Source organism: Leptosomus discolor, unplaced genomic scaffold (assembly GCF_034619465.1).
Source record: "Leptosomus discolor isolate bLepDis1 unplaced genomic scaffold, bLepDis1.hap2 HAP2_SCAFFOLD_35, whole genome shotgun sequence".
NCBI classification, from domain to species: domain Eukaryota; kingdom Metazoa; phylum Chordata; class Aves; order Leptosomiformes; family Leptosomidae; genus Leptosomus; species Leptosomus discolor.
The window spans coordinates 2,891,168-2,961,131 of record NW_028237764.1 but is presented as its reverse complement, the minus strand read 5'-3'; the positions used below and the strand labels follow the sequence as shown (position 1 = coordinate 2,961,131).

At 51.8% G+C, this 69,964-nt stretch overlaps 4 protein-coding genes and 1 pseudogene across 4 annotated transcripts; 3 read left to right on the top strand and 2 right to left on the bottom strand.

Annotated features, from left to right (window-relative positions):
- Positions 1 to 7,378: 7,378 nt before the first annotated feature.
- Positions 7,379 to 7,978, bottom strand: LOC147413042 (olfactory receptor 6E1-like). The gene has a single exon (XM_086480913.1). The coding sequence runs from the start codon at positions 7,976 to 7,978 to the stop codon at positions 7,379 to 7,381; it is 600 nt and encodes a 199-aa protein (XP_086337039.1).
- Positions 7,979 to 13,837: 5,859 nt separating this feature from the next.
- Positions 13,838 to 14,804, bottom strand: LOC147413041 (olfactory receptor 14C36-like; annotated as a pseudogene).
- A 17,178-nt stretch (positions 14,805 to 31,982) lies between these two features.
- Positions 31,983 to 32,948, top strand: LOC147413040 (olfactory receptor 14A16-like). Its single transcript, XM_086480912.1, has one exon. The coding sequence runs from the start codon at positions 31,983 to 31,985 to the stop codon at positions 32,946 to 32,948; it is 966 nt and encodes a 321-aa protein (XP_086337038.1).
- A 4,546-nt stretch (positions 32,949 to 37,494) lies between these two features.
- On the top strand, positions 37,495 to 38,514 carry LOC147413039 (olfactory receptor 6E1-like). The gene has a single exon (XM_086480911.1). It carries the CDS (start codon positions 37,495 to 37,497, stop codon positions 38,512 to 38,514), a length of 1,020 nt encoding a protein of 339 aa, XP_086337037.1.
- A 4,959-nt stretch (positions 38,515 to 43,473) lies between these two features.
- Positions 43,474 to 43,995, top strand: LOC147413038 (olfactory receptor 10AG1-like). The gene has a single exon (XM_086480910.1). The coding sequence runs from the start codon at positions 43,474 to 43,476 to the stop codon at positions 43,993 to 43,995; it is 522 nt and encodes a 173-aa protein (XP_086337036.1).
- Positions 43,996 to 69,964: the final 25,969 nt, after the last annotated feature.

Sequence of the window (69,964 nt, the reverse complement as noted above, 5' to 3'; positions counted from 1 at the left end):
TTTGGGTCCTTGTAATAGCCGTTCCGGAGGAAGTCTATGCCCAGAATACACGGGGCCTCTGGGCCAGTCACAATCGGATGTTTCTGCCACTCCTTCCCAGTAAGGCTCACCTCGGCTTCCAACAGAGTCAATTGCTGCGATCCCCCCGTTACCCCGGCAATGGAAACAGGTTCTGCCCCCACATGTCCCGATGGCATTAGGGTACACTGCGCACCAGTATCAACTAACGCTTTGTATTTTTGTGGCTCTGACGTGCCAGGCCATCGGATCCACACCGTCCAAAATATCCGGTTTTCCCGTGCCTCTCCCTGGCTAGAGGCAGGGCCCCTCTAGCACTGGTTACCATTCCCTTCCTGGACATACATACTAGAGGTTCCTTCAAGGGGATCTGTCAGATCATCCTCCCTTCTGTAATATCTGGCAGCTCGGTCCTGGGAGGTTGAGGCTACCTTCACTTTAGTGTTACTCCCCCGGTTAGTGTTTCCCTCCTTGAGTTGACGCACCCGTGCTGCCAGGACAGAAGTGGGTTTCCCATCCCACCTTCCCATGTCTTCCCCATGGTCGCGCAGGAAGTACCATAGCTCAGCTCGTGGGGTGTACCCTCTCCCTCTAGCTGGGGGACGTTGGGCTCCGACTTTGGGGCCTGTGACTTGTACCGGTGCCAAATGGGAACTGCTCCTCCTCACCTCCTCCTTTATTTCCCTCATCTCCTCTTGTAGGCTCTTAATCACAGCAGAAACGTTAGCCTGCATTGGGCCATTGATCATGCTTTCAAAATTTCTAAGCTTGCTCGTGACAGAACCCACTGTCTCTCGGTCGTTATCTGCATTAATCATTGCAATGAAGGTGGAGTATTCAGATGGCCCTAGATTTGCCAGATTCCACAACATTTGCCCTGTGCACCTGACTTTGTCAGGGTCATTACCATGCTGTCCATCCCTCCCAAAGAGTACCTCCAATACTGCCACTTCTCTCAGCTGCTGGATCCCTTCCTCAAGGGTCTTCCAGCGCATTCTGTGATGGTGCTCCTGCATTCTCTCTCTGTGGACAAACCTCTCTCTCACACTCATTAAAAGCCGCTCCCAGAGGGAAAGGGTCCCCGGCTCCCTTACAAATACCAGATTGACACCTGAGTCCTGAGTCAAGGGTCCCAAATTCCTTGCCTCACTGCCATCCAGTTGCACACCCGTACCCATAAGATCCCAGACCCGAAGTAACCAGGTTGTAAAAGCCTCACGCCCCCGCCGTACGATGTCTTTGTGCAGATTACGGAGACTGTCGTACGTCAGGGACTCGGTGATTATCTCAACCACTGGCTCGCCTGCAGGTTCTGAGGGCCCTCCTTTCTTAACTGAGCGCTCTGATTTCATCTTAGATTTCCTCGTTTCCACAGGGGCGACTGCTGCTGGCTCTGACTGCCCTTGCGTTTCAGCTGGAACCTGGACGGTTGTAACATCTGTGGGTTCTACTGCTGCACCATTAGACTCTCCCTCTTCAAGGCAGGAGGAGGCTTTCCCAGCAGCTGAGAGAATGCACTCCTTCAGCATCTGGCCCATCTCACGTATCTCCTTCACCCAATCCGGGTGGTTCATTTCTGATGTGAGCTGTGAGGCAGGGTCAGGTTCTGGAGCAGCATTCCTAGTCAGGGTGGTTATCCAAGCCAATCTCCCCTGATCTCTGAATACTGAATAAAACAGGACTATCAGCAACACCAGCCACTGTATGATATCATTAGCACTTAGGAAAGATCTGAATCCTTCAAAAACTGGTGGAGTAGACCCAAAGAGCTGGGTTAGGGGTTGGGAGAAAGTTTCTCCCGGTGTCATTTCCTCACAGTAGGTACCATTATTAAAGTAACCCCAAAAGCATACAGTTAATGTTTGATAGCTCCGAATCCATGTGCCCGCCTTCCAGAGGAAGTTAAAAAGCCATGAATTCCTCACCTTATTAATCCATAAAACAAACTGGATAACAGTCACGGTAGCCTTAGTTATAGGACCCATGTTTAGATAAGGGCCTGCAAATGGGAGAAATACAGCCACCACCACATGCCACACGAACCGGGATAAGCTAGCCCACATGATGCCACTTAACAAGGAATCTATATCCAACGCACAAGAACCGTTATTCCTTTTATCTCTCGATGCCCTCGAGCCCCACGTTGGGCGCCAAAATCTGTCTTGGTTTGAAAAAGACAGGTGTCTGTGGAGGAAGGCAGGAGCCTCCCTTGAAATGGAAAGTGCAACCCCCTTCCCTCCAAACTATTATAATTTTGAAATTAACGGGCCTTCAGGCAAAGATATGGGGAATAGGAATAACAGTTCTTTACTAATATATATATATATATATATATAACACAAGGCAGGGAAAAACAAACAACCCACTGGTTTACACTGACAGAGTCAGGAATACAACCTGACACCCTGTTAGGGTGGCAGTAGCAGTCCGATAAGATGCTGGCTGCAGTCCTCCTGAAGTGATGGGTGTAGTTCTGTGGAAGCAGCAATCAGGTAAAAGAGTCTGGTCTTCCTCCGAAGGTCCAGTGGTCGGCAGGTAGCTCTTGTCCTCTGGAACTCCAGTGGGGGGAAAAGCTCCTCTGGGAATCCAGTGGAAGAAAGGCTGCTAGGGTGTTCAAAATCTCCGTTTTTATTTGGCATGGACTGCTTGGCTCCTTCCCCCCCCTCCCCGGGCGGAGCATCTCACAATGGGATGGGGAGTCGTGAGGCAGTTCCTTGATGGGCCATTAACAGGAGATAGCCCAGGAGCGAGTTACCCATGGGTCAGGCCATAAGGCATTGTTGTGCCCAGTAACAGGAGATAGTCCAGAGGGGGGAGGCAGGGAGCACCGCCCCATCTGGTCTCAACAGCTCCTGAAGATGGTAATAGAATATATTTTTTTTCCTTTTGGCACGTTTTACACTGTAACCCAGGACACCCTCTTGAACTGGAGGTCCCAGAACTGGACACAGCACTCCAGATGTGGCTTCGCCAGGGCAGTCTAGAGCAGGAGAATAACCTCCCTCAAACTCCTTGCCACACTCTTCGTGATGCAAACCACAATACCTCTGGCCTTCTTGGCCACAGAAACACATGGCTGGCTCATGGCCCACTTGTTGTCTACCAGAGCTCCCAGGTCCTTCTCCGCAGAGCTGCTCTCCAGTGGGTCCATCCCCAGCCTGGACTGGTGCAGGGGGTTATTCCTCCCCGATGCAGGACCCTACACTTGCCCTTGTTGAACCTCATGAGGTCCCCCCCCTCCCAGCTCTCCAGCCTGTCCAGGTCTCGCTGGATGGCAGCACAGCCATCTGGCGTCTCGGCCACTCCTCCCAGTTTAGTATCGTCACCAAACTGGCTGAGGGTGCACTCTGTCCCTTCATCCAGGTTACTTATGAATATGATACATAGGATGGGACCCAGTACTGACCCCTGGGGAACACCACCAGTCACAGGCCTCCAGCTGGACTCAGCACCACTGAGCACACCCCTCTGAGCTCTCTCCTTCAGCCAGTTGTCCTTCCACCTCACTCTCCACTCGTCTAGCCAACACTTCCTAAGCTTCCCTATGAGGATGTGGTGGGAGACAGCGACAACAGCCTTGCTGAAGTCGAGGTCACCAACATCCACTGCTTTCCCCTCCTCCACCCAGCCAGTCATGCTGTCACAGAAGGCTCTCAGGTGGGTCAGGCATGATTTCCCCTTGGTGAATCCATGCTGACTACTCCTGACAATCCTCTTTTCCTCCCCCTGTTTAGAGGTGACACCCAGAATCAACTGTTCCATCACCTTTCCAGGGATGGAGGGGAAGCTGACTGCTCTGTAGTTCCCCACATCCTCCTTCTTGCCCTTTTTGAAGACTGCAGTGACATTGGCTTTCCTCCAGTCCTCAGGCTCCTCTCCTGTTTGCCATGATCTGCCGAAGATGATGGAGAGTAGCTTAGCAGTAGCATCTCCCAGCTCCCTCAGCACATCTGAGCTGGTCTCGTGCACTCATCTTACCCGCAGGGCTGCTCAGAGACACGAGTCCTTCCCTTGCACACACACAGGCAGTGCAGGGCAGGAGTTGTCATGCCTCTCTGGCCTCCTGCTGCCATTCCCAGAGGCTGGCAGGCACCTCAACCTTGCAGTGTGTCACGTTGCCCTGCACTCATCTGAGATGCCCCACGGCAAGAGAAATGGATACAGGGATGTTTGGGTTCAAGGTAGCCCACCCCAGTGCTGCATTCCGGTGATTTCTCAGGGGATGTCAACGTGAAGTGACCCTGAGACACTGCCTGTCCCACAGGCCTTCATGGCATCCCCAGGAACAGCTGATGGCGTTTGTGCTCCTTCAGGCTCATCTGACCTTGTGGACGTGATGTGCATTCTCACATCTCATCTGAACAATGTGAACACGGACGTCTGACCTGGTCATTCAGTGTTCCTCTGTGCCAGGACAAGAACCTCTCTGAGCTGGGGTGAGAGGGCAGTGCTGGAAATGGTGGTTGTGATGGAGCTCCTCCATGACGATTGCGCCAGGGTATGAGGTTTAACCCAGGCTGGCAACTAAGCACCACACAGCTGCTCCCTCCCTCACTACCCCTGCAGTGGGATGGGGGAGGGAATCGGAAGGGTAAAAGTAGGAAAACTCGTGGGTTGAGATAAAGGTGGTTTAATAGGTAAAGCAAAAGCAGTGCACCCAAGCCAAGCAAAAGAAGGAATTCAGGCCCTGCTTCCCACCAGCAGGCAGGTGCTCAGCCATCCCCAGGAAAGCAGGGCTCCATCGTGCATGACGGTCACTTGGGAAGACAAACGACATCACTCCGAATGTCCCCCTCTTCCTTCTTCTTCCCCCGGGTTTTATTGCTGAGCATGACATCCCATGGTATGGAATATCCCTTTGGTCAGGTGGGGTCAGCTGTCCCGGCTGTTTCCCCTCCCAACCCTTGTGCACCCCCAGCCTACTCGCTGGTGGGGTGGGGTGAGGAGCAGAAAAGGTCTTGACTCTGTGCAAGCACTGCTCAGCAATAAAGAGATCATCCTTGTATTATCAACACTGCTCCAGCACAAATCCAAAACACAGCTCCCTGCCAGCTATGATGAGGACAATTAACCCTATCCCAGCCCAAACCAGCACAGGCAGCTTCCCCAGGGTGTCCAGTGAGCCCAGGCACAGACAAGACCCTGCTCTGCTGGTCCTTCAGGTCTCTCCCAGGAGGCCTGGCTGTGTGAGGACACTGCTGTTTGCCCCTACCCTGCACACTCACACTCTTCCTCTGTTCACTGGCGTTGTCATCTGTGGGACAGTTTCTTGGGCATGTTCTTGAGAGTGACTTTGGAGGAAGACCTAAGCTTTCAGGCAGTGCCCTGAGGAGATCCCCTTTCCTGATGGAACTGCTCTTACGGAGGGCAGCTCTGTCAGAGAAGTGCCCATTGCCTGTCCCTGCCTGCGGTCACAGGACTACCACGCAGCAGGACTGTGACCAAGCTGGCAGAACAATCGGGCCTTACAGCAACCCAAGGGCTCAGAGGGAGAATGTGGAAGTGGAAAGAGAAGAGCTCTGGAAGACCCAGTGCTCCTGACAGTGCTGCCATGCTGGGAACTCTCTTGCTGGGCCTCTACTGAGGTACAGGACATCTGCTATGCAGAGGAAGATGGGCAGTTTCTTGCTTCTGTATAACAGCCACCCACCAGTTTGCACACAGCACCCTTGAGCTCCTGGTTCCTCGTGCTGCAGATGAGGGGGTTCACAGCTGGAGGCACCAACGAGTAAAGCACAGCAACCAACAGATTGTGGGATGGTGAGAAGATGGAGGGGGGCTTCAGGTGGGCAAACACGGCAGTGCTGACAAACAGGGAGACCACGGCCAGGTGAGGGAGGTAGGTGGAAAAGGCTTTGTGGCGTCCCTGGATCATCCCACTGCATTCAGTGTTGGTGTGACCTCACCTCGAGTACTGTGTCCCCTTCTGGGCCCCACAATTCTCAAGGATGTTAAGATATTTGAATGTGCTCAGAGGAGGCAACAAAGCTGGTGGCTGGGCTGGAAGGCATGTCCTATGAGGAACGGCTAAGGAGAGTGAGTTTGTGTAACTTGGAGAAAAAGAGGCTGAGGAGTGAGCTCATTGCTCTCGACAGCTTCCTGAGGAGGGGACGTGGAGAGGGAGGTGCTGAGCTCTCCTCCATGGTATCCTGTGACAGGGCACGTAGGAATGGTTCAAAGCTGCACCAGGAGAGGTTTAGAAAGACATTAGGAAGCATTTCTTTACCAAGAGGGTGGTCAAACCCTGCAAGAGGCTTCCTAGAGAGGGGGTCAACACCCCAAGCCTGTCAGTGTTTAAGAGGCATTTGGACAATGCCCTGCAGAATACCATTTATCTTTTGGTGAGATGTGAGGTGGTCAGGCAGTTGGACTAGATGATGGTTGTAGGCCCCTCCCGAAGGAATTATTCTATTCTATAGATATCCCTGTGCAGGGTGGCTCCCTCCAGCACTTGGGCTCAGATACTGGGTCTCCTCAGTAGCTGCCCCTGGATACCAGCCTCCCCAGTTGCAGGCACCGGGACATAGGAGTCCCTGAGGCCTCAATCCCACTCCAGATGTTGGTACAGACCACCTTCATCTCTCTCTCTCTCTCACACACGCACACACACATACACAAACTCTAAAGTCCAGTCACTCCAGTCTCTCAGTTGCTGGCACTAATGACACAAGGGCTGCCTGACCCCCTGGTCCTGCACCAGTTGCTGCACTCACACCCCTGTGCTCACAGGCTCATGCAGAGGAGACATTGACTCACCCAGGAAGGAGATAGAGATAAAGTTTAATGAGAAGACAGAACAGATTGCACTGGCCAGGGTCCTCCCCTAAACTTCCCGGAGTAAGTCCGGTGCAATCCGAAAATGCTCCTGCCCTACATCCCATAAAGTGTCCTGCACCTCCAGGCAACAGTCTCCTTAATCCAAGTGGTGAGCCAGAAAGCTGCTCTCAATGACTCGTCTTGATGGGTTTCACACCTGGACAACGGGGCTGAATACTCTCCCAGGGCAGCCCTGGAAGGAGCTGGGACAACTTGTTCATGTCTCAGGAGCCTGTAATTTGGGTTCCCACCTGCCTCTGTGCCTCTGTACTCTTCTTAGTTTGCAGAGAAGGGCTCATGATGAGCTGGTGGCTCTCCTGGGATGGGTCTGGGAGAGCTGAGGCAGGGCATTAACTGAGTCACTCCTCCTGCCATTGGTAGTGCCTTCTTTGGCTGGGCAGATGAGCTTCTTATCCCTTGACCCAACAGAATCCCATAAGAGCATCAGCCTCCCAAGGCATCTGTGTTTGGGGGTCACATACACATGCATTGGTATTATTTTAGAGGTGACAGCAGGTCACTGGAATCGCTGTCCAGAAAGGCATCATGACGAGGGGAAAAGCTGTACTGTTGCACGGGCAATGGCATTGTTCAGGGCCAGCATCACAGCCTTGTTTCTAAGGCTGTAGATGAATGGATTTAAGAATGGGTAGAGGACGGTGTTCAGCAAAGCTACGATTCTGTTTGTCTGCAAGGAAACATCTTCTGAAGGACACACATAGAGAGCAATGCAGCTCCCATATACAATGGCCAAGGTGGTGAGATGGGAAGAACATGTAGTAAAAGCTTTTTTCCTCCCAGAGGCTGCTGGAAGGTGTAGAATACAGAGAAGGATGCCAATGTAAAATGCCAGAGTTAAACCTAAGGAATCCAGTATGACAAATGATATTAAAAGAGAGTCTAGTTTCCAAAGCAGGCTGGTGTCAGAGCAGGACAATTTGAATAAGGGGGAGTTGTCACCAAAAAAATGGTGGATCTTGTTGGAGCCACAGAAAGTCAACATGTGGAGGAGGACCAGATGGTAGCTCAAGAGTGTGATGCCTGTGACCCAAGCAGCAACAACCAGGCGGATGCAGAGCTGAGGCTTCATGATGGCAGCGTAACACAAAGGCTGGCAGATGGCAACATAGCGGTCAAAGGACATGACAACCAGAAGAGCCAACTCTGTGCAGCCCAGGGCAAAATAGAAATAGGATTGGGCAAAGCAGCTGCTTAGGGAGATTCTTCTCCTCCCAGAAGCCAGGATCACAACGAGTTTGATGCTTGTGGAGGATGTAAACCAGATCTCCAGGAAGGACAGGTTGCTGATGAAAAAGTACATGGGGGTTTGCAGGCGGTGATCCATACACACCAGGAAAATGATGGTCATGTTCGCCACCACTGTTGTCAGGTAGACGAGCAGAAGGACCAGAGAGAGAAATAGCTGTAGTCTTTGATCAAGCCCTGAGAAACCCTCTAGGATGAACTCAGTAACTGCACTTTCATTTTCTGCTCCCATGCTCAATTTCAGTTCATCCTGGTGAGACAGGAACCTGGCAAAAACCAACTGTGATAATTTCACCGTCTGGCTGAAAAGTTCGATCCTTCCTTCTCTGCTGCTTTCCTTTCTTGCAGTCTTCCTATATGACACAGACAGAGACAGTCCTATAAGCATTTCTCCCACCCCAATTTTTCTGTTTCACATTTTAGTGGCAGTTCTCACAGAATTTGTTCTCCCTTATCTACCCTTTCCAAACACTCACAAAGGATTTTTTTCTCCAGAACACATTTTAAAGAGGCTGTTAGCTATTTCACCCCATTCCTGGGTAATCCCAAATTCATTCACTCAGACCTGTTGCAAACCTCTGTCACACCTATGTGCCAAACTCTCCTCTTCTATTGCACAAACATTAAACAATCAAAACAAATGAAATCGAATCAAATCTGTATGGTGAAAGCTGTTCTTTCTACTTTTCAATACTTGCCTTTTTGGGCTAGGAATCGCCGACAATATGTTGATTTCAAAATAAATAATATCAAGTATATTTCTGTAATCCTTCGCTTTCTTCAATAGCTTCTTCCACTCTGTTTCTTCAGGAAAGGGCAGGGGGGTGACGGGGGAATAAGGACCAAGTCTAACTTGTCTTCCTTAGTACTCTAAATAGCGACTGAAATTTTTTATGGTTCCACACAGTCTCATCTGACATCCGCCTGCACAGAAACGCAGTTGTTTCCAAACAGCTGCTCATTGCTATTACCCTCAAATGTCCTGACCGAAATGCAGAGCAAGGGTGTCTGGAAGAGATTTGTAAGCTTTCTTTTGCGTGCCAGTTATAGGCTGGGAGGACCCAGCCTCTAGTGTTTTCTCTTGTCTCCATTGAGTATAGAGGGAGCCTCTGGGAAACAAGTTCTCACAGGCACCTGCAGCACAGTCGGTGACACTCATTGTTCAAGTCTCAAATCTCGGATGTACTCAGTTATTATTTTTTAAAATCAAAATACGAATCTAACAGAAGGAAGCATGAGAGAAGTATATACAATAACGACCGATGTTTTCCCCTTCATCTTTACTGTTAATTTAGACATAGAAAGGAGCAGAGCAGATGAGACCAGACACAGGATGATTCACAACGCAAGGGGAGGAGAGCGAGGGGAGGAGCTGGTGGGTTTGAAGCAGTGAAACAAAAGTTCTCCACAGGCTGTGCTGTCCCCTCAGGCTCTGTCCCAGGGCAGAATGGGTAGCATTACCCAAGGAGCAAAATGGGAATTTCAGCATAGGGTGGTGCTCCACGTTGGCACGACATTTCAGCTTGGGGCTCAGGCTAGTCTTACATCCCAAATGCCCTGCTTGTTCTTTGCCTCTAGTCTGGCACAGGGGAAGCTCTGCACTGGGTTCGCCTGGAAAACTTTCTGAGGTTGAACCACCGGCTGCATTTGAGCAAAAGCTCAAGCTCAGTCACCTCCAGCAATTTGAGCGTGGTGAATTGTTGAATCAGAGGTGGTCATCCCAGTTTCCATTTTCTGGGTCAGTTCAAACACTCAAAGGCTGGTGTATTCTTACTCCATTGGGTGACACCTAAATTATCTAAAATTATTCTTCTCCTGAAGGTACCTCCTTAGGGGAACCTGCAAATTTGCAGACAGATTCTGTTCAGGCCCAGCATCGTCAAACACGCAGCCAGCCTATGCGATAGGGAGTGAAGAAATAGAGGATATGAAGGCGAAGGATACCCAGGTGAAGAAGGCCTTATTGTGGCTTTGCACAGAGGTTATCCTCAGGATGGTGCCTCACATGGAGACATAAACCACAGCAGTCCCTGTGAAGGAGCTCAGCAGCACAGCGGAGGAGAGAGCAACGCTCCTGGTTCATAGTAGCTGGTGCCCGTGCGGGCTCCTCTCAGCAAAGGGATGATGTCCAAGAAGAAGCAGTCTCTGTACTGGGCACAGAGGGTCTGGTGGCACACAAGATGGTGAGGCTGAGCATGGGCAGAGGAGCCATTCCCCAGCAGGTGAACATGAGCACGGAGCACAAGCGGGAGTTGGCAAAGACAAGAGCAACGCGAGGACTTGCAAATGGCCCTGCAGCCATCGAAACACGTCGCAACACCTCGGTTAAACTCAGCCGTGCCCAGGGAGACAGAGAATGTCTGCGGCTCGTGAGCAGCCACAGAGATCTCTTAGTCTGCAACACGGGACTGACAAACATGTCAGGGGGAAGGACCAAAGTGAACTAAATCCATGGGTCAATGCTGCAGGGGATGCAAGGCCCCCTCATGACCTTCACCCCAGATGAGCCTGAGAGGGGAATGGGATGGGACCCGCTGTCTTCCCAGCTGTGTATGTGCTGCTGCTGGTGTGGTGGCTTTAAAGGAGAGAAGGGATGGAAAGAGGTAACAGGATTGAGGCAGCTCCTGCCCTGAGCCTTGAACAAGAGCAAAGGAAGAGAACAGGGAAGTAAACGGGTGCAGACCCTTAGACATGAGAAGAACACAAACCTGCAGGACAGCAGCCAACGGGGCTAGCGGTAGTGGCGTGTGGACAATGCCTGTACACCAATCACAGCTTACTTAGTGGCGCGTATACTAGTAGAGAAACGTATATAATGATGCTGTAGCAAACAATAAAGGTCTTCGATTCACCCTCGATCAGAGTCCATGCCCTCAATCTCCACAAATGGCTCCCGAACAGGGACTTGAATCGCGGCAGTGAGCGACCGGTGGAGAGCCCAGCCGAACGAATAAAGCAGCGGATTGAGAGCTGCCGTCCGGACAAGTAATCACCTAGGAAAAAAGGTGAGCGGCTGGGTATGTAACCTAAGGAGTAGCTGATCCGGTGGCAACCCCGTTGAAATCCCCAGGCTGCTGAAAGGAAGAAGGATCGCAGAGTCGCATTAATCTTCTCTGCAGGACAGGGGTGAGCAACGGGGCAGAATGGGTACCTCTGTGTCTGCGGAGGAAAAGACTGTCATGAAGAGCTAAATAATCTGAAGGAGCAGCTGGATAAACAAAGCAAGAATCTCAATAGTTTAAAAAGGGAATTGGAACGAAATGTGCAGGAGAGAGAGGCCAAAATTGAGTCCCAACTTAAGTGTATCTTGAAGTGGGTCAGGATTGCAGTCCCCGGAGTGGACTCATGTACTATCTATTCCCCTGAGATATGGGACGAATTTCGCCCCAAGGCTTGGGAAGAGAGGGGGCTTGGAAATGTTGCGTGCCTTGCCGCTTAAGTACAGGCGCCAGATGGACCCCCTGGAGTACCCCCTCTCCGAGTACCCCTGGTTCCATGGGACGCTGTCACGGCTGAAGGTGGCTCAGCTGGTGCTGGTGGCGGCGCCGGCTCCCACGGTGTCTGCCTGGTGTGGCAGAGAGAGACGCGCCCAGTGAGAGCGTCCTCCTCTTCAGCTGCCAGGGCCGGCCGGCCCCGACCCCTGCGGCCCCGACACCCATGGCCTGGCTGAGCACCTCCCATTGCCCACCCCCGGCGAGGAGGAAGGAGGACAAGGACGATGCCGAAGGCTCATGGCGGGGGAAAGGGGACCCCCGGCATCACACCTGGGGTCACACCCAACCCTTCCCCCTCCCCCCAAAAATGGATCTCAGCCCCCCACCCCCCAAAAAACGAGCTCCCCCCTCCCCTCCAAAAACACTGCAGTATGGACCTGCCCCTCCCACCCTGGTCAATTTTCGGGGGGCAGGAGGGAAGTCTGTTGCTAAGAAAATTGGGAAAAAAAAAAAAGAAGGAAAAAAAAAAAGAAAAAAAAAGAGAGGAAAAAAAAAGAAAAAAGAGAGAAAAAAGGGAAAAAAAGAAAAAAAAGATAAAAGAAAAGGTATAAAAGCCTTTGACAGATTTCTAGAAGTGGATTCCTGCTAGCTAGGAATAGTCTGAGTTACAGGGGCTGAGCTTGTTTTCCTGTGTTTGCTTTACTTTGCCTTGGTCACGTGTGTTTCCTTTGATCTGTAACTGGTCACTCAGAGCGAGCACCAGTGCAGTTGTTCTACAGAAGCCTGTGTAATAGTTGGGCATGTCACGCTGCAAAATCGTACAGCTATTGGTGTTTTGCTTTTAGCACAAGTCATGGATGTGAGGATTTTGAAGGAATGTGTTGCATGAATTTATCAGATCACTCCGAGTCAATCCATAAAAGTATCCAGATGCTGAAGGACGGAGTTCTCAAGCTATGGGTTGATGAAACATGGAAATAGCTGAATGAGCTTTTAGAGGGATGGGGTTTTGTTAGCTGGTTTAAATCACTTATTAAGTTGTTGTTAGTCTGTCTGCTTCTCTTCCTACATATCCTTCTCTGTATACCATGTCTCCTGCAATGTATTAAGCGTTTAACATGCGACTGTCACAGCTGTCTTGGTTGTAAGCAAAGGAGGGGGAGACGTAGGAGTAAGTCAGAGGCAACCTTTGGAATCCAGTCAGGCTCTGTTGCACTGAGGAGGAACAAGGAGAGAAGGGGTGGGAAGAGGATTCAGGCAGCTCCTGCCCTGAACCTTGAACAAGAGTAAAGGAAGAGAACAGGGAAGTAAACAGATGCGGACCCTTAGACACGAGAAGAACACAAACCTGCAGGACAGCAGCCAATGGGGCTAGCGGTAGTGGCGCGCGGACAATGCCCATAAATCAATCACAGCTTGCTTAGTGGTGCGTGTGCTAGTAGAGAAAAGTGTATAATGATGCTGTGGCAAACAATAAAGGTCTTTGGTTTATCCCAAATTGGAGTCCGTGCCCTCAATCTCCACACTGCTCTGCGCATCCCTCACGTCCCAGAGCAAGAAACAGGCCACAGAACGTTCATCCAGCCGGCATGCTGAGGAGATCCCCACACCGAGCATTTTGCAGTCCCAAATGCCAAACTTGCTCCCCAGGACAGCAGGAGACAACTGGCCTTGGGGATGCTCAGGAAGGTCCTTTTGCCCCAGGGAAAGGGCAGCCTGACCCAAGCTGACACCCACACCAAAGGGTTTCTCTTTCCATGTCCCCCCTGCACACACACACATGGTGCCCTGCTCTTCTCCCAGCACATCCCATCTCCCCACAGAGGCTTTTCCCTACAGAGCTCATCTCTGCTGACCTGGACGGTCATTCCTGCAGCCCCTCCCCAGGCTCCCCACAGACCCTGAACTGGTGGTGCTGCTCTGCAGAGCAAGTGGGCTGTGGTGGCCAGGGCCATGCTGGTGAGGCTGAGAGGCAGACCCAGCTCAGGGTGGCTACTACCCCCTCCACCTCAGCACACAGACGCTGCCCCTGCAGCTCCACAGAACATCTTGGAGAAAAGAACTCAGACAAAGAAGTGGGTGCAGGGTCCTTTATGTGGAATAAACACACAGAGACCACAGCTCCTTATTTACACAAAGTTTCTAGAGCACGCAAAACAAGCAAACACTGACACAGAAATAGGGTAAAGAATAAGGGGAGGGTTTGGGGACAGAATTAATACAACCAAGAAAAGCTAAACCCAAAGAAACCAGGTCAAACAACCTCCCAAACATACAGACTATGCCAGTAATGTGTTCCATTACTAGGGACATGCAGTGGAATATGAGCGGTTCATTGCTACTTCTGAAAAGCAACCAGTCATCATTTTCCTCAGGGCGTCCTTGAGCTCCTGGTTCCTCATGCTGTAGATGAGGGGGTTCACTACTGGAGGCAACAACGAGTACAGAACTGCCATTACCACGTTCAGGGATGGGGAGGAGATGGAGGGGGGCTTCAGGTAGGCAAACATGGCAGTGCTGACAAACAGGGAGACCACGGCCAGGTGAGGGAGGCAGGTGGAAAAGGCTTTGTGGCGTCCCTGCTCCGAGGGGATCCTCAGCACGGCCCTGAAGATCTGCACGTAGGACACCACAATGAACACAAAACACCCAAATGCTAAACAGACACTGACCACAATTACCGCAGCCTCCCTGAGGTAGGTGTCTGAGCAGGAGAGCTTGAGGATCTGGGGGGATTTCACAGAAGAACTGGTCCACAGCATTGCCCTGGCAGAGGGGCAGTGAAAATGTATTGGCCGTGTGCAGCACAGCGTAGGGAAAAGCAGTGCCCCAGGCAGCTGCTGCCATGTGGACACAAGCTCTGCTGCCCAGGAGGGTCCCGTAGTGCAGGGGTTTGCAGATGGCAACGTAGTGGTCGTAGGCCATGACTGTGAGAAGAGAATATTCTGCTGTGAGCAAGAAGACAAAGAGAAAAAACTGTGCAACACATCCTGAGTAGGAGATGACCCTGGTGTTCCAGAGGGAGTTGGCCATGGCTTTGGGGAGAGTGGTGGTGAGGGAGCCCAGATCAAGGAGGGAGAGGTTGAGGAGGAAGAAGTACATGGGGGTGTGGAGGTGGGGGACACAGGCTACGGCAGTGATGATGAGTCCGTTGCCCAGGAGGGCAGCCAGGTAGACGCCCAGGAAGAGCCCGAAGGTCAAGAGCTGCAGCTCCCATGTGTCTCCAAATCTAAAGTGGAGGAACTCTGTGATGGAACTGACATTGGACATTATTTCACTGCAGGAATGGGGGACTGCTGTAAGAGGAGAAGACATTGACAATTGAGGATAGATTTCTCTGAACCTCTTTTATGCAATTTCTAAGACAAAACACCCAAAATGGCTTTTTTTTTTTTTTTTTTTTTTTCCTAGGAACCACGATCAGTTCCTTTTTGTGAGTTCAGGATTGACGAGCAGGGGCTCTGACCAGGGGCTCCAGACAAGTCAGACCTGTTCTATTGCAGAGGTGTCAAACAGCCCGTGCATTCAGTAGGTGTTCCTGGCAATGGGTACTTCACTTGAGTAAGAGGTATTTCCCTCAGTGACCGTGTGACAATTGTCCCTATTTATTCCAATGTGATGGAGTCAGCACCCAGACCTGCTGTGTCTGAGAGGGAAGAGCCCAGGGAGGGACCCAGCCCTTCCAACTCTGCTGTAATGAACAGCAAAGTCTGAGTCGGAGTCACTCACGTCCAACACAGAACCTTTCTCACCCCCATTTTCCATCTCTTGGCTCTCTCCAGACATGATAACAGCAGCGTGCCTGTGGGGGAGAATGGGGCTGTCACTAGGTTCCCATCTTCCTCTGCTGAGTTGCACGCAGCACGGGGGAAGGGCACTTCAACCTCTTCACCTCATGGAGATGCTCAGGTGCCTGAAAGACAGTGCCCAGCACCTCCTGTAGGGAGGATCAACTTGTTTCCAAGTCCCACACACTGTATTGCCCACAGCCCCCCAGGATCAGTGACTCAAATGCATCTGAGATGCATAACACTCCCCCCACAACCCAGATCTTCCACAAGTAAGAAAAAGGAGCAGCAGGTATTGGAGAAAAAATGCAGAGCAATACCTTGATCCTTCTGCAAAAGGGGAACAGGAGAGGAAGACAGCTGGCACGTGGGAAAGCCTTCTCCTTACACAGCAAAGCACAGCACCTCCATGTTGGTGGCATCCCAGGCCAGTTGCTCTCAGTCCCTTTTCTCTGCAGAAGGAAGAGTTTTGCATGTCAGGAGAGATGCATCTTTGCGGGGGATCTGTCCTTCCACACACAGCTACTCCCCATAACTTCAAGAGGAGCTCCCGGGGCAGGTTGAGTGTTGATGTAGTCTGGTGACAGAGTCCATGACCAAGGTCACAGCCTCCCATGGTGAAGATAATCCGCACGGAAGGACAGCCCTGGGCACCCCTAGCTGGACACCCACCTTCACATCCTCAAGCCATCCCTAACGGGCTTCACACCCACAGCCATCCCTACCAGAAGGCAGCCATCATGCCCTGTCCCTCTCACACTGCAGGAGGGAAGCCCTGCTCTGCACCCCGTCTTCCTCTTCTCCATCACAGACAGATCCCAGAGGTTGTACACATTCAGGAGATCCTGCAAGGAGCCACCGACACATCACCCTGCACCCAGAGACTTACTGTGTCAGAGGCTGGGAAGAGTTCTCCTCCAGTGAGCTCTCAGCCATCCTCCCCCTCTCCCCTGCTTTCAACCTCTCTCTGCCCCGCTCCTTTCTCCTTGGTGCCCACAGGCAGCCCCCTCAGCCCTGCTGCGCTTTGCAGAGCAGCTGCTGCTGGGCAGAGCTGTCTCCCTGCAGCTCTGCCTGCTTGCTAGGAGCTCTCTCTGTCCCAGGAGCCCAGCCCAGATCAGCAGCACAGCAACAGCCCAAGAACTTTTTAATCATCTCTCTGGTGGTTTTGATGTTGAGTCCTTGAAACTCAGACACTGAGAGGAAGTTGAGGAAACCCCTGGAGGAGTCAAATTGAGATGCAAACTCCAAAGTTTCTTGGAGCACTAATGGGTTCCACTGAGGGACATTACTGACAAAGCCTCCCTGGGGGCTGGTTGAAAAAGAAAACTGGAGGCAGTGAGGACAGGTAGGCAAAGGTAAGGTGAAGGTGGCTCTGATGCTGAGTAAACCTTGGTGTGCTTTATCAAGACAAAAGGCCAAGCCCTGACTCCCCAGCCCCTGCAAGGCAGACCCTGTCCCTCAGCCATTCCTCAGGGTTCTTCCTGGGGCAGGGTGATGTGGGGATGTGCAGTGCCAAGGGCAGGGCCAAGATCCTCTGCTTCTGGGTTTGTCCTGGGTGAGCTGAGGAGGCACTGAGGTACTGGTGCCATAAGGTGAAGGGGGCTTTTGGTAGGCCTTGGGGGTTGAGACAACATCCATAGCCAAGGGGAGAAAGACCTTGGCTCTCTTGGTTTTTTTTTTTTTCCTACTCAAAATATCCTAACTTGTCCCACACCTGCGCTTGCCATTGCACCGTGCAGATCAGACTGTCCCCAGGAGAGGCCTGAGCAACGCCTGAGGGACATGTTCTCCCTTCCCAGAGGCTGGAGGTCAGGACCTGTAGCCTTCATGGAATACCCCCAGGTTTCCTCACCATCAGAGCCACCTTGACCTTGCCTTTGCCTGCCTGGGATGAAGGGAGCTCCTGGCAAGAGGACAGTGCTGCCGAGAGCTCTGGAGTGTCCCTCTCCGCCCAGAATCACAGAACCAAGGAGGCTGGAAGGCAGCCGGCTGGCACCTTTTCTGGGCTTCCCCTTCATGCTTGGTTTTAGCCAGCAGCTTCTTTCTCAGCCATGCCAGCCTCCTGCCACCTTTATGTGACTTCCAACATGTCAAGGTGGACCATTCTGAATCATGAAGAGGAGATCCTTGATATCAAAGAGCTCTCTGCACCCGTCTTCTTAGCATGGCTGTAACTCAATGGTTCTTCTAAGGAGGTTAATCAGCAGGCCCTCCAGAAGTGCTGGGTTTTTCCTTCTTCCCTTTTTCTCAGTATCCTCAACTCTAACTTCTCACCCCTGATTTTTCCATTCCTGGCCAGATCTTCTTTGTTTGTAAGTGTTGTGGGTTAACCCCAGCAAGAATTTGGGCACCACCCTGCAGCTTGCTTACATCCCTCCCGAGCCTCAGTTGGACAGGGGAAGAGAAAAGAAAAGTAAAAGCAAGAATACTTGAGGGGTAAGATGGTCGTATGGGGTCATTGGCCTGGTTGTGTCTCCCCCCAACCTCTTGCACCCTCACCGCTTCAGTCTATTCACTGCATGTGCACAGTCAGAAACAGAGCAGGCCTTGACACTGTGCAAACACTCTTCGGCAACAGCCAGAACATTCGTGTGTTCTCAGCATTGTTCTGGTCACAGATCTGAAACACAGCACCATGGGAGCTTCCGTGAAAAAAAGTAAGTCCAGCCCAGCCAGACTCAGTCCAATCTCCACCCCTGATTCCATTCCATTTCTGTCATAGTCAGGTCCCACACTATCCAAAAGACCTTCATATGCAACCATCCCCTTCCAATCACGCTGTTTACAGACAGCTATCACTGCTTTAACTGTGGGCCACCCCTCTCAAATGTCCAAGAAATTGTCAATGAATTGTCCACTGAGTCCATGCCGTCCATAGCTTGGGTTCCGTTTGGTATGGTGGTTACTCAGGAGAGGAAAGGTGTGTTGTGTGGAGTTACTGGTCATTACAACTGGCTCAGGTTGGGTCAGGGTAACTGGCTGGATGGCCGAGCACAGGGTTTGTGGTGAATGGAGATCAATCCAGATGGTGGTTTGTCACAAGCAGTGACCCCCCAGGGCTCAGTGTTGGAACCTTTCTTGTTTAACATCTTTATCGATGATCTGGATGAGGGGACTGAGTGCTCCCTCAGTGAGTTTGCAGATGACACTAAATCGGGTGGGAGTGTTGATCTGCTCGACAGTAGGGGGGCTCTGCAGTGGGACCTGGACAGGCTGGATCCATAGGCTGAGGCAAATGCCATGAGGTTCAACAAGGCCAAGTGCCTGGGTCCTGCACCTGGGTCACAACAACCCCACGCAGCGCTACAGGCTTGAGGCTGAGTGGCTGGAAAGCTGCCTGGCAGAAAAGGCCCTGGGGGTGCTGCTCAATTGTAGGTGGAACATGAGCCAGCAGTGTGCCCAGGTGGCCAAGAAGGCCAACAGCATCCTGGCCTGTATCAGCAATGGTTTGGCCAGCAGGAGCAGGGAGGTGATCGTAACCCTGTGCTCTGCACTGGTGAGGCCGCACTTCAAATGCTGTGTGCAGTTCTGGCCCCCCCATGCAAGAAATACTCTGAGGTGCTGGAGCGTGTCCAGAGAAGGGCAACGAAGGTGGTGAAGGGTCTGGACAAGAAGTCTTGTGAGGAGCAGCTGAGGGAAGTGGGGTTGTTCAGTTTGGAGAAGAGGAGGCTGAGGGGAGACCTTATTGCTCTCTACAACTACCTGAGAGGAGGTTGTAGTGAGGTGGGGGTCAGTCTCTTCCCTCTAGTAAGAAGTGATTGGACAGGAGGAAATGGCCTCAAGTTGCTCCAGGGCAAGTTTAGTTTGGGCATTAGGAAACACTTCTTCACTGAATGAGTGGTCGAACATTGGAACAGGCTGCCCAGGGAAGTGGACTCATCATCCCTGGAGGTGTAAAAACCACATGATTCCATGATTCTATGATTGTTGCACTTGCCCAGATGTTTGCAAAGCTCATTTAGGTGATATCTGCTGCAGTACTTGCTAAAATAGACAACTAAAACTTGCTGTCGATACTAAACCAGGAGGAGTGGCTGACATGCCAGAAGGCTGTGCTGCCATTCAGCGAGACCTGGACAGGCTGGAGAGCTGGGCAGAGAGGAACCTGAGGTTCAACAAGGGCAAGTGGAGGGTCTTGCACTTGGGGAGGAATAACCCCATGCACCAGCTCAGGCTGGAGATCGATGTCTTGGAGAGAATCTTTGTAGAGAAGGACCTGGGAATTATGGTGGACAGCAAGTTAACTATGAGCCAGCCATGGGCCCTTGTGGCCAAGAAGGCCAGTGGTGTCCTGGGGTGCGTGAAGAAGAGTGTGGCCAGCAGGTGGAGGGAGGTTCTCCTCCTCCTCTACTCTGCCCTGGTAAGGCCACATCTGGAGGTCTTTCCAGTTCTGGGCCCCCCCGTTCAAGAGGGACATGGAATTACTGGAGAGAGTCCAGTGGAGGGCTCCAATGATGAGGGGACTGGAGCATCTCTCTTTTGAGGAAAGGCTGAGACCCCTGGAACTATTTAGCTTGGAGAAGAGAAGACCGAGAGGGGACCTTATCAACACTTATTAATAACTAAAGGGCAGGTGTTCAAGAGGATGGGGCCAGGCTCTTCTCGGTGGTGTCGAGCGACGGGACAAGAGGCAAAGGGCAAGAACTGCAGCACAGGAAGTTCCGCCTCAACATGTGGAAAAATTCGCTTACATTGAGGATGGCAGAGCACAGGAACAGACTGCCCAGGGAGGTGGTGGAGTCTCCTTCTCTGGAGATATTCAAAACCCACCTGGACACACTCCAGTGTCACCTGCTCTAGGTGAACCTGCTTTAGCAGGGAGGTTGGACTAGATGATCTCCAGAGGTCTCTTACAGCCCCCACCATTCTGTAATTCTGTGATTCTGTGACCTTGAGGAGAGGAGCCTGGGCATGATGAGGGATGCTGCATTAGCCAGTGGCACACGCTGACCAGGAATAAGGCCTGCTGCACACAGGGCTGTATTCGGGGGAGTGTGGACACCCAGACAGGAATTATGATGGCCCTTGACTGAGCACTGGTGTGGCCACATCTGGATTAGTGTGTCTCCATGTGGGGAGCTCTGTTCTGAAGGAATGGGAAGGAACTGGAGAGGCTCCAGATGGGATCTGCCAGGATGGGGTTTGGGGCCTGTGTGGAGGGCTGAGGGACCTGGGCTTCTTTAGGCTGATGAAGTTCACGCCCAGGGCTCTATAATAACTGCTTGAAGGGTGGTTCCAGAGATGATGGAGCTTTTCTGGGAAGTGGGAAGACAAGGAAATCTCCACAGAGTGCCGCCTGCAAGATTAAGACTGCATGTGAGGAAAAAGAACTCTCCCTCAAAGGGCAGCCTTGTGGTGCAAGAGGTCCCCCAGAGGGAGTCTGGATCAGCCCGTGGCTTTGTGTTTTAAGGAACAGGCAGTGAGGGTGGAGAGACATCAGTAAAGGTCTAGAAATGCTGAGGGCAGAGCTGTGTGGGAAAGCAAGATGGGTGTGTGCAGCCTGCAAGGGAAGAGGTGCAGGCGTGGCAGAGTGCAGGACAGCCTGCAGCAGAGATGGCCGAGGGCTCTGGCAAGGCTCAAAGGCCCAACAGGAGCAAGGCCTTGGGCCCCTTGGCTATGGCAGTGGCCTCTGCCACCAAGGCCTCCCAGGCAGAACTTTCCCTTTCTCCTTCCCCGTTGCTTGGGGAAGCCGGGAGGGCTTGTCCAGTTTCCCTGCCTTTGGCACTGCTCCCCCTCACACCCCACTGCCCCCGGGAAGAGCCCTGAGCCCCCCATGAGGGGCAGGATCTGCCTGCCCAGGGCCTGAGGGTCAGGGTTTGGACGTTCTGCTGGGTGAAACAAAGCCAGGGTTTTCTCAGCACTCCAGCCCCCTGCACAGGGCCTTTGCCTACCTGCAAACACAGCCTCCAGTTCTCTGCTCTAAGGAGTCCCTGGGGAGGCTTTGTCAGCAGTGGCCCTCAGTGGGGCCAATCAGTCCTTCAAGGGACTTTGGGGTTTGCTTGTGATTTTGACGACTTTTTGACGACAGTTTGCTCAGTCTCCTCTCAGTAGCTAAGATTCCTTTACTTAAGGCCAAATACCCCATGGGGCTCATTAAAAGACAGAAAGCCCTAAGGAGCTATTTGTCTGTCTTTAATTTTTTTCAAGTCTTCAAGATTTCTATAGCTAATTGGAATCCTTTCAGAATGTAATTACAGACAAAAATTGAAAAGTCCACCTAATGAAAATTAATTTTAAAGTGTACTTTTATTTAATTTTCAGTTTAGAGAAGAGGTGATAGAAGCATTCTGCAATTGATAGTGATGCACAGTATCTCCTCAGGAGCTCTGGACAGCTAGGAACAGCAGTCCCTTGAGGTCTGACACAGTACAGACAGCTTTGCTCCTCACCTCCTCTACCTCCCCATTGCTGTCTTTGGCCAACAGGGATTTACATCCTCTCTTACCTCAGACTTCTCCACTCAAGTCTGCAGACACATGTCACAGCTCCATTGCACCATCTCCCACCTGCTTTCCTTAGAGAACTGCCTGCACACAGGCACAGAAGGACTTCTCCCATGGGCAAGCAAAGAAAAGGAAAGCATGACCAAGCCTCATCAACAATAAAACACACTCCTCAACTGTGTGCTAAGTACAAGGTTTCTCTAATGATGGCACCTTTCGACAAGGGATAATCCTATGAGAAATGTGTTAGATCAATACATACACAAAGGTAGGTATAAACCTAATGAAAGAGCTGGTGAGAGAAAACTAGACTACTGAAATTCTTTTAGTCGCTGAAGCTCAAAGCAGCTGCGTTGGTGAGAGGTGTCTGAATGAACAAAGAGTAAACGAAGGAGAAAAGTGAAGAATGATGGAAAAAGGCCTTTGCCTGAGCAGTTGGCATCTGAAAAGATGACTTTAGAAATGATCATTTTATCAGGACAGGTGAAAATCCATGAAAAGGCAGAGAAATCAAATACAGCGTGTGACAGGCAGAGTAGTGGTAATGCAGGTACAGAGGAAGATCACCATGGCTTTGGCAAAGACCCAGCTGGCCCCTGGCCTCACACCTCCTCAGCCACCATGGCCATCCCAAGCCCCTGCACAACCCAGCTCCAAGCTCTTGCTCTCCCAACTCCCCAGGCACCTGGGACCTCAGCAGCAGCTGCAAACCCAGGGGCTGCCTCCTGGCCTCCCCTTTCCTCATCCCCCTGGACATCACAGGCACCTCCACCTGCCAGGACCTTGCTTCTGCCCTATCTCCTGCTCAGGCACAGGGGACATCCCCAGCAGCTGCACGTGCCGTGGTCCTGCTCCGCACCTCCTGGCTCCTCAGCCAAGAGGGGCTAGCCAGAAACGGGAAGAGATCCAGGACATGCTTCTGTCCTGTCTCCTCCTCAGCCATCACTGACATCCCCAGCAGCGGCACAAGCCTGCTGCACACTCCTGCCCTAGCAGCTCCTGAGCCATCAGGGACAGCAGGAGGAGCTGCACAAGGCAGGGGCTGCTCTTCACCTGTCACCTGTGCAGCCACCTATGACCTCACCCAGCACGACCCATTTAGCTTAGTGTCCTGTTTTAGTGTGAAGCAAGAACAGCCTGGGCAGCACTGACCCAAATATTCTTCATTTTCCTACCACAAAGGAACCTCAGAGCACTCCAGAGAGTCTGGCGGCTCTAAGCGACCCATGCAGTACTTTAGCCCTCCGGCAGCCTGTTCTGGGCAATAAAAGCCTTCATGTCTGAGCTGTGAGTGTAGTTTACTCACACGCACCTCACTCAAAAAACCAGAGGTGGGGAATACTCCACTTGCACTTTTGACACTGACACTTCCTTACGGAGCCCGTTACCACGTCTGCCCCAGCCAAACGCAGCTTCTTCAGAGCAGTCATGGGGGTGAGTTTTCCCCCAGAGAAGTTCTTCAGGCAGCTCAAGGGATGTTTTACTTCATTGCTGTGCGTCACATGTCAGTGATTCACTCCAAAGGTTACGAGCTGACCACTGTTACACGCCCCACAAACGCAGACACTCCACAAGAAGCGGACACCTGACTAGGACAAAAGATTCCACAGTGAGGAATGATTAAGGCCCTGCCTGTAACCTCCTCTATTACTCCTCAATTTGACACCTTCTGGATGGAAGAACTAAGGCTAAAAACGCGCTCTACTACCAGTCGGAACACGCACAGAATTTCAATATTATAAAAAACATTACAAAAGAAAGCTGACAAATCCTTCATGCAATTGGCATTTGAGAAGCAAGCTGACACTGAACAAGGCAGAGCTTTCCTCCATGTTTTCTGATTCATGAGATCCATTTCTTCCCAAAGAATACAGGAAGATTCTGTAAACAAGTAGCCACTTCAATGTGATAGAATGATTATAGTAGACTTAAAAAAAAAAAAAACAAAAAAATCAAAAAAATCTCACACTTAGGGAAACACCAGGGGAGCGACGAGACCCGCCCGGAGCCGGCAGCTCTTGCGGGAGAGGCGGAGGTGCCGTCGGCATGGCCAGAGCAACGGCTGTCACCGGCTGTCACTGCCTGCCCACAACAGGAGCCTGTGGGGAGCAAAGGAGCGGAGCGAGCAGCTCCCGCGGCATTGTGCGGGGAGGGCGCTGAAGCTCCGCCAGTTGGAGAGGCCAAGGGCGCTCATCCTCCCTGAACCTCGAGGCAGAAGGGTGGGCACTCGTGGCAGAGCCAAGGCTGCAGCTCTGGCTGGACACTCTGCACCACCGGCCCCGGCGGGGACCAGTGCCTCCACCCAGACAGAGCTGCTGAAGGGAGAGGCTGCGGTTCAGCCCTCAGCCTGGGGGAAGTGCCTAGACCTTCCTCCTGGGGAAGGGGTGGGGAACAAACGCAGCTGCAAAAGCTGTGCTCAGGTGGAGGACCTCCTGCGGCTGGTGGCTGAGCTGCAGGGGACGGTCACAAGGCTGTGGAGCACCAGGGAGGCAGGAAAGGAGAGAGCGAGCTGGATGCAGGGGAACGCAGCAGCGGAACCACAGCCTCTGGCCAAAGAGCCTGAGGTTCTTCCACCAGCACACCCAAAACCGCTCCCTCTGGCCAAAGAGCCAGAACTCTGCCACTGGCACACCCAAAACAGGGGGAAACCAACCCTAGTGCAGATTGGGAACTGGTGCAGGGAAGATCCAGAAGGAGGAAGAAGCCTTCCTCAAAGCCTGAGGTGCTCCTGCAGAACCACTTCATGGCTCTGCAGAATGAGGAGGGAAAAAAGGATGATGAGATAGACAATGCGTCAGAGTTGGGGAAGGCGGCTAGATCGGCTCCCCGAATTACAATAAGTGCATCCAGGAAAAAGCGATGGGTAATAGTAGTGGGAGACTCTCTTTTGAGGGGTACTGAGGCGCCCATTTGCTGACCCACTGTCTAGAGAGTTTTGTTGCTCACCAGGGGCTGGGATTAGGGATGTCACAGAGAGTCTGTCTGACCTGGTACCTCCCATGGAGCACTCTCCATTGCTGCTGTTTCCTGTAGGCAGCAGTGACACAGCCAGAAGCAATGTCAGGAGCATCGAGAGGGATTCCGGAGCCCTAGGAGAGGCAGTGAAGGACTCGGGGGCCAAGGTCATCTTTTCACCAGTCCTCCCAGTCAAAGGCAAGGGGCTTGGAAGAGACTAGATTCAGGAAAATCCATGAATGGCTGAAGGAGTGGTGCCACAGCCAGGGCTTTGGCTACTTAGACCATGGGACTCGCTTTGAGAAGCCTGGTCTCCTGGGGGTTGCTGGAGGACATTCTCTCAGAGAAGGGGAGAACATCTTTGGACAAAGCCTAGCCAATCTCAGAAGGAGGGCTTTAAACTACATTGGCTGGGGGAGGGGATCCTCAATCCATCCCACTTCAAGGCCAGTGCCAGAAACAGATGCCCTCTCCCTGGAGATGGATCCCAGCCAGCGAGAGAGCACATCAAGTATAAGAGAATGATTTCCAGCCAGGAAGCACTCCAGCTGGGAAGTCGGCTTCAACAGGGGGAGGGACCCACATAAATGCCTCTATGCAACTCACAGATAGTGGGGAACAAACAAGAGGCATGAGAGATGTGTGCACATCTACAAGGCTGTGATGTTACAGGTACCAGTGAGAGGTGGTGAGATAGCTCCTGTAACTGGAATGCAGGAACAGATGGGTATAGGCTCTTTAGGAAAGACAGGCAGGGGTCCTGGTGGGCAGCAGGATGACCATGAGCCAGCCATGTGCCCTTGTGCAGTCCAGAGGTTATGATCTGGTGGCAGTTACAGAGATATAGTGGGACAGCTCACATGACTGGAATGTGGTCGTGGATGGCTGTGTCCTTTTCAGGAAAGACAGGCCAACAAGGTGAGGTGGTGGAGTCGCTCTTTACGTGAGAGAGCAACTAGAATGTATGGAGTTCTGGCCAGGGGTGGATGAGGAGCGAGCTGAGTTTTTGGGTGAGACTCAAGGGGCAGGCTAGCATGGGAGATACTGTTGTGGGTGTCTGTTACAGGCCACCCGATCAGGATGAGGAAGTTGAAGAGGCCTTGTACAGGCAGCTGACAGCAGCCTCACAATCACAGGCCCTGCTTCTCATGGGGGATTTTAACTCCCCAGATACTTGCTGGAAGGCCTACACAGCCAGCCATTCACAGTCCAGGGGGTTCCTCCAGTGCTTCGGTGATAATTTCTTGATGCAATTGGTGGATGACCCAACAAGGAGGGGAGCACTGCTGGATCTCTTACTCACTAACAAGCAGGGTCTGGTTGAAGCAGTAAAGGTCGAGGGCAGCCTTGGCTGCAGTGACCATGAGATGGTGGGGTTCAGGATCTGGTGTGGTAGGACCAGAATACCAAGCAAGATCACAACCCTGGACTTCAGCAGGGCCAACTTTGGCCTTTTCAAACAATTGCCAGGGGAAATCCCATGGGACATGGTACTAGAAGGGAAAGAGGCCCAAAATACTTGGTTTCTGTTCAAGGACCAATTCTTCTAAGCTCAAGATCAGAGCATCCCAGTGGGTAATAAATCAAGAAAAGGAGCCAGGTGACTTGCATGTCAAAACTAGGACGAGATGGGCAAACTCAAGTGGAAGACGAGATTCTATAGATCTTGGAAGGAGGGGATGGCCAATTGGGAGCACTGTAAGAGTGTTGTCAGAGGATGTAGGGAGGCAACTAGGAAAGCTAAGGCCTCCTTGGAGTTAAGCCTTGCAAGGGAGGTCAAGGACAACAGAAAGGGCTTTTCCAAATACACTACAGACAAAACTAATACCAGAGGCAATGCAGGCCCGCTGTTGAATGAGGAAGGTGCCCTGGTGACAGAGGATACAAAGAAGGTGGAGCTACTGAATGCCTTCTGTGCCTCTGTCTATACTGCTGGGAACAATCCTCAGGAGTCCCAGACCCCTGAGGCCCCAGAGGAAATCAGGAGAAAGGAGGAGTTTGCCTTGGTTGATGAGGACTGGGTTTGGGATCAGTTAAGCAAGCTGGACATACACAAATCCATGGGCTCTCATGGGATGCACCCATGGGTGCTGAGGGAGCTGGCGGAAGTCATTGCTAGACCACTCCTCCTCGTCTTTGGGAAGTCGTGGGGAACAGATGAGGTGCCTGAGGACTGGAGGAAAGCAAATGTCACTCCAGTCTTCAAAAGGGCAAGAAGGAGGACTCAAGTAACTACAGACCGGTCAGCCTCAGCTCCATCCCTGGAAGTCTTCAAGATGAGGTTGGATGGAACCTTGAGCAACTTAGTCTAGTAGGAGGTGTCTCTGCCATGGCAGAATGGTTGGAACTAGGTGATGTTTGAGGTCCCTTTGAACCCAAACAATTACATGATTCTATGATACTATGTTTACATCATTGACTTCTGCAAAGTCACTGGGCATTAGTAACTGGTGTTTCTCTTCAATGTGGATCCAACTGTTACTTTTGGGAGACCAGAGGTGTCCTTTTCTTCGTTGCCCACTTGTTCTTCTCAGAAAGGGGAGGTGATAAGTCTTGGGTCTCCAGATAATGATGCAGCAATTTTATGGGAACATTGTTGCTGTCTCCTAATGCCTGTGCAATCTGGTGTGGAATTGTGGCATCAGAGGAGAGAAGTTAGCGGTGAGGAGATCCTGAGAGATGCCCTGAGGCAACCAGTCTCTGGGTGTCAGGGTGTGTGGGCAGGTCCCTAGGGTGGTTATCACCTCCCAGTGCCTGTGCTTTGAAGCCTGAAAAGGCAGGTAATCCCTCTCCGTGGGCACACTGCCTAACAGAAGGGTGTCTTGCCTAACCCAATGAAACCCATTTAGTCACTGTTTGGTGCTGTCAGAAGAGCATGGTTGAGATATGGACCCAAGCCACCTCTGAGGATGCCATGACTGTGACATTGACATAACAATGGAGTACACCATGTTTGGGATGGGAACCCATGTGACACCCGAGGGAACCAGGGATGAGATAGGAAGACAAGCCCCAACTCAGTAAACACCCCAACAGATGTCCAGATGGGCTTGAGATGGAGGGGTGGACTGGACCACTGAAGCCATTGCAGGTGTTATTCAGGAGTGTGACACATGCACCATAGTCAAGTGAGCCAAGCGAGCAAAGCCTCTCTGGTGTGAAGGATGGTGGCTGCGATATCAATCCAGAGAGGCCTCACAGATGGGTTATATCACACTGCCACGAACCTGCCCAGGCAAGTGACATGTCCTTACTGTGGTGGAAGTGACAACCAGATGGTTGGCAACATGGCCTGTGACGCAAACCACCTCCCAAAACACCATCCTGTGCCTTGAACAGCAAGTGCTGTGGCACCCCAGAAAGGCCTGAGGCAGACAGCAGGATTCCTTTCTGAAACACCCTCAGAAGCCCCTGGGCCAGGGAACGTGGCAATGATTGGGTGTGCCACATCCCCTGTCACACACCAGCCTCCGGAATGATTGACCGAGAGAAGAGACTGTTAAGGACAAGAGTGAGAGCAAAGGGGGCTGGGAAATACAAGTGGTGGGATGCAGACTGGGCAGAAGCCACCTGCGTAGTTAATACCAGAGGCTCGACTGACCGACCTGGCCCTGCCCAGACAAAAACCTGCCTATTGCAGAAGGAGATAATGTCCCTATAGTGCACGTAGGGAACTGTCCGGGAAAGACAGCACAGGTTGCTCCTTCCTCAGGAAAAGGCCAACCTGATTGTGGGATTTCTTTTCTCAAAGATGTGGGTGCACTGGGTTTATTTCTGGAAAATCTGATGTGTACCTGCAGTAGATTTAACCTGGGTAGAAAAAAACTCCCGATTTGAGTTGTACATTTTAGAAAGTTCTACAGCACATATCACCTAAATGAGCATTCTAAAAAACTGAGCAAGTGAAGCAATGATCCAACCTGAGCTGGTTTCATGACCAGTAACTCCACACATCACACCTCTCTTGTCCTCAGTAACCGCCATCCCAAATGGAACCCAAGTCATGGACAACATTAAATCAGTGGACACTTTATGGATCATTTCATGGACATGTGAGAGGGATGACCCATAGATAAGGCAATAATAGCCGTCAGTCACGTGATGGGAAGGGGTGGTGGCAGGTGAGGTGCTTTTGCACAGTGTGGGACTTGAGTATGAGAGTAAGGGGATGGAGAAGGGGTGGAGATTGGACTGGGTCTGGCTGGGCTGGAGATACATTTGTTCATGGAGGCTCCCATGGTCTTGTGTTTGATTTGTGACCAAAACTATGCTGAGAACACAGTAATGTTGTGGCTGTTGCTGAAGAGTGTTTGCACAGCGTCAAGGCCTGCTCTGTTTCTGACTGTGCTCCAGCAGTGAATAGACTGGGGGGGTTAGAGTACAAGAGGTTTGGAGGGGACACAATCAGGGCAATGACCCCAAGTGACCATCTTTACCCACAAGTTTTCTTGCTTTTACTCTTCTTTCCTTTTCTGCTGTTCCACAGAGGTTGGAGGAGGGAGGTGTGCAAGCTGCAGGGTTGTGCCTAAATTCTTGCTGGGTTTAACACACAACATTTACAAACAAGGAAGAGCTGGCTAGGAATGGAAAAGTCCAGGGGGAGAAGGTAGAGTTGAGGATACTGAGAAAAAGGGAAGAAAAGAAAGAACAGGGCTACTATAGGGCCGACTTTGGCCTGCTGATGGACCTTCTTAGAAGAACTGATGGGCTACAGCCAAGCAGAGAGGACAGGTCCAGAGAGCTGTTTGATACTCAAGGATCTCCTCTTAATAATCCAGAACAGTCCACCTTGACATGCTGGAGGTCACATAAAGGTGGCAGGAGGCTGGCATGGCTGAGAAAGGAGCTGCTGGCTAAAACCAAGCATGAAGGCGAAGCCTAGAAAAGGTGGTGGCTGGCTGCCATCCAGCCTCCTTGGTTCTGTGATTCTGGGAACAGGGTGACACTCCAGAGCTCTCTGCAGCACTGTCCTCTTGCCACATGTCCCTCAGGCATTGCTCAGGCCTCTCCTGGGCACAGTCTGATCTGCACGGTGCAATGGCAAGCGCAGGTGTGGGACACTGTAGGACATCCTGTGGTGGAGACGCTCAAGGGCTCTGGCAAGACGAAAAGCCCCCGAGAGAGCCGAGGTCTTTCTCCCCTTGGCTATGGCTGTTGTCTCAATCCCCAAGGCCTACCAGAAGACTCATTCACCTTACGGCACCAGCACCTCAGTGCCTCCTCAGCCCACTCAGGACAAACCCAGAAGCAGAGGACCTTGGCCCTGCCCTTGGCACTGCACATCCCCACATCACCCTGCCCCAGGAAGAACCCTGAGGAATGGCTGAGGGACAGGGTCTGCCTTGCTGGGGCTGGGGCTCAGGGCCTGGTCTTTTGTCTTGATAAAGCACAGCAAGGTTTACTCATCATCTGAGCCACCTTCATGTTGCCTTTGCCTACCTGTCATCACTGCCTCACATTTTCCTTTTTAACCAGCCCCCAGGGAGACTTTGTCAGTAACCTCCCTCAGAGGAAACCATTAGCACTGCAAAAAACTTTGGAGTTTGCATCTGACTTTGACTCCTCAAGACGTTTCCTCAACTTCCTCACAGTCTCTGTGATTTATGAACTTCACACTAAACCACCAGAGAGATGATTAAAAAGTTGTTGGGCTGTTGCTCTGCTGCTGATCTGGGCTGGGCTCCTGGGACAGAGAGAGCTCCTAGCAAGCAGGCAGAGCTGCAGGGAGACAGCTCTGCCCAGCAGCAGCTGCTCTGCAAAGCGCAGCAGGGCTGAGGGGGCTGCCTGTGGGCACCAAGGAGAAAGGAGCAGGGCAGAGAGAGGTTGAAAGCAGGGGAGAGGGGGAGGATGGCTGAGAGCTCACTGGAGGAGAACTCTTCCCAGCCTCTGACACAGTAAGTCTCTGGGTGCAGGGTGATGTGTCGGTGGCTCCTTGCAGGATCTCCTGAATGTGTGCAACCTCTGGGATCTGTCTGTGATGGAGAAGAGGAAGCCGGGCTGCAGAGCAGGGCTTCCCTCCTGCGGTGTGAGAGGGACAGGGCATGACGGCTGCCTTCTGGTGGGGATGGCTGTGGGGTGTGAAGGTGGGTGTGCAGCCAGGGGTGCCCAGGGCTGTCCTTCCAAGCTGTGTCTCTTCACCTCAGGTGGCTGTTACCTGGGGCATGGACTCTGTCACCAGCTGGCATCAGCACTCATCCTGCCAGGGAGTTCCTCACGGATCTGTGGGGGAAGCTGTGGGTGCAAGGAGAAATCCCCAGCAAAGTTGCATCTCTCCTGACACATAAACCTCTTCCTTCTGCAGATAAAAGGGACTGAGAGCAACATGCCTGGGATGTCACCAACATGGAGGTGCTGTGCTCTGCTGTGTAAGGAGAAGGCTTTCCCGAGTGCCAGCTGCCTTCCTCTCCTGTTCCCCATTTGCAGAAGGATCAGGGTATTGCTTTGTGTTTTTTTCTCCAATTCCTGCTGCTCCTGTTCTTGCTTTTGAAAGCTCTGGGTTGTGGGCGTTGGACGTCAGGGGATTGTCTTAGATGAATTCTAAGACACTGAACTTTGGGGGCTTTGGATAATGTAGAGTGCAGTAACCGGAAACAAGGTGAGTCTCTCTTTAGGAGATGCTGGGCATTGTCTTTTGGGCACCTGAGCATCTCCCTGGGCTGAAGAGCTTGAAGTGCCCTTCTCCCTTGCTGGGAGCACTTCAGTAGGGGGGATGGGAACCCAGTGACAGGCCCATTCTCCCCCACAGGCACACTGCTGTTATCATGTCTGGAGAGAGCCTGGAGATGGAAAATGATGGTGAGAAATATTCTCTCTCAGCCTACAGTGATTCCTTCCCAGACTTTGCTGTTCATTACAGCAGAGTTGGAAGGGCTGGGTCCCTCCCTGGGCTCTTCCCTCTCAGACACAGCAGGTCTGGGTGCTGACTCCATCACACTGCAATAAATAGGGACAATTGTCACACGGTCACCGAGGCAAATACCTCTCACTCAGTTGAAGCACCCATTGCCAGGAACAGCTATTGAATGCACGGGCTGTTTGAGACCACTGCAATAGCACAGGTCTGACTTGTCTGGAGCCCATGGGCAGAGCCCCTGCTCGTCAATGCTGACCTCACAAAAAGGGACTGTCTGAAGTTCCCTCAAAAATGAAGCCATTGTGGGAGATATCTATGGGAAAAGGGATAAGACTGGCTCAGCATAATCTGCCCTCACTTATCAATGACTTTTTCTCTTTCAGCAGTCCCTCATTCCTGCAATTAAATAATGTCCAATGCCAGCTCCATCAACCAATTCCTCCTGGTGGCATTTGCAGACAGACGGGAGTTGCAGCTCTTGACCTTCGGGCTCTTCCTGGGCATCTACCTGGCTGCCCTCCTGGGCAATGGCCTCATCATCACCACTGTAGCCTGCGACCCCCACCTCCAAACCCCCATGTACTTCTTCCTCCTCAACCTCTCCCTCATCGACCTGGGCTGCCTCTCCACCACTCTCCCCAAAGCCATGACCAATTCCCTCTGGAACACCAGGGCCATCTCCTATACAGGATGTGCTGCCCAGGTCTTTCTCAATCTCTTTTTTATTGCAGCAGAGTATTTTCTTCTCACCGTCATGGCCTACGACCGCTACGTGGCCATCTGCAAACCCCTGCACTACGGGACCCTCCTGGGCAGCAGAGCTTGTGTCCACATGGCAGCAGCTGCCTGGGGCACTGCTTTTCCCTATGCTGTGCTGCACACGGCCAATACATTTTCACTGCCCCTCTGCCAAGGCAATGCTGTGGACCAGTTCTTCTGTGAAATCCCCCAGATCCTCAAGCTCTCCTGCTCAGACACCTACCTCAGGGAGGCTGGGGTAATTGTGGCTAGTGTCATTTTTGACGTTGTTTGTTTTGTGTTCATTGTGGTGTCCTACGTGCAGATCTTCAGGGCCGTGCTGAGGATCCCCTCGGAGCAGGGACGCCACAAAGCCTTTTCCACCTGCCTCCCTCACCTGGTTGTGGTCTCCCTGTTTATCAGCACTGGCTTTTTTGCCCACCTGAAGCCCCCCTCCATCTCCTCCCCATCCCTGAACCTGGTGACAGCAGTTCTGTACTCGGTGGTGCCTCCAGCAGTGAACCCCCTCATCTACAGCATGAGGAACCAGGAGCTCAAGGACGCCCTGAGGAAAGTGATGACTGGTTTCGTTGCAAAAGCAGCAATGAACTGCCCATCTTCCTCTGCCTATCACTAGTAATGGAACTCATTACAGGCCCAGTCTGTCTTTGGTGGATTGTTTGCTTTGGTTTCTTGGCGTTTTAGCTTTTCCAGGTGGTATGAAATCCTTCATTAAACTGATGCCCAAGAAAATGTTATCATTCTTCGTCCTATTTCTACGTCAGTGTCTGCCTGTCTTGTGTGCTCCAGAGACTTTGTGTAAATAAGGAGCTGTGCTCTCCGTGTGTTTAATCCAAATAAAGGACCCTGCACTGACTTATTTGTCTGAGTTCCTTTCTGCAAGATCTTCTCTGGAGCTGCGGGGGAAGCATCTGTGTGCTGAGGTGGAGGGGACAGTAGCCACCCTGAGCTGGGTCAGCCTCTCAGCCTCACCAGCGTGGCCATGGCCGCAACAGCCCACTTGCTCTGCAGAGCAGCACCACCAGTTCAGGGTCTGTGGGGAGCCTGGGGAGGGGGTGCAGGAATGGCCGTCCAGGTCAGCAGAGATGAGCTCTGTAGGGAAAAGTCTCTGTGGGGAGATGGGATGTCCCGGGAGAAGAGCAGGGCATCATGTGTGTGTGTGCAGGGGGGACATGGAAAGAGAAACCCTTTGGTGTGGGTGGCAGCTCGGGTCAGGCTGCCCTTTCCCTGGGGCAAAAGTTCCCTGTTCTGTAGAACATCTGCACTGGTGCTCGCTCTGAGTGACCAGTTACAGATCAAAGGAAACACACGTGACCAAGGCAAAGTAAAGCAAACACAGGAAAACAAGCTCAGCCCCTGTAACTCAGACTATTCCTAGCTAGCAGGAATCCACTTCTAGAAATCTGTCAAAGGCTTTTATATCTTTTCTTTTATCTTTTTTTCTTTTTTTTCCCTTTTTTCTCTCTTTTTACTTTTTTTTTTCCTCTCTTTTTTTCTTTTTTTTTTTTCCTTCTTTTTTTTTTTCCCAATTTTCATAGCAACAGACTTCCCTCCCCCCCCGCCGAAAACTGACCAGGGTGGGAGGGGCAGGTCCATACTGCAGTGTTTTTGGAGGGGAGGGGGGAGCTCGTTTTTTGGGGGGTGGGGGGATGAGATCCATTTTTGGGGGGAGGGGGAAGGGTTGGGGTGACCCCAGGTGTGATGCCGGGGGTCCCCTTTCCCCCGCCATGAGCCTTCGGCATCGTCCTTGTCCTCCTTCCTCCTCGCCGGGGGTGGGCAATGGGAGGTGCTCAGCCAGGCCATGGGTGTCGGGGCCGCAGGGGTTGGGGCCGGCCGGCCCTGGCAGCTGAAGAGGAGGACGCTCTCACTGGGCGCGTCTCTCTCTGCCACACCAGGCAGACACCGTGGGAGCCGGCGCCGCCACCAGCACCAGCTGAGCCACCTTCAGCCGTGACAGCGTCCCATGGAACCAGGGGTACTCGGAGAGGGGGTACTCCAGGGGGCCCATCTGGCGCCTGTACTTAAGCGGCAAGGCACGCAACATTTCCAAGTCCCCCTCTTCCCAAGCCTTGGGGCGAAATTCGTCCCATATCTCGGGGGAATAGATAGTACATGAGTCCACTCCGGGGACTGCGATCCTGACCCACTTCAAGATACACTTAAGTTAGGACTCAATTTTGGCCTCTCTCTCCTGCACACTTTGTTCCAATTCCCTTTTTAAACTATTGAGATTCTTGCTTTGTTTATCCAGCTGCTCCTTCAGATTATTTAGCTCTTCATGACAGTCTTTTCCTCCGCAGACACAGAGGTACCCATTCTGCCCCGTTGCTCACCCCTGTCCTGCAGAGAAGATTAATGTGACTCCGCGATCCTGCTTCCTTTCAGCAGCCTGCGGAGTTCAACGGGGTTGCCACTGGATCAGCTGCTCCTTAAGTTACATTCCCAGCCGCTCACCTTTTTTCCTAGGTGATTACTTGTCCGGACGGCAGCTCTCAATCCGCTGCTTTATTCGTTCGGCTGGGCTCTCCACCGGTCGCTCACTGCCGCGATTCAAGTCCCTGTTCAGGCGCCATTTGTGGAGATTGAGGGCACGGACTCCGATCGAGGGTGAATCAAATACCTTTATTGTTTGCTACAGCATCATTATATACGTTTCTCTACTAGTATACACGCCACTAAGTAAGCTGTGATTGGTGTACAGGCATTGTCCACAGGCCACTACCGCTAGCCCCGTTGGCTGCTGTCCTGCAGGTTTGTGTTCTTCTCGTGTCTAAGGGTCTGCACCCGTTTACTTCCCTGTTCTCTTCCTTTGCTCTTGTTCAAGGCTCAGGGCAGGAGCTGCCTCAATCCTGTTACCTCTTTCCATCCTTTCTCTCCTTTAAAGCCACCACACCAGCAGCAGCACATACACAGCTGGGAAGACAGCGGGTCCCATCCCATTCCCCTCTCAGGCTCATCTGGGGTGAAGGTCATGAGGGGGCCTTGCATCCCCTGCAGCATCAACCCATGGATTTGGTTCACTTTGGTCCTTCCCCCTGACATGTTTGTCCGTCCTGTGTTGCAGACTAAGAGATCTCTGTGGCTGTTCATGAGCCGCAGACATTCCCTGTCTCCCTGGGCATGGCTGAGTTTAACTGAGGTGTTGTGACGTGTTTCGATGGCTGCAGGGCCATTTGCAAGTCCTCGCGTTGCTCTTGTCTTTGCCAGCTCCTGCTTGTGCTCCGTGCTCGTGTTCACCTGCTGGGGAATGGCTCCTCTGCCCATGCTCAGCCTCACCATCTTGTGTGCCACCAGACCCTCTGTGCCCAATGCAGAGACTGCTTCTTCTGGGGCATCATCCCTTTGCTGAGAGGAGCCCGCACGGGCACCAGCTACTATGAACCTGGAGCGTTGCTCTCTCCTCCGCTGTGCTGCTGAGCTCCTTCACAGGGACTGCTGTGGTTTATGCCTCCATGATAGGCACCATCCTGAGGATAACCTCTGTGCAAAGCCACAATAAGGCCTTCTTCACCCGGATATCCTTCGCCTGCACATCCTCTGTTTCTTCACTCTGTGTCTCTCACGCTGGCTGCGTGTTTGGCGATGCTGGGCCTGAACAGAATCTGTCTGCAAACCTGCAGGTTCGCCTAAGGAGGTGGCTTCAGGAGAAGAATACTTTTAGATAATTTAGGTGTTACCCAACAGAGTAAGAAGACACCAGCCTTTGAGTGTGTGAACTGACCTAGAAAATGGAAACTGGGATGACCACCTCTGATTCACCGATTCACCACGCTCAAACTGCTGGGGGTGACTGAGCTTGAGCATTTGCTCAAATGCAGCCAGTGGTTTAACCTCAGAAACTTTTCCAGGCGAACCCAGTGCAGAGCTTCCCCTGTGTCAGACTAGAGGCAAAGAACAAGTCGGGCATTTGGGATGTAAGACTAGCCTGAGCCCCAAGCTGAATATCGTGCCAACGTGGAGCACCACCCTATGCTGAAATTCCCATTTTGCTCCTTGGGTAATGCTACCCATTCTGCCCTGGGACAGAGCCTGAGGGGACAGCACAGCCTGTGGAGAACTTTTGATTCACTGCTTCAAACCCACCAGCTCCTCCCCTCGCTCTCCTCCCCTTGCGTTGTGAATCATCCTGTGTCTGGTCTCATCTGCTCTGCTCCTTTCTATGTCTAAAAACAACGATATAGATTAAGGGAAAAACATTGGTCGTTATTGTATATACTTTTCTTGTGCTTCATTCTGTTAGATGCGTATTTTGAGTTTAAAAAATAATAACTGGGTACATCCGAGATTTGAGACTTGAACAGTGAGTGTCACCGACTGTGCTGCAGGTGCCTGTGAGAACTTGTTTCCCAGAGGCTCCTTCTATACTCAATGGAGACAAGAGAAAACGCTAGAGGCTGGGTCCTCCCAGCCTATAACTGGCACGTAAAAGAAAGCTTACAAATCTCTTCCAGACACCCTTGCTCTGCGTTTAGATCAGGACATTTGAGGGTAACAGCAATGAGCAGCTGTTTGGAAACAACTGCATTTGAGTGCAGGCGGATGTCAGATGAGACTGTGTGGAACCACAGAAAATTTCAGTCACTGTTTAGAGTACTAAGGAAGACAAGTCAGGCTTGGTCCTTGTTCCCCCTTCCCACCCCTGTCCTCTCCTGAAGAAACAGAGAAAAAGAAGCCATGGAAGAAAGTGGGGGATTACAGAAGAGATACTTGATATTACTTATTTTAAAATCAGCAGATTCTCAGCGATTCCTAGCCCAAAAAGGCAAGTATGGAAAAATAGAAGGAACAGCTTTTAACATACAGATTTGGTTTGATTTCATTTGTTTCTCTTTTTTAGTATTCGTGCAATAGAAGAGGAGAGTTTGGCACATAGGTGTGACAGAGGTTTGCAATAGGTCTGAGTGAATGAATTTGTGATTACCCAGGAATGGGATGAAATAGCTAACAGCCTCTTTAAAATGTGTTCTGGAGAAAGAAATCCTTTGTGAGTGTTTGGAAAGGGTAGAAAAGAGACGACAAATTCTGTGAGGACTCCCACTGAAATGCGAAACAGAGAAATTGGGGTGGGAGAAATGCTTGAAGGACTGTCTCTGTCTGTGTCATATAGCAAGACTGCAAGAAAGGAAAGCAGCAGAAAAGGAAGGACAGAAGTATTCACCCAGATGGTGAAATTATCACAGTTGGTTTTTGCCAGGTTCCTGTCTCCTCAAGATGAACTGAAATTGAGCATGGGACCAGAAAGTGAAAGTGCAGTTACTGAGTTCATCCTAGAGGGTTTCTCAGGGCTTGATCAAAGACTACAGCTATTTCTCTCTCTGGTCCTTCTGCTCGTCTACCTGACAACAGTGGTGGCGAACATGACCATCATTTTCCTGGTGTGTATGGATCACCACCTGCAAACCCCCATGTACTTTTTCATCAGCAACCTGTCCTTCCTGGAGATCTGGTTTACATCCTCCACAAGCATCAAACCCGTTGTGATCCTGGCTTCTGGGAGGAGAAGAATCTCCCTAAGCAGCTGCTTTGCCCAATCCTATTTCTATTTTGCCCTGGGCTGCACAGAGTTTGCTCTTCTGGTTGTCATGTCCTTTGACCGCTATGTTACCATCTGCCAGCCTTTGTGTTACGCTGCCATCATGAAGCCTCAGCTCTGCATCCGCCTGGTTGTTGCTGCTTGGGTCACAGGCATCACACTCATGAGTTACCGTCTGGTCCTCCTCCACGCGCTGACTTTCTGTGGCTCCAACAAGATCCACCATTTTTTTGGTGACAACTCCCCCTTGTTCAAATTGTCCTGCTCTGACACCAGCCTGTTTTGGAAACTAGACTCTCTTTTGATATCATTTGTCATACTGGGTTCCTTAGGTTTAACTCTGGCATTTTACATGGGCATCCTTCTCTGTATTCTACATCTTCCAGCAGTCTCTGGGAGGAAAAAAGCTTTTACTACATGTTCTTCCCATCTCACCACCTTGGCCATTGCATATGGGAGCTGCATTGCTCTCTATGTGTGTCCTTCAGAAGATGTTTCCTTGGAGACAAACAGAATCGTAGCTTTGCTGAACACCGTCCTGTACCCATTCTTGAATCCATTCGTCTACAGCCTTAGAAACAAGGCTGTGATGCTGGCCCTGAACAAAGCCATTGCCCGTGCAACAGTACAGCTTTTCCCCTCATCATGATGCCTTTCTGGACAGTGATTCCAAAGACCTGCTATCACATCTTAGATAATATCAGTGCATATGTATGTGACCTGCAAACACAGATGCCTCAGGAGGCTGATGTTCTTCTGGGATTGTGTCAGGCTAAGTGATACGAAGCTCATCTGTACAGTCGAAGAAAGCACTACCAATGGCAGAAGGAGTAGCTCAGCTAATACCCTGCCTCAGCTCTCCCAGACCCATCCCAGGAGAGCCACCAGCTCATCAAAAGCCCTTCTCTGCAAACTAAGAAGAGCACAGAGGCACAGTGGCAGGTGGGAACCCAGATTACAGGCTCCTGAGGCATGAACAAGTTGTCCCAGCTCCTTCCAGGGCTGCCCTCGGAGAGCCATCAGCCCCATATCCAGGTGACAAACCCATCAAGACAAGTCACTGAGAGCAGCTTTCTGGATCACCACTTGGGCTAAGGGGACTGTTGCCTGGAGGTGGAGGACACCTTTTGGGATGCAGGGCAGGAGCATTTTTGGATTGCACAGGACTTATTATGGGAAGTTTAGGGGAGGCCCTCGACCAGTGTAACCTGTTCTGTCTTCTCGTGAAATTTTATTTCCAACTCTTTCCTGGGTGAGTCAATCTCTCCTTTGCGTGAACCTGTGAGCACAGGGGTGTGAGTGCAGCAACTGGAGCAGGACCAGGGGGTCAGACAGCCCTTGTGTCGTTTGTGCCAGCAACCGAGAGACCGGAGTAAATGGACGTCAGAGTTTGCGTGTGGGTGTGTGTGTGAGACTGAGGTGGTCTGTACCAGCATCTGGAATGGGACTGTAGCCTCAGGGGCTCATACTGAGGAGACTGAGTGTCAAAGCCCGGGTGCTGGAGGGATCCATCCTGTACAGGTTTGTCTATAGAATAGAATGGTTCAGTTGGAAGGGGCCTACAATCATCATCCAGTCCAGCTGCCTGACCACTTGCCACCAAAAGATAAATCATGTCCTTAAGGGCATTGTCCCAATGCCTCTTAAATACTGACAGGCTTGGGGTGTTGACCACCTCTCTAGGAAGCCCGTTGCAGGGTTTGACCACCCTCTTGGTAAAGAAATGCTTCCTAATGTCCAGTCTAAACCTGTCCTGGTGCAGCTTGGAACCATTCCCACATGCCGTGTCACAGGATATCAGGGAGGAGAGCTCAGCCCCTCCCTCTCCACGTCCCCATTGCAGGAAGCTGTCGAGAGCAATGAGGTCACTCCTCAGCCTCTTTATTTCCAAGTTACACAAACCCACTCTCCTTAGCCGTTCCTCATAGGACATGCCTTCCAGCCCTGCCACCAGCTTTGTTGGCCTCCTCTGAGCACCTTAAGTATCTTAACATCCTTGAAAATTGTGGGGCCCAGAAGTGCACACAGTGCTCAAGGTGAGGCCACACCAACGCTGAACAGAGTGGGATAATCCCCTCTCTGGGCTGGCTGGTTCTACTTTGTTTGATGCACCCCAGCTTCCAGTTTGCCCTCTTGGCTGATGGGGAACCTTGGTGACTCCTGTTGAGCCTGCTGTCAACCAGCACCCCCAGATCCCATTCTGCAGGGCTGCTCTCCAGCCAGTCCTCTCCCAGTCTACACTTGTGACTGGTGTTCTTTCATCCCAGGAGTCGAATCTGACATTTGTTCTTGTTAAACACGGTGACAACTCTGGGTCATGGATACAGGTATTAAATTGAACAGGACCCAGAAAAGGTCTGTGTGTTCCCCACGTACGTCCCAGTATGTATCCTTGCTAAGTCCATACTGCCTGCATTTGGACACATTCTTCTCTTTTAGGGGCCCAGGAACATCACCCAAGAGGACTTTAATTGATGGCACACTCCTCACCAAAATGAGATTTTAGAATCATAGAATCATGGATAGATTTGGTTGGAAGGGACATTCAATGGTCATCTAAAGACACTGAAATCATTTAGTCCAAACCCCAGCTGAGGCAGGGCCAGCTGGAGCAGGTTGCTGAAGATCTGGTCAAGGTCGGTTGATGGAGACTCCACCAATCCACTGGGGCACTCTGTTCCAGTTGTTGACCACCCTTCCAGTCAAATAGCATTTACCTGTTTCAGACAGAATTTCGTGTCTATATATCTGTGTCCATCACCCCCTTGTCACTGGGAACTACCAAGAAAAGTTTGGCTCCCTGGTCTTCATGCCCTTCCATCAAGTATTCCTATACATTAATAAAATCCCTCCAAGCTTCCTTCTCCAGACTGAACAGTCCCACAACTCTCAGCCTTAACACCTATGAAAGCTGCTCCAGTCCCTTAAACCAGCTCTGTGGCCCTTTGCTGGACGTGCTTTAGTAGATGAGCAACTTCCTCGCCCTGGGCAGCCCAGCACTGGACACAGCACTCCAGGTGTGGCATCACCAGTGCTGAGTGAGGGGAAGGGTCACCTCCCTCCACCTGCCAGCAACGCTTTTCCTAATGCAGTTTTAACCTAATGTTTCTCTACCCGTCCCGACTGGAATGGCCTGACTTGGGTAGAAGAATATTGAGGGAGACCACGGCAAGGGTTGGGCTGAAGCTGAGGCAAATGGCAGCCACTTTTTATCTCCTCGTGCACAAGTGCAGGCTGTCAGGTTGGTGAGGCACGAGTGACCCTTGGAGAGTCCATGTTGACAGTCACTCTCCCGCAGGTGCTCAGAACTGTCACCCATGAGGACTCTCATTGATGTCACACTCCTCCCCAGCGTGAGCTTGTACAGTCTGGGGTTCCCTGGGATGCACTTTCGGCCTCTTTCAAAGATGGATGTTTGTCCTCTCTCAGAAGAGACCTCTGCCATTCCCATAACCTTTCCAAAGGGATATTCCAAAGAAATATCCATCTTCTCCTGTGAGTTCACTAACACTGTTCTTCCTGTTCTATGGTGGATCTAATTTCTTTAATCTTTCAGATATTTGCACCTGTTCAGGATACAATGACCATTTCTGAAGTCATCTTTTCAGATGCAGACTGGCCAGATCATTACTCTCTGGTTTCCTCCTCCCCTTAATCTTTGTTCATTCAGATGCCTCTCACCTAGGTTGCTGTTTTGAGCTTCAGGCAGTAAAATCTTACCTGTCTTTCAACAGTCTGATTGTGTCCTTAGCCAACTCTTTCATTGTCTTTATTTCTAATTATCTTGTATCCACCTACTGTAGATATTTCTCCTCAGATTATCGCTTGTAGGAAGTTCAAGCTCATTAGAGAAAGCTCGGACAGAGCATGTGCTTGCAGAGTGTGTTTTATTGTTCATGAAACTTTATCATGCCGCACTGTTCTCTACACATCAGGAAAGTTCTTCTGTGCCCGCGTGCAGCCAGGTCTGTCAGGAGATCAGGCGGGAGATGATGCAATGGAGCTGTAACATCCAGCTGCAGAATGCAGGGGAGAAGGCTGATATGACAAAAAGTGATGCAAGTTAAAGGGGACAATGAGGAAAACTATGGGGTTGGGGAGGTGAGGAGTAAGGTTGTCCATACAGTGTCAGACCTCAAAAAAATGCCTTTCTGATCAGTCCAGAACTCCTGAGGAGACCCTCGGTATCGTTAGCACTTAGAGAACGCTGCTCTAACCCCTTCTCTGAAAGAAAAGGCAGAAGGTGTAACCCTTAAAAAAAAAAAAAAAATCTTAGATGCACTTTGAAAACTTCCTCCTGAACTACACTATGAAATAGCTCCAGTTATCTGTGCAAGTTTTGAAGACTTGAAGAAAATGACAAGGTAAACAGCTCATTAGGGCATTTGGGGCTCATTCCATGACCCTCAGGTACTGAGAGAAGTCTGAAGAAACCTCTTCAGAAGTCAAAGTCAGAAGCAAAGCCCAGAAGTCCCTTGAAGCCCTGACTGGCCCCCCTGAGGGCCCTTACTGACAAAGCCTCCCCAGGGCCTCGTTAGAGCAGATCACTGGAGGCCATGCTTGCAGGCAGGCCAAGGCCCTGTGCAGGGGGCTGGAATGCTGAGAAAACCCTTTGCTTTGCTTTAGGAAGCAGAAAGGCCAAGCCCTGACCCTCAGGCCCTGCCAAGGCCCATCCTGACACCCTCCAAGTTCCATCTCACCAGCCTCGCTGGCAGAGGCAACTGCTCTAGCCAAGAGGACCAAGACCTCAGGCCTCTTGGACCTTTCAGCCTTGCTACAGCCCTTGGCCATCTCTACTGCAGGCTGTCCTGCCCTGCCCCAAGCCTGCACCTCTTTCCCTTCAGGCTGTTCACACCCTGCTTGCTTTCCCACCCAGCTCTCACCCCACCGTTTCTCCACCTTCTCTCGTGTCTCTCCACTCTCGCTGGCCATTCCTTGAAACACAAAGCCATAGGCTGATACAGACGCCCTCTGGGGGACCTCTTGCACTGCAAGACTACCCTCTGTGAGACATTTCTTTTGTTCTCCCCTCCAGTCTAAACCTTCCAAGCTGCACTTTGTGGAGCTTTCCTTCTCTTCCCACTACCAAGAAAATCTCCATCAGCTCTGAAACCACCCTTCAAGCAGGTGCACGCTGCTCCTGTAGTGCCCTCAGCCTCCACTTCAGCAGGCTAAAGAAGCCCAGAACCTTCTTCCTCCCTGCACAGGCTCCAAACTCCAGCCTGGCAGATCTCCTCGGCAGACTTTCCTTTTCCTCCCCATTCCTCCAGGCAAGGGAGCCCCAAAGCCAGACTCTGGTCATCCAGATGGGGCCACAGCAGTGCTGAGCCAAGGGGGATTACAGGTCCCTTGTCTGGGTGGCCACGCACCCCCTAGCATAGCCCCATCTCTGCAGCCCCACCTGCAGCTGGCCTTCCACACGGTGAGCATGTACCACCGGCTCCTATGGCACCCCTCGTAGTGCCCAGGCCCTTCTCCTCAGGGTCTTGGCTGTGCTGCCCAGCTGTATTTTCTGGTTTTGTGGGGCAGCATTGAGTGCCTTCTCCTTGTTGCTGTGGCCCATGACCTCTGCACAGCCCTCTGTGACCCCCTGCACTATACCCTCACCATGAGCAGGGGTCTCTGCATCTGGCTGGTGGTGGGGTCGTGGCTGACTGTCTTACCAGTGCAAGTAGGACAGACCCACCAGGAGTTCACTTTGCCCTTCTGTGCATCTCGTCACCTTCACCACTTTTTCTGTGACCTCCCCCCTCTGCTGGCACTGGCCTGTGCAGACACTTTCTGGAACCAAGGGATGCTGTACACCATCATCCTGGCATTCGGAGTCCTTCCCTTCTCCTTCATAGTTGTGTCTTACGTTAAAATTACCAGGGAAACTCTGAAAATACCGTTGGCTCTGGGCAGACACAAAGCCTTTTCCAACTGCTCTTCCCATCTCTGGGTGGTGACGCTCTGCTACGGCTTGGCCACAGTCGTCTACTTAAAGCAATGGTCAAGGGATTCCATAGGCACCAACAAATACCTTGTCCTGCTTTACACAGTTGGGACCCCCGTGTTTAACCCTGTCATCTATAGCCTGAGGAATAAGGAAGTGAGAATTGCCTTGAAGAGACTCCTCTGGACAAAGTGATACTACAGAGTATGCAAAAGAGTCCCAAATAGTACCAGAACTCTCCCTGGGGTACATGGTGGCCTGAATAGAGCACCCCGTACTTGCTCCAACAAAACCCTGTGTCCAGCCTGGCTTTCATCCTCTTCAAGAAGGGGAAAGGTCTCCTGAGGCCCTCCCATTATGCCATGCCCCACCATGACATCTTTGTCCTCCAGAGCATCTTCAGTGTCCCTCTATAGCTTAACGCCAGTAGCTACTTCAAGCTGTGCCTGACCAACCACACGTTAAAGGGAAATCATCAAAGGATGGTCAGTAGTCAATGGGGCCCATAGGGTGAAACAATCGATGAAGAGATGGCTACCCTCAAGGCTGAGAAATCGCTTGATGGAACCCACAGACTATCTACGGTGTCCCTGTGTGGAATCAGCTGTAAAATGTTAAAAGACATGAAAGTCATGTTCCCCTCCTATGATCTCGTCCACGTAGTTGTCTAATGCTTTCTAACTTGACATAAAGAATAAAAAACCCCAATCACCAGGGGAAGAGTCCAGCACTGGAATAGACCTCTGGAGTTTGTGTTGGTTGTGCTTTAACTCCAGCTGGCAAGGTTTCCCGGGAGGGACTCTCCAGGATTCACCACAGCCACACACGCCCTTGGGGCAGTTGACCTTCTGGCACTCATGAGGGGAGGCAGCTCAGGAACACGTGTGTCTGCTAGAACCGAGGCTCCAAACTCTTCTTTGCAGTCGGGGGCTAAGGCTGGATCGAGCTGCACCGACACTCCTCTTGGAGAGGAAGTTTAGAAAGTGAGGGGGGCCTGTCTGGACCTCACGATTCAGCGGTGGGTCTTCCTGGATTCTTCTAAAACACAGGGAGGGATCTCCTTCACCTGGCCTGAGGGAAGGGATTCAGCTGTCTCAAGGGAGGCATCTCATCCTGGGTCTATAGTCCCCAGGGCTAAAAGAGGGGTTAGCTCCATCCCATGCCCACCACAAACCCACAGGAGGGGGGATCCCTCTTGCCTCCGTTCAGACGTGCACAAGATAGGCTCCTGCACGTGAGCTCCTTGTCTCAGCTCCCTTGCTCGTTACTGGAAATGGAGGGCAGGAGGAAGGTGCTCAGGCACAGACACTTGGTGACACATTTGGTGCCAGAGGTGACCAAGATGCATGCTGGTGACTGCAAGCTCTGATGGAGCAGTTCCTAGGCACAGGGCAACATCTGGGGGCATCTCCTTAGAGGCTGGTGGGAAATTCCGTTGGCCAACTTAAAAGACAGAAGGTGCCCGTGGGTAGTACCACTGAACCTGTAACTATTCCCTATGTCCAGGGCATCCTCTAGAGGTATTCAGCTGATCAAACGGAGCCATGTGGCACAGGCAGAGCCAAGTCTCTCTCTTTCTCTTCTCCACCAGCTCTATTTTCTCTATGGCCTTCGAGTCTAACAGCAGTTGTCTCCTGTGCATCCCTTCATTGCCTGCCCTAATTCGGGGCAGCTGAACCTCATTTTAATATCCACATACAGGCCCATAGTGCTATGGGAGGTGCCAGGGCTCCCCAGCACAACTGCAGGCACCTGGCACGGACAGCACAGCTCCAACCCAGGAATCCTGCCCCCATTCAGACTAGCTGAGTGACAGGCACCACCCAGGGCACCTCAGAGTCAATGCCTTTGGGCCAGTGACTGAATCCCACCACTGAAATCACCTCAGGGGTGTCCTGTCTCTATCCAGTAAATGTCGGGCAGAGTGTGAGTACAAAGCTCATCGCAGCAGGGTCTTCGCTCATGGACATTCCTTCTCCAACTCTGCTGGTTCTTCTCTCCTCCAGTGTGTAACCGTCCCCTCGATGATACAATCACGGATCAGCCGAATGGTTTTCACAGTGTGCCTGAGTCACAGGATGTCCACATCAAGGACATTTTCAACTTCATGTTTTCCTTCCTGAGGTCAGCTTCCCCTCCACCACAGGCCCTTGGGGCTGCAGAGACACAACAGACAACAAACCCCTCTCCTGTTCAGACTGCACAGCCCTGCTCTGTTTCTCTCTGGCCTTGAGGAGAGCAGGTTTTGCTCTCTTTGTGGGCACCTCCTTTCCTCTCCACACTGCCATCTACCATCCACTCCAGAACATTATGGTGTGAGGCAGAGAACCCATTTAAGTCCCCTTGTGGACTTGAATTACCTGGCATTCACTGGAAGGGGACCACAACAACATGCAAACAGTCTTGGAGGTCTCTGGAGGGGCTTGGGACACAGGTGTTTATAGCACAGCTGCCAGCTTGGTCAGCAAGGGTGACGCTCATCTGCATCTCTTGCTTTCAAAGAAGGAAGAGCTGGGCATGGGTGTGAAAACCTTTCCTGTCATGACCACGGAAGCATGGCGTCTCCACTCCTAAGCAGAAGGAGAATAGAAGAGTGTAGATGTTAGACCTCAGAGGAGCAGACTTTTGCCAAGCCTTGTGAATTTTAGGGCAGGAGCCCATGTGAGCAGCACAGAAGGGCAGCAATGCTCAGTCTAGCTGGTGTTCAAGGACAGTGTCTTTCAAGCACGAGAGAGTGCGCACCAAGAGTCAGGACAACAAGCAGAGCTGTCAGGAGAGAAGCTTGGGGGAACAGGAGACTCACAGCGAAGCTGCACAGAAAAAAAGGAAGCCTACAAGAGGGGGATGCAAGGATCGAAAAAAGGAGGAATTCAGAACTCCCTTTTGTTTTAGAAAAGCCAGAGCTGCTGTGAGGCTGACACTTGCAAGGCAATTCAAGGGCACAATGATGAGCTGTTACTGCTTCAGGAACAGTTCAAGAAGAACTGCAGACAATGTGTGGCCACTGCTGAATTTCCTCAGAGTAGGTGTAGAGAGGTCTGAGTCACTTTTGGCCTTTGTCTTCACCAGCAAGGTCTTCCAGTTCTGTGTGTCTAAGAGGCAGAAGCCCAGAAACAATCCAACAGTGACAGAGATCAAGTCAGGGGTTACTTAGGTAAGGTCAGCCCAACCCTTAGGAGCCCATTGGAGCAGACGGGATGAGGCCGAGGCTGTTGACAGACCAGGCCAGTGCCATAGTAGGGGTACTCTGGTCCAGTTGGAAGGTCTCCATGACTGGAGAAAGCAAGAAGTGAATCTCACACACGCCTTCTGAAGAGACCCAAGGGCTGAGCAGGGGAACTACAGGCTGCAGGGAGAGAGGCCAGGAGCCATGTGGCTCGGCAGCAGCTCTGTGGAAATGGCCCTGGTGGTCCTTGATTATCATCAGGCAAAACATGAGCCAGCAGCAAAGGCGGGCAACAGCCTCCTGGGCTGTAGGAGCAGGAGCGCAGCCAAAAGAAGGGATTGTGCTCCTCTGCTCAGTACCTTTGACACCACACCCTGCACCACGACAGGGAGACAATGGCAAACAGGAACCAGTTCACTGAAGGGCCACTGAGGTGGCAATCCTCAAATTATCCTCCAAGTGCTCGGGTGATTTCACTATCTCCAACAACAACAGCATTCGTCTGCCTAAACACCAATGTCTGCAGCAGAGCCATCTGCACCAGGGTAGCCCCTCTGGGTAATGCCAATGCAATCAGCATTTGCCATCCACAGCGTGATACCCAATCCACAAGTCCCTCTCTGAAGCGGTTCAGATGAAGGGTGGCCTTGTAAAACCCACCCTTTGTGTCACCAGGTGGCATAGACACTGCTGTTTCCCTCTCAGAGCGTGGCTGAGGCTGGATCCCCTTCTCAGGACAGACTCCTTGCCAGGAAGCCACAGCCATGAGGGCAGCTCACCTGGCTCCTACCGACACTTCACTCAGTATCGGTTTTGATTGATTTGGTTCTTTTCTGGGACTGCTCCTGCACAGATGATCACAAACAGACAATCACTTCATAAGACATGGTCAAAAAGGCCCTGCTGTGTCTAAGAAAGCTCACCATGAGCTCTAGAGGCACCAAGGAAGATTCTAAAAAGCACCAGGAAGATCTAAAACACTCAAGGCCTCTTCTGAAGAGGAAGCGGCCCTGAGCAGTAGTCGTTGGCCATGTGTAGGTGTGGGACAGGGAGTTGGCGGATGTCAGTGAGAAATAAAGAGATTGCTGATGGCTTTATCGAATCCTTAAAAGGCTGTCCAGCAATAGAAAATAGGTAGAGGAGGAGGAGGAGGGTTTTACTGGAAACATAGCAGGAATGAAGGCCCCTTCTGTGCATATCAGGGATGATACAGATGTTTCCAACTTGCGTGCAGGCCATGGAGATGGGGAATGCCCACTGCTGGGGGTGGCTGGGTTTAGTCATCCTCATGAGCTGACCAGCACCCTTGGATACAACATGTCCAGTCCCATGGACTGGAAAGGGTGTGGTTTGCTAAGGGACCCCTGGCTTGATCCCCATCCGCCACTGGTTGTTCTCCTCCAGAGTCCTGCCTCACAGCTCAAAGGCCTGGGAGACCTTGCTGGTGGTAACTGCAGCAAAGAGGACATAGACTATCCCAGATCTATCTACATGTATTCTTACCTAATGTAGGAGTAGTCCTGTAGGATCTCTGTTTCTTTTTCAACTGTTCCTGATGTAGCAACAGCACGTCTTGGTGTCCTTGAATTACCTTTTGGGTTTCAATTGAGTTTTGATATGGGCCATTGCTGTGCTTGGGACCTTACCTCTTTGGTATCATCTGCTGACTGATGCCTCTGACTGATGGTAACCACTGATGGCACAAAGGCACCAAATCCCGCTCTCTGAGGTGCCATCAGTGGTGTCTGTCACGCACCCTCCCTGAATGAGAATTGCTTTTCCTGTAGGACCTGTGACTCCTGTGCCAGTCCTGGCATCTCAGATAGCTCTGTGGGCCTGGACTGGAACTTTGACTTGAGTAGCTGCTCTGAATAGTGTCACACGACATGGGGCTGACCATGAGACAACTGCCAATGCAGTCAGTAAAGATCTAGTAAATCCACCAGATGGAGAGGAGGAAGAGAGACACTGAGCTCTCCCTGTGGCACATGACTCCATCCCATCAGATGAACACCTCTACAGGCCACCCTGAACATCACAACAGGGACAGGTTCAGATGCCCTTTATTGGGGCATCAGCTGCCATTGCTGTTGGCCAAAGGAAAGTGCCAAGAGCCTGCAAGAAGAGGCCCCCAGGTGTTGTCCTGTCCCTGTATCAGCCTGCACATATCTTCCATCTGACTCTATTACCTGCCCTTGTTGAACCTCATGAGGTTCCTCCCTGTCCACCTCTCCAGCCTGTCCAGGTCTCTCTGAATGGCAGCACAGCCTTCTGGTGTGTCAGTCACTCCTCCCAATTTCTATCGTCACCAAACTGGCTGAGGGTGCACTCTGTCCCTTCATCCAGTGGCTGATAAATAGAGTGAATAAGATTCGACCTAGTACTGACTCCTGGGCACACCACTAGTTACAGGCCTCCAACTAGGCTCAGCTGCACTGATGACAACTCTCTCAGCTCTACTGCACATTTCTTCTTCCTCATGTCCAGTCTCCACTTTCCAAGCTGCACCTTGTAGCAGTTTTTCTCTCTCCTGATTTTTCCTGCTTCCAAGGAAAGATTAAAAATCTCAGAAAGCCCCCTTCAAGCAGCCAGCCTAACTCATCATCCTTCCTCTGGCCTTTCACCTGACCAGACAGAAGTAACCTCACCGTGATCCTCTGAACCTGCTCTTTCAGCTTCCTGGAGAGGCACAAACAAGTCACACGCCTGCTGCTGTCCCATCAGGTACTCGGGCAGAAGGCGCATGACAATCCATACCCAGGCCTTCTCCCTGAATGGGGCTCCCCTGTACAGGGGGAAAGGAAGGACATTCAACAGTGTTGGCCCGAATGCTGAACAAGTCGGGAGTTGGAGGATGAGGAAGCTCAACAGCTGGAGTCACTCACCAGGGACAAGGGAAGTGACAGAGAAATCCCTGAGGAACATCAACACAACAAGCAAGTAGACCGGGTAAAACAATGGAAGTGGCTGAGGTGGACCAACACTGGGAACACAGGAGTTAACTAGTCATAAGTTAGTGGAATCCTGTAGGGTCAGGACATCTAGGGAGAGCTTCAATGTCCAGATGGGCTTGAGATGGAGGGGTGGACTGGACCACTGAAGCCATTGCAGGTGTTATTCAGGAGTGTGACACACGCACCGGAGTCAAGTGAGCCAAGCGAGCAAAGCCTCTGTGGTGTGAAGGATGGTGCTGCGATATCAATCCAGAGAGGCCTCACAGATGGGTTATATCACACTGCCACGAACCTGCCCAGGCAAGTGACATGTGCTTACTGTGGTGGAAGTGACAACCAGATGGATGGCAACATGCCCCATGACCCAAACCACCCCCCAAAACACCATCCTGGGCCTTGAAGAGCAAGTGCTGTGGCACCCCAGAAAGACCTGAGGCAGACAGCAGGATTCCTTTCTGAAACACCCTCAGAAGCCCCTGGGCCAGGGAACGTGGCAATGATTGGGTGTGCCACATCCCCTGTCACACACCAGCCTCCGGAATGATTGACGGAGAGAAGGGACTGTTAAGGACAAGAGTGAGAGCAAAGGGGGCTGGGAAATACAAGCGGTGGGATGCAGCCTGAGCAGAAGCCACCTGCGTAGTTAATACCAGAGGATCGACTGACCGACCTGGCCCTGCCCAGACAAAAACCTGCCTATTGCAGAAGGAGATAATGTCCCTATAGTGCACGTAGGGAACTGTCCGGGAAAGACAGCACGGGTGGCTCCTTCCTCAGGAAAAGGCCAACCTGATTGTAGGATTTCTTTTCTCAAAGATGTGGATGCACTGGGTTTATTTCTGGAAAATCTGATGTGTACCTGCAGTAGATTTAACCTGGGTAGAAAAAACCTCACAATTTGAGTTGTACATTTTCGAAAGTTCTACAGCACATATCACCTAAATGAGCATTCTAAAAACCTGAGCAAGTGAAGCAATGATCCAACCTGAGCTGGTTTCATGACCAGTAACTCCACACATCACACCCCTCTTGTCCTCAGTAGCCGCCATCCCAAATGGAACCCAAGTCATGGACAACATTAAATCAGTGGACACTTTATGGATCATTTCATGGACGTGTGAGAGGGATGACCCATAGATAAGGCAATAATAGCCGTCAGTCACGTGATGGGAAGGGGTGGTGGCAGGTGAGGTGCTTTTGCACAGTGTGGAGCTGATTATGAGAGTAAGGGGATGGAGAAGGGGTGGAGATTGGATTGGGTCTGGCTGGGCTGGAGATACATTTATTCATGGAGGCTCCCATGGTCTTGTGTTTGATTTGTGATCAAAAGTATACTGAGAACACACTAATGTCTGGCTGTTGTTGAAGAGTGTTTGCACAGCGTCAAGGCCTGCTCTGTTTCTGACTGTGCTCCAGCAGTGAATAGACTGGGGGGGTTAGAGTACAAGAGGTTTGGAGGGGACACAATCAGGGCAATGACCCCAAGTGACCATCTTAACCCGCAAGTTTTCTTGCTTTTACTCTTCTTTCCTTTTCCGCTGTTCCACAGAGGTTGGAGGAGGGAGGTGTGCAAGCTGCAGGGTTGTGCCTAAATTCTTGCTGGGTTTAACAGACAACATTTACAAACAAGGAAGAGCTGGCTAGGAATGGAAAAGTCCAGGGGGAGAAGGTAGAGTTGTGGATACTGAGAAAAAGGGAAGAAAAGAAAGAACAGAGCTTCTATAGGGCAGACTTTGGCCTGCTGATGGACCTTCTTAGAAGAACGGATGGGCTACAGACAAGCAGAGAAGACAGGTGCAGAGAGCTGTTTGATACTCAAGGATCTCCTCTTAACAATCCAGAACAGTCCACCTTGACATGCTGGAAGTCACATCAAGGTGGCAGGAGGCTGGCATGGCTGAGAAAGGAGCTGCTGGCTAAAACCAAGCATGAAGGGGAAGCCTAGAAAAGGCGGCAGCTGGCTGCCTTCCAGCCTCCTTGGTTCTGTGATTCTGGGAACAGGGTGACACTCCAGAGCTCTTGGCAGCACTGTCCTCTTGCCACATGTCCCTCAGGCGTTGCTCAGGCCTCTCCTGGGCACAGTCTGATCTGCACGGTGCAATGGCAAGCGCAGGTGTGGGACACTGTAGGACATCCTGTGGTGGAGACGCTCAAGGACTCTGGCAAGACAAAAAGCCCCCAAGAGAGCCGAGGTCTTTCTCCCCTTGATTATGGCTGTTGTCTCAACCCCCAAGGCCTACCAGAAGACCCCTTCACCTTACGGCACCAGCACCTCAGTGCCTCCTCAGCCCACCCAGGACAAACCCAGAAGCAGAGGATCTTGGCCCTGCCCTTGGCACTGCACATCCCCACATCACCCTGCCCCAGGAAGAACCCTGAGGAATGGCTGAGGGACAGGGTCTGCCCTGCAGGGGCTGGCGAGTCAGGGCTTGGTCTTTTGGCTTGATGAAGCACAGCAAGGTTTACTCAGCATCAGAGCCACCTTCACCTTGCCTTTGCCTACCTGTCCTCACTGCCTCCAGGTTTGTCCTTTAACCAGCCCCCAGAGAGGCTTTGTCAGTAACGTCCCTCAGTGCAACCCATTAGCTCTCCAAGAAACTTTGGAGTTTGCATCTGACTTTGACTCCTCGAGAGGTTTCCTCAGGTTCCCCTCAGTCTCTTAATTTCACGAACTCGTTGGCAAAACCACCAGAGAGATGATTAAAAAGTTGTTGGGCTGTTGCTCTGCTGCTGAGCTGGGCTGGGCTCCTGGGACAGAGAGAGCTCCTAGCAAGCAGGCAGAGCTGCAGGGGGACAGCTCTGCCCAGCAGCAGCTGCTCTGCAAAGCGCAGCAGGGCTGAGGGGGCTGCCTGTGGGCACCAAGGAGAAAGGAGCGGGGCAGAGAGAGGTTGAAGGCAGGGGAGAGGGGGAGGGTGTCCGAGAGCTCACTGGAGGAGAACTCTTCCCAGCCTCTGACACAGTAAGTCTCTGGGTGCAGGGTGATGTGTCGGTGGCTCCTTGCAGGATCTCCTGAATGTGTCCAACCTCTGGGATCTGTCTGTGATGGAGAAGAGGAAGACGGGCTGCAGAGCAGGGCTTGCTTAGTGCAGTGTGAGAGGGACAGGGCATGACGGCTGCCTTCTGGTGGGGATGGCTGTGGGGTGTGAAGCCCAGTGGGGATGGCTTCAGGATGTGTAGGTGGTTGTGCATCCAGGTATTCCAAGGGCTGTCCTTCCAAGCAGTGTATTTTTACCCCAGGGGCTGTGACCTATGGCAGGGAATCTGTCATCAACCAGCATCATCACTCAGCCCAGAGATTTCCTCATAGAGCTGTGGGGAGAAGCTCTGAGTGGAAGGACTGATCTCCAGCAAAGATGCATCTCTTCTGACACAGAAATCTCTTCCTTCTACAGAGACAAGTGACTGAGAGGAACTGGCCTGGGATGTCACCAACGGGGAGGTGTTGTGCTCTGTTGTGTAAGGAGAAGGCTTTCCTGAGTGCCAGCGGTCTTCCTCTCCTGTTCTTCATTTGCATAATGATCAATGTATTGCTCTGTATTTTTTTCTCCTCTTCCTGCTGCTCCTCTTCTTGCTTGCAAAAGCTCAGGTTTGTGGGGGGTCTGGGCGACGTCTGCTGTGTCTCAGATGCAGTTTGAGACACTGACCATGGGAGGCTGTGGGCAATGTAGAGTGCGGTGCTTGTAAACGAGCTGAGTCTCTCTTCAGGAGACGCTGGGCACTGTCTTTCACGCACCTGAGCATCTCCCTGGGGTGAAGAGTTTGAAGAGACCTTCCACCCTGCTGGGGGCACTTCAGCAGGGGAGGATGGGAACCTAGTGACAGTCCCATTCTCCCCCACAGGCACGCTGCTCTTATCATGTCTGGAGAGAGACTGGAGATGGAAAATGGGGGTGAGAAAGGTTCTGTGTCGGCCGTGAGTGATTCCGATGCAAACTTTGCTGTTCAGGAGAGCAGAGTTGGAAGGGCTGGGTCCCTCCCTGGGCTCTTCCCTCTCAGACACAGCCGGTCTGGGTGCTGACTCCATTGCACTGCAAAAAATAGGGACAATTGTCACATGGTCACTGAGGCAAATACCTCTCACAGGACTGAAGGCTCCCGTTGCCAAGAACACCTACGGAATGCAGGGGCTGTTTGACACCACTGCAATAGCACAGGTCTGACTTCTCTGGAGCCCATGGGCAGAGCCCCTGCTCGTCAATCCTAAACTCAAAAGACGAACTGACTGAAGTCCCCCCTCAAAAAGAAAGCCATCTTTGGGGTTATCTGGGAGAACTGGCATAAGACTGATTCAGAGAATTCTGTCCTAATTTGTCAAAGTCTTCTCCTTTTTCAACAGTCCCCCATTCCTGCAGTGAAACAATGCTCAATGCCAGCTCCATCACTGAATTCCTACTCTTGGCATTCGCAGACACACGGGAGCTGCAGCTCTTGACCTTCGGGCTCTTCCTGAGCATCTACCTGGCTGCCCTCCTGGGCAATGGACTCATCATCACCGCTGTAGCCTGTGACCCCCACCTCCACACCCCCATGTACTTCTTCCTCCTCAACCTCTCTGTTCTTGACCTTAGCTCCCTCTCCACCACTCTTCCCAAAGCCATGGCCAATGCCCTCTGGAACACCAGAGCCATCTCCTACACGGGATGTGCTGCACAGGTGTTTCTATTTCTCTTTTTTATAGTAGCAGAGTATTTTCTTCTCACAGTCATGGCCTACGACCGCTACGTGGCCATCTGCAAACCCCTGCACTACGGGACCCTCCTGGGCAGCAGAGCTTGTGTCCACATGGCAGCAGCTGCCTGGGGCACTGCTTTTCCCTATGCTCTGCTGCACACGGCCAATACATTTTCACTGCCCCTCTGCCAAGGCAATGCTGTGGACCAGTTCTTCTGTGAAATCCCCCAGATCCTCAAGCTCTCCTGCTCAGACACCTACCTCAGGGAGGCTGGGCTACTTGTGGTCAGTGCCTGTTTAGTGTTGGGATGTTTTGTGTTCATTGTGGTGTCCTACGTGCAGATCTTCAGGGCCGTGCTGAGGATCCCCTCGGAGCAGGGACGCCACAAAGCCTTTTCCACCTGCCTCCCTCACCTGGCCGTGGTCTCCCTGTTTGTCAGCACTGGTGTGTTTGCCTACCTGAAGCCCCCCTCCATCTTCTCCCCATCCCTGAACCTGCTGATGGCGGTTCTGTACTCAGTGATGCCTCCAGCAGTGAACCCCCTCATCTACAGCATGAGGAACCAGGAGCTCAAGGACGCCCTGAGGAAACTGATGACTGGTTTTTGTTCAGAAGTAGCAATGAACTGCCCATCTTCTTCCGCATATCACTAGTAATGAAATTCATTAAAGGCTCAGCCTGTCTTTGGTTAGTGGTTTGCTTTGGTTTCTCTTGGTTTTAGCTCTTCTTGGTTGTATAAATGCTGTCCAAAAAAATGTTGGCATTCTTCATCCTATTTCCATGTCAGTCTCTGCCTGCCTTGTGTGCCCCACAGACCTTGTGTAAATAAGGAGCTGTGCTCTCTCTGTGTTTAAACCAAATAAAGGACCCTGCACTGACTTGTTTGCCTGAGTTCCTTCTTCCCAGATCTTCTGTGGATTTGCAGGGGCAGCGTCTGTGTGCTGGGGTGGAGGGGGCAGTAGCCACTCTGAGCTGGGTCTACCTCCCAACCTCACCAGCATGGCCCTGGCCACCACAGCCCACTTGCTCTGCAGAGCAGCACCACCCGTTCAGGTTCTGTAGGGAGCCTGGGGAGGGGGTGCAGGAATGGCCGTCCAGGTCAGCAGAGATGAGCTCTGTAGGGAAAAGTCTCTGTGGGGAGATGGGATGACCCGGGAGAAGAGCAGGGCATCGTGTGTGTGTGCAGGGGGGAAAATGGAAAGAGAAACCCTTTGGTGTGGGTGGCAGCTCGGGTCAGGCTGCCCTTTCCCTGGGGCAAAAGGACCTTCCTGAGGATCCCCTAGGCCAGTTGTCTCCTGCTGTCTTGGGGAGGAAGTTTAGCACGTGGGGCTGCAAGGTGCCTGAGGTGGGGATCTCCTCAGCATGCCGGCTGGATGAATGTTCTCAGTGGCCTGTTTCTTGCTCTGGGACATGAAGGACACGCAGAGCTGGGTCTGGTCTGAGCCTGTGCTCCCTGGACACCCCAGGGGAGCTGCCCCATGGACATCCTCACAGAGCAGCCAGTAACAACCACCATTTCCAGCACTGGCCTCTCACCCCAGCTCGCAGAGGTTGCTTGTCCTTTCTCAGGGGGACACCAAAATGTTGTTCCCAGAAGCTGGGTCCAGTGCCCGATGTGCAACAAGCCAACTGTACACACAGAGATGACATATTTATTTATAAATCTGGGCAGAAAAGGGTGCTAGGTCAAAATTCCACAAAGCTAGCACACCTTGTTGCTTCACTTTGTAGTTTTTATGCAATTTAAAGCTACATAACTCAATTACTACGAAAGCTCAGAAAGTATTTTTTGTTATACTCTCTATGCCAAAATGAAATATATAAACTGAATTCATTTGCTTACAGATTTTCAGGGATATTTTTTCTCAAAAAAAGTGTTTTTTACTGATGGATTTTAGTTGCCTAGATCGCATAAATCAGTACAAACAAGCAAGACTATCTGGTGGGACTCTCCCTGGTAGGATGTTTCTCTTTTATCAGTCTGTCCCTGTTCCTCTCATTCAGCAGAACAGACATAAGTCAGTCACGCATTGCTCATAGACCACCTGGTCCAGCATACAAAACCACTGGCCCGGAGTCTTGTGAAAAACAGGACCGAGTTGGAAAAACAGGACCGAATTTGGGAAAAGAACTCTTGCTGATAGACCACCCGGTCTATCGGTGTAAACAATAGGCCCCACGTCTTGTGAAAACAAGAGCAGAATCTTGCGAAAAAGGAGGCAGAAAAACAGAGCCAAAATTGGGAAAGAAAAGGAAGGTAAAATTCCATTGCTAAAAAGAGAGAAAAAGAAGGAAAAAAGACATTTTCAGTGCCGCTGTACAAGAAAAGGACTAGGTCAGCAGTCCATGTTTGCACTGTACAGGTGAGAGGTAAGCATGCATCTGGTATGCATGTGGGGAGGTGAACCCAAGCGAGCACAAGTGCCATCAGCTGTTCGTGGGGGTGCCATGAAGGCCTGTGAGACAGACAGTGTCTGGAGGTCACTTCCCGTGGAGAGCAACATGCCCTGGGAAACCACCGGAATGCAGCCCTGGGATGGGCTTCCTTGAACCCCGGTCCCCGTGTCCGTTCCTCACGTCGTGGGGCTTTTCAGGCGAGTGCAGAGCAGGGTGATACCCTCCCAGGGCCGAGGGGCCTCCCAGCCTCTGGGAGTGGCAGCAGAAGGTCGGAGAGACACTGACTGCTGCAGCGCACTGCCTCTGCGTGTGCAAGGGAAGGACTCGTGTCTCTGATCACCCACGGGTGTAGGAGGAATGCACAAGGCCAGAGGAGATGTGGGAACCTGGCAGAGCTCTGACATTTCTGTGTGTGACTCCAGAACAAGCCCCACCGTCCCAGTGATGTTCATCTCAGCTGCCTTGGACAGGATCCTTGCAAGTGCTCCTGTCTGCTACGTCCCCCTTGCCTGTGATTCTGGATTGTGCCCTCCCAAGTGCCAGAGCAGGCAGAAACGTTCTGGGGTCCTTGGAAAAGGCAGACGTCCATCCACCTTCAAGAAGGGCAGGGATGAGGATTGCTAGAATTAAAGCCGGTCAGCCTACCTCAGTGCCTGGGAAGGGGATGGGGTCCGTGCTCCTGCAGCCATCTCCAGGCACCTGAAGGCGAAGAAAGGCACTGCTGAACCAGAACAGTTAGGGGAAACAAGGACATGGTGTGTGCCTGGCCTTTCACACGGCCTTTGACATCATCTCCCACAGTCTCCTTAGAGCCTACTGACACTCTCAGGGCTGACAGAGCGGATGGTACAGCGAGGGTGGGAAGTTGGCTGGATGACCAGGTCCAAACGTGACCAGTGGTACAAAGCTCTCCTAGAAGCCAGTCGTAACCGGAATCCCTCAGTGTTCAGCATTCGGGCCAACACTATTGAAAGTCCTTCCTTTCCCCCTGTACAGGGGAGCCCTATGCGGGGAGAGGGCCTGGGTATGGATTGTCATGTGCCTTCTGCCCGAGTACCTGATGGGACAGCAGCAGGCGTGTGACTTGTTTGTGCCTCTCCAGGAAGCTGAAAGAGCAGGTTCAGAAGATCACGGTGAGGTTACTTCTGTCTGGTCAGGTAAAAGGCCGCAAGAAGGATGATGAGTTAGACTGGCTGCTTGAAGGGGGCTTTCTGAGATTTTTAATCTTTCCTTGGAAGCACGAAAAAACAGGAGACAGAAAAACTGCTCCAAAGTGCAGCTTGGAAAGTGGAGACTGGACATGAGGAAGAAGAAATGTGCAGTAGAGCTGAGAGAGTTGTCGTCAGTGCTGCTGAGCCTAGTTGGAGGCCTGTAACTAGTGGTGTTCCCAGGAGTCAGTACTAGGTCGAATCTTATTCACTTTATTTATCAACCACCTGAATGAAGGGACAGAGTGCAACCTCAGCCAGTTTGGTTATGATACTAAACTGGGAGGAGTGGCTGACATCAGAAGGCTGTGCTACCATTCAGCGAGACCTGGACAGGCTGGAGAGGTGGGCGGGGAGGAACATAATGAGGTTGAATAACGGCAAGTGTAGCGTCCTGCACTTGGGGAGGAATAACCCCATATACCTGTACAGGCTGGGGGTCGATCTGCTGGAGAGCAGCTCTGCGGAGAAGGACCTGGGAGCTGTAGTGGACAGCAAGTTAACCATGAGCCAGCCATGTGCCCTTGTGGCCAAAAAGGCCAGTGGTATCCTGAGGTGGGTGAAGAAGAGTGTAGCCAGCAGGTGGAAGGAGGTTGTCCCCCCGCCCCTACTCTGCTCTTGTAAGGCCACATCTGCAGTGCTGTATCCAGGTCTTGGCCAGCTAGTTCGAGAGAGACAGGGAACTACTGGAGAGAGTCCAGTGGAGAGCTACAAAGATGATGAGGGGACTAGAGCATCTCTCTTGTGAGGAAAGGCTGAGAGACCTGGGGCTCTTTAGCCTCGAGAAGACTGAGAGGAGATCTTATCAATGCTTATAAATATCTAAAGGGTGGAAGTTGAGAGGATGTGGCCAGGCTTTTTTTCGTGGTGTTCAGTGACAGGACAAGGGGCAACAGGCATATACTGGAGCACAGGGAGTTCTGCCTCTACATAAGGAAAAGCTTTCACTGTGAGGGTGACAAAGCACTGGAACAGGCTGCCCAGGGAGGTTGTGCAGTCTCCTTCCCTGGAGATATTCAAAACCCACCCGGACACAGTCCTGTGAGACCTGCTCTAGGTGAACTTGCTTTAGCAGGGGGGTTGGACTAGATGATCTCCAGAGGGCCCTTCCAACCACCACTATTCTCTGATTCTGTGATTCTGTGAAAGGCTGGCACCCATCCATTGCAGCACTCCAGGCTATGTGACTTGTCCCACCACGCCTTGGCTGTTACTCCATCCATATCAAAAAGCACAGGCTCTCTCTCAACTTGTCTGCACCCCAGGTTGGGGGCAGTGGTGCACACGTGGGCTGTGGCACTTCTGGTGTGGCTGCAGGCCAAGCCCTGACTTGTCTTTGGGAAACCTGGTGCAGAGGGTCCAAGTCCCCATGTGTGCAAAGGCTTTGCTTCAGAGCACAGACACGGCCGAGTGGGCTGCAGATGGACAAAGAAAGCTGCAACAGGATGCCAAGGGAGGGAGCAAATCCCGCTGTCCCCAGGGACAGAGAGGAAGAGGGCTGAGAAGTGCAGCCCTGGCAAGAAATGGATTTGCTGTCAGTGGGGTCTCTGCTGCCCCTGAGGGCCTTTGTTGGAGGTGAAGGGGATCTGCAGGAAGGAGAAGGTGCTGCTGCCAGGCCCCCTGGGAAAAGTGTTTCTCTGTTCCTTGACTGTGTAATCATGGGGGTGAGGAAAGGTTGGTGGAGCTTAAAAAGAGAAGTTTGAGAGTGTGGGGACACGAGTGGAGACCTGGGTGTGATTCACCGTGTGTTCCTGGACTGCTCTGCATCTCCTGGCTAGAGAAGAGCCAGACCTTGCCACACTGCCAAACAACGTTTTACATTGGATTCTTATACAGTTCAGGCATTAAGGTAAAACATGTCTTGATTAATCACTAATTACACACACCACTGATTACTAATCCTATTAAAACTTCACAAGCAGCTCTATTTCTGCAGTGTCCCCATCCATCAGCATTCCCCTGCTTGCCTATGGATGCAGCGATTCCTGGAGTTGGTCTTCTGATAGTATTTAATTATGATGGCAGATGCTGGGAGGGGTTCAAAGATGCGTTAGAGCGGCTGGGATGCTAGCATTATCTGTGTTCTCCAGGAGTATACTTTATCCTTCATGGACAGCTCTAAGATTCCATGGCAGGGCTGTTCTTCTGGTGCTTATGATGGGCTGGTGTCCTTAATTTGTTTCAGCAAATCATTATACAATGTGAGATACAGATATCTTTATTAAGAAAGGTAATAAAACTTCATAATGTAAAGAGTAATTAATATAACAGTTTAGGAGGGAAATTTTCATAGCCTTGGACAAGGGGATGCCTGTGGGCAGGTCGATTCTTCAGAGGACTCTTTGATGGTCAAGGATCACCTCTTCATGACCCAGAACGGTCCAACCCAACATACATGAAATCACGCCAAGGTGGGAGGAGGCTGGAGTGGATGAGAAAGGAGCTCCTGTCTTATATGGAGCACGAAGAAGAATCACACAGAAGGTGAAGGTTGGCTGTCTTCCAGCCTCAACGCTTCTGTGATTCTGCACTGGAGAGACATTTGCTTGTGTGTTTGGCAGTGCACGGGGGAATTGAGGGAATGAGGGACTCCTGGGACCAGCTCCTAAACAGACAGAGGGTCTAAGACCAGCGGCTGGAGGGATCCAATGTCCCTTCCAGGATGCATGAATGACGCACCATGGGTCTTCCCTTGATGACAACAGGGAGAGCTCTCAGTGCCCCATGACCACAGAAGGAAGCAGACACAGGTTTGGTGCACTCAGCTGTGGCTTTTTTGTCCCCCTCAGTCATTGACTCAAGGCTGCCAGGCAGGTAACCCCAAACAGGCCTCATCACATCCTGAGCTGAACCTTCGCGTTTCCTTTTCCCTCTTTCCCACTCCCAGGTTCTTCCCTTTCATCATCCTCCTTCAGATTCCTCTACAAACAGCCCAGCTCTGCTCTTTCCCCACTGGCCATGGTTTGCTGACTTTGTGCCCTCACACAGTGTTCCTCAGATCATTGCCGTGCTGATTCTGACCTTGCCCAGCACAAACTGGTAACTCCTGTTCTTGTCTGTAGTGCCCTGCAACTCCTCATGCTGTCACCTTGTGGTGATGGCTCTCCACAACCAGGGTGAGCCGCCTGCACGCAAACACTAAGAGCTGACCAAATGGAGCTTCAGCGCAGGCAGACCTTGAGGAACTCTGGGATTCAGCCAACAGGAACCTCTGCAGTTTTACAAGGAGAAGTAGCATCGGGGGGAACAAATAAGCCTATAGATCAGGTTCAGTTGGGACGTGACTGGCTGAGCAGCAGAATGGCCTGGGCACCACGAGGGACACCGTACAAGCCAGCGGTGAGCACTCACCATGAACAAGGCCAGCTGCACAGGGGGATGCATTAGGAGGAGCGTGGCCACACAGACATCTTGAGTTTTCATCCCCCTCCAGTGAGCCCTGGTGTGGTCACACCTGGTCTGGTGTGTCCCTCTGTGGGAATTCCTGCTGTAGACAGGTGGGGAGGAACTGGAGAGTGCCCAGAGGAGGTCTGCACATGCCCTGGACTCTCAGCCCCAAACCCCGTCTTTGCAGCCCTCTTCCATCTCCACACATCCCCAGGAACATGCTGTCCCTGCAGAACTGCCCAGCTCTCCCAACAGCTTCACGTTACCCTCCTAGAGAATGGGGGTATTTAGTGTCACCTGTGGGAAAGCCCTGGGTACATCCCTCAATATACTTATTACCATACCCGATACCTGAAACCCTCTGGTGATTCTTAAATCCAGCCCTATGTCGCAAATAGGCTACAAAATTGAGCTTTTTACTCTTAAAAACATGGGGAAAGAGGAACTTAAGAGCTGAAGTTCCTCAGGTTTCCTTGGAGAAAGAGCTCAGCCTGAAAGCACTGCAGCAGGGAATCCCATTTCATCTCAGAGCGGCTGTGAAGGAAATTAACTCTGAGCCAGTGTCAAACACGCTTTTATAAGGGCAATAGGCATCCCAAATTTGGTCCATGCCTCAGGTAAGTGATGCAAATAAAAACATTTGTCTACTAACACAAGAACCATGAATGACAACACAGCAATTATAATAATATAAAAGATATTAAGAACAAAATAAAACATCTCCCCAAAAAAGTGAAGAAAAAAATCCAACCTCTAAAAACCATACGACATAAAAAAATGCCAAAGAAGTATGGAATCAGATAATCTGTGAATCATTTGTGCAGAGAGGAAATAACTTTTTCACTATTGAACAATGTGGAAGGAATGAGTTTCTTAACAGCATCCTTGAGCTCCTGGTTCCTCATGCTGTAGATGAGGGGGTTCACTGCTGGAGGCACCACCGAGTACAGAACTGCCAGTAGCAGGTCCAGAGACGGAGAGGAGGTGGAGGGGAGCTTCAGGTAGGCAAACATGGCAGTGCTGACTAACAGGGAGACCACGGCCAGGTGAGGGAGGCAGGTGGAAAAGGCTTTGTGGTGTCCCTGCTCCGAGGGGATCCTCAGCACGGCCCTGAAGATCTGCACGTAGGACACCACAATGAACACAAAACACCCAAAGCCTAAACAGACACTGACCACAAGTAGCCCAGCCTCCCTGAGGTAGGTGTCTGAGCAGGAGAGCTTGAGGATCTGGGGGATTTCACAGAAGAACTGGTCCACAGCATTGCCTTGGCAGAGGGGCAGTGAAAATGTATTGGCCGTGTGCAGCAGAGCATAGGGAAAAGCAGTGCCCCAGGCAGCTGCTGCCATGTGGACACAAGCTCTGCTGCCCAGGAGGGTCCCGTAGTGCAGGGGTTTGCAGATGGCCACGTAACGGTCGTAGGCCATGACGGTGAGAAGACAAAACTCTGCTGTGATCAAGAAGACAAAGAGAAAAACCTGGGCAACACATCCCGAATAAGAGATGGCCCTGGTGTTCCAGAGGGCATTGGCCATGGCTTTGGGGAGAGTGGTGGAGAGGAAGCCCAGGTCAAGCAGTGAGAGGTTGAGGAGGAAGAAGTACATGGGGGTGTGGAGGCAGTGGTCACAGGCTACAGTGGTGATGATGAGTCCGTTGCCCAGGAGGGCAGCCAGGTAGATGCCCAGGAAGAGCCAGAAGTGTAAGAGCTGCAGCTCCCGCCTCTCTGCAAATGCCAGGAGGAGGAACTCTGCGATGAAGCTGCCATTGGACATTATTTCGCTTCAGGAATAAGGGACTGTTGAAAGAGAAGAAGATATTGACAGTTTTGTCTGAGCCTGTTTTATGCCATTTCTCAGAGAAAACACACAAAATTACTTCTTTTTTCAGAGGAACTTCGGTCAGTTCCTTTTTGTAGGTGCAGGATTGACGAGCAGGGGCTCTGCCCATGGGCTCCAGAGAAGTCAGATCTGTGCTATTGCAGTGGTGTCAAACAGCCCCTGCATTCCGTAGGTGTTCCTGGCAGTGGGCGCCTTCAGTCGAGTGACACGCGTTTGCCTGAGTGACTGTGTGACAATTGTCCCTATTTATTACAGTGCGATGGAGTCAGCACCCAGACCTGCTGTGTCTGAGAGGGAAGAGCCCAGGGAGGGACCCAGCCCTTCCAACTCTGCTCTCCTGAACAGCAAAGTCTGGATTGCAATAACTCACGGCCAACACAGAACATTTCTCACCCCCATTTTCCTTCTCCAGGCTCTCTCCAGACATGATAACAGCAGCGTGCCTGTGGGGGAGAATGGGGCTGTCACTGAGTTCCCACCCTCCCCTGCTGAATTGCCCTGAGCACAGGGGAAGTACACTTCAAGCTCTTCACCTCAAGGAGGTTCTCATGTGCCTGAAAGACAGTGACCAGCACCTCCTGTAGGGAGGATCAACTTGTTTCCAAGTCCCACACACTGCATTGCCCACAGCCCCCCAGGATCAGTGACTCAAATGCATCTGAGATGCCTAACACTCCCCCCACAACCCAGACCTTCCAGAAGCAAGAAAAGGAGCAGCAGGAATTGGAGAAAAAACTGCAGAGCAATACCCTGATCCTTCTGCAAATGGGGAACAGGAGAGGAAGACAGCTGGCACTCGGGAAAGCCTTCTCCTTACACAGCACACACAGCACCTCCACTTTGGTGACATCCCAGGCCGGTTGCTCTCAGCCCCTTTTCTCTGCACAAGGAAGAGGTTTATATGTCAGAAGAGATCAATCTTTGCTGGGGATCTGTCCTTCCACTCACAGCTTCTCCCCACAGCTCCATGAGGAGCTCCCAGGGGCAGGATGAGTACTGATGTAGGCTGGTGACAGAGTCCATGCCCAAGGTCACAGAGCCCCATGGTGAAGACACCCTGCTTGGAAGGACAGCTCTGGGCTCCCCCAGGTGCACACCCACCTTCACACCCTCACGCCATCCCCACCAGAAGGCAGCCGTCATGCCCTGTCCCTCTCACACTGCACTAGGGAAGCCCTGCTCTGCAGTCCGGCTTCCTCTTCTGCATCACAGACAGATCCCAGAGGTTGGACACATTCAGGAGATCCTGCAAGGAGCCACCGACACATCACCCTGCACCCAGAGACTTACTGTGTCAGAGGCTGGGAAGAGTTCTCCTCCAGTGAGCTCTCAGCCATCCTCCCCCTCTCCCCTGCCTTCAACCTCTCTCTGCCCCGCTCCTTTCTCCTTGGTGCCCACAGGCAGCCCCCTCAGCCCTGCTGCGCTTGGCAGAGCAGCTGCTGCTGGGCAGAGCTGTCTCCCTGCAGCTCTGCCTGCTTGCTAGGAGCTCTCTCTGTCCCAGGAGCCAGGCCGAGCTCAGCAGCACAGCAACAGCCCAACAACTTTTTAATGATCTCTCTGGTGGTTTTGGTGCCACATCCGTGAAACCCAGGCACTGAGGGGAAGTTCAGGAAACCTCTTGAAGAGTCAAAGTCAGATGCAAACTCCAAAGTTTCTTGGAGCACTCATGGGTTCCACTGAGGGACGTTACTGACAAAGCCTCTCTGGGGGCTGGTTGAAGGAGAAACCTGGATTCAGTGATGACAGGTAGGCAAAGGCAAGGTGAAGGGGCCTCTGATGCTGAGTAAACCTTGGAGTGCTTTGTCCAGCTAAAAGACCAAGCCCTGACTCGCCAGCCCCTGCAAGGCAGACCCTGTCCCTCAGCCATTCCTCAGGGTTCTTCCTGGGGAAGCGTGATGTGGGGATGTGCAGTGCCAAGGGCAGGGCCAAGGTCCTCTGCTTCTGGGTTTGTGCTGGGTGGGATGAGGAGGCACTGAGGTGCTAGTGACAGAAGTTGGAGGAGTCTTCTGGTAGGCCTTGGGGGTTGAGACAACAGCCCTAGCCAAGGGCAGAAAGACCTCAGCTCTCTTGGGGGCTTTTTGTCTTGCCAGAGCCCTTGAGTGTCTCCACCACAGGATGTCCTACAGTGTCCCACACCTGTGCTTGCCATTGCACCGTGCAGATCAGACTGTCCCCAGGAGACGCCTGAGCAACGCCTGTGGGACATGTTCTCCCTTCCCAGAGGCTGGAGGTCAGGACCTGTAGCCTTCATGGAACACCCCCAGGTCTCCTCAGCATCAGAGCGAACTTGCCCTTGCCTTTGCCTGCCTGGGATGAAGGGAGCTCCTGGCAAGAGGGCAGTGCTGCCAAGAGCTCTGCAGTGTCCCTCTCCTCGCACAATCACAGAACCAAGGAGGCTGGAAGGCAGCCAGTCCCCACCTTTTCTGGGCTTCCCCTTCATGCTTGGTTTTAGCCAGGAGTCCTTTCTCAGCCATGCTAGCCTCCTGCCACCTTTATGTGACTTCCAGCATGTCAAGGTGGAACATTCTGGGTCATGAAGAGGAGATCCTTGAGCATCAAACAGCTCTCTGCACCCGTCTTCTCTTCAGGGCTGTAGGCCGTGGGTTCTTCTAGGGATGTCCCTCAGCAGGCCCTCCAGAAGCCCTGTTCTTTACTTTCTTCCCATTTTCTCAGGATCCTCAACTCTGCCTTCTCACCCCTGACATTGCCGTTCCTAGCCAGCTCTTCCTTGTTTTCTATATGTTGTGGATTAACAACCCCAAGAAATTAGGCACCACCCTGCGGCTTGCTCACATCCCTCATCAACCTCCGTGGGACAGGGGAAGACTAAAGGGTAGTAAAAGCAAGAATACTTGTGGGTTAAGGTGACCATTTGCAGTCAATGGCCTTCTTGTTTCTTCTCCCAACCTCTTGCACCCTCACCCCTTTATTCACTGGCGTGGCACAGTCAGAAGCAGAGCAGGCCTTGAGTCTTTTCAAACACTTTTCAGAAACAGCTTCTACATTCGTGTATTCTCAGCATGGTTTTAGTCACGAAACTGAGACATAGCACCACGGGAGCTTTCATGAAGAGAAGTAAGTCCAGCCCAGCCAGGCCCAGTCCAATCTCCATCCGTTATTCCATCCCATTTCTGTCATAATCAGGTCCCACACTATCCAGAAGACCTTCATATGCAAACACCCCCTTCCAATCGTACTGTTTACAGACAGCTATCACTGCTTTAACTGTGGGCCACCCCTCTCAAATGTCCATGAAATTGTCCGTGAAGTGTCGACTGAGTTCGTCAATAACTTCTTTTCCATTTGGTATGGTGGTTACACAGGACAGGAAAGGTGTGTTGTGTGGAGTTACTGATCACGACAAGTAGCTCAGGTTGGGTGAGGTTACCGGCTGGACGGTCAAGCACAGGGTGATGGTGAACAGAGTTCAATCCAGATGGTGACTGGTCACAAGCAGTGACCCCCAGGGCTCAGTTTTGGGGCTGGTCTTGTTTAACATCTTTATCGACGATCTGGATGAGGGGATTGAGTGCTCCCTCAGTGAGTTTGCTGATGACATTAAATTGGGTGGGAGTGTTGTTCTACTCGAGGGTAGAGAGGCTCCACAGAGGGACCTGGATTGGCTGGATCGATGGGCTGAGGACAATTGCATGAGGTTCAACAAGTCCAACAGCCGAGTCCTGTACTTGGGTCACAAAAACACCACACACTGCTAGAGGCTGGGGATGAGTGGCTGGAAAGCTGCCCGGCAGAAAAGAACCTGGGTGTGCTGCTCGACAGGCGGCTGAACGTGAGCCAGCAGTGTGCCCAGGTGGCCAAGAAGGCCAACAGCATCCTGGCCTGTATCAGCAATGGTGTGGCCAGCAGGAGCAGGGAGGTGATTGTGTTCCTGTACTTGGCACTGGTGAGGCCGCGCCTCAACTTCTGTGTGCAGTTTTGTGCCCCTCACTCCAAGAAAGACACTGAGGTGCTGGAGCGTGTCCAGAAAAGGGCAACAAAGGTGGTGAAGGGTCTGGAGAACAGGTCTTGTGAGGAGCAGCTGAGGGAACTGGGATTGTTTAGTCCGGAGAAGAGGAGGCTGAGGGGAGACCTCATCGCTCTCTACAACTACCTGAGAGGAGGTTGTAGTGAGGTGGGGGTCAGTCTCTTCTCCCAAGTAACAAGTCATAGGACAAGAGGAAATGGCCTCAGGTTGCACCAGGGGAAGATTAGAATGGACATTAGGAAATTTTTCTTTACTGAAAGAGCTCTCAAACACTGGAACAGGCTGCCCAGGGAAGTGGTGGAGTCACCATCCCTGGAGGTTCTCAAAAAACACGATTCCATGATTCTACGATTGTTGCACTTGCCTAGATTTTTGAAACTCGCATTTAGGTGCTACCTGCTGCAGTACTTGCTAAAATATACAACTAAAACATGCTGTTGGTACTAAACTGGGAGGAGTGGCTGACACACCCGAAGGCTGTGCTGATAGTCAGCAAGACCTGGACAGGCTGGAGAGCTGGGCAGGGAGGAACTTCATGAGGTTCAATAATGGCAAGAGTGGGGTCCTGCACATGGGGAGGAATAACCCCCTGCACCAGTAGAGGCTGGGGGTTGACCTTCTGGAGAGCAGCTCTGCAGAGAAGGACCCGGGAACTGTAGTAGACAGCAAGTTCACCATGAGCCAGACGTGCCCTTGTGTTAAAAAAGACCAGTGATATCCTGGGGTGTGTGAAGAAGAGTGCGGCCAGGGCCTCCAGAGGGCTCTTCCAACTCCCACCATTCTGTGATTCTATGACCTTGAGGAGAGGAGCCTGGGCATGATGAGGGATGCCGCATTAGCCAGTGGCATGTGCTGACCAGGAATAAGGCCTGCTGCACACAGGGCTGGATTAGGGGCATCATGGCCAGCCAGACAGGAATTATGATGGCCCTTGTCTGAGCACTGGTGTGGCCACATCTGGACTAGTGTGTCTCCATGTGGGACGCTCTATCTTGGAGGAATGGGCAGGAGCTGGAGAAGCTCTAGATAGGATCTTCCAGGATGGGGTTTGGGGCCTGTGTGGAGGGCTGAGGGATCTGGGCTTCTTTAGGCTGATGAAATGCACACCCAAGGCTCTATAATAACTGCTTGAATGGTGGTTCCAGAGATGATGGAGCTTTTCTTGGTAGTGGGAAGAGAAGGAAAGAAGGAAACCTCCACAAAGTGCCGCTTGGAAGGTTCAGACTGCATGTGAGGAAAAAGAAATCTCCCTCAAAGGGTAGCCTTGTGGTGCAAGAGGTCCCCCAGAGGTTGTCAGGATCTGCCCACGACTTTGTGTTTCAAGGAACAGGCAGTGAGGGTGGAGAGACATCAGTAAAGGTCTAGAAATGCTGAGGACAGAGCTGTGTGGGAAAGCAAGATGGGTGTGTGCAGCCTGCAAGGGAAGAGGTGCAGGCGTGGCAGAGTGCAGGACAGTCTGCAGCAGAGATGGCCGAGGGCTCTGGCAAGGCTCAAAGGCCCAACAGGAGCAAGGCCTTGGGCCCCTTGGCTATGGCAGTGGCCTCTGCCACCAAGGCCTCCCAGGCAGAACTTTCCGTTTCTCCTTCCCCGTTGCTTGGGGAAGCCGGGAGGGCTTGTCCAGTTTCCCTGCCTTTGGCACCGCTCCCCCTCACACCCCACTGCCCCCGGGAAGAGCCCTGAGCCCCCCATGAGGGGCAGGATCTGCCTGCCCAGGGCCTGAGGGTCAGGGTTTGGACGTTCTGCTGGGTGAAACCAAGCCAGGGTTTTCTCAGCACTCCAGCCCCCTGCACAGGGCCTTTGCCTACCTGCAAGCACAGCCTCCAGTTCTCTGCTCTAAGGAGTCCCTGGGGAGGCTTTGTCAGCAGTGGCCCTCAGTGGGGCCAATCAGTCCTTCAAGGGACTTTGGGGTTTGCTTCTGACTTTGACTACTTGAGCAGTTTGCTCAGACTCCTCTCAGTAGCTGAGATTCCTTTACTTAAGGCCAAATACCCCATGGGCTCATTACAAGACAGAAAGCCCTAAGAAGCTATTTCTCTTCCTTTCATTTTTTTCAAGTCTTCGAGATTTCTACAGCTAATTGGAGTTCTTTCAGAATATAGTTACAGACGAAAATTGAAAAGTGCACCTAATTAAAATTAATTATATTTTAAGGGGTATCTTTATTTAATTTTCAGTTTAGAGAAGAGATGATAGAAGCATTCTGCAATCGATATTGATCCAGAGTGTCTCCTCAGCAGGTCTGGACAGCTAGGAACAGCAGTCCCTTGAGGTCTGACACTGTACGGACAGCTTTGATCCTCACCTCCTCTATCTCCCCATTGCTGTCTTTGCCAACAGGGATTTACATCCTGTCTTGCCTCAGACTTCTCCACTCAAGTCTGCAGACAACTGTTACATCTCCATTGCACCATCTCCCACCTGCTTTCCTTAGAGAACTGCCTGCACACAGGCACAGAAGGACTTCTCCCATGGGCAAGCAAAGAAAAATAAAGCATGACCAAGACTCATCAACAATAAAACACACTCCTCAACTATGTGCTAAGTACAGGGTGTCTCT

Bases quoted from the DNA above. Each gene is read 5' to 3' on its own strand.
- LOC147413040 (XM_086480912.1), top strand. From the start codon at position 31,983: ATGTCCAATGCCAGCTCCATCAACCAATTCCTCCTGGTGGCATTTGCA.
- LOC147413042 (XM_086480913.1), bottom strand. From the start codon at position 7,978: ATGTCCTTTGACCGCTATGTTGCCATCTGCCAGCCTTTGTGTTACGCT.
- LOC147413039 (XM_086480911.1), top strand. From the start codon at position 37,495: ATGGTGAAATTATCACAGTTGGTTTTTGCCAGGTTCCTGTCTCCTCAA.
- LOC147413038 (XM_086480910.1), top strand. From the start codon at position 43,474: ATGAGCAGGGGTCTCTGCATCTGGCTGGTGGTGGGGTCGTGGCTGACT.